Source organism: Ciconia boyciana, chromosome 14, assembly GCF_034638445.1.
Source record: "Ciconia boyciana chromosome 14, ASM3463844v1, whole genome shotgun sequence".
In the NCBI taxonomy this organism is placed as follows: Eukaryota; Metazoa; Chordata; class Aves; order Ciconiiformes; family Ciconiidae; genus Ciconia; species Ciconia boyciana.
The window spans coordinates 11,864,743-11,933,167 of NC_132947.1; the positions used below are offsets into that span (position 1 = coordinate 11,864,743).

At 56.1% G+C, this 68,425-nt stretch overlaps 4 protein-coding genes across 8 annotated transcripts in view; 2 read left to right on the top strand and 2 right to left on the bottom strand.

Moving 5' to 3' along the window:
* The window catches only part of PIGT (phosphatidylinositol glycan anchor biosynthesis class T), a 5,457-nt gene extending 2,475 nt beyond the window's left edge, over nt 1–2,982 (top strand). Inside the window, exons 5-12 of the mRNA XM_072879122.1 lie at nt 1–76; nt 340–427; nt 516–613; nt 915–1,080; nt 1,184–1,384; nt 1,916–2,081; nt 2,215–2,298; nt 2,434–2,982. The exon at nt 1–76 is cut by the window's left edge and continues 11 nt beyond it. Of these exons, the coding sequence (XP_072735223.1) occupies nt 1–76; nt 340–427; nt 516–613; nt 915–1,080; nt 1,184–1,384; nt 1,916–2,081; nt 2,215–2,298; nt 2,434–2,686 (1,132 nt within the window). The 3' untranslated portion in view covers nt 2,687–2,982. The remainder of the gene's footprint in view (nt 77–339; nt 428–515; nt 614–914; nt 1,081–1,183; nt 1,385–1,915; nt 2,082–2,214; nt 2,299–2,433) is intronic.
* Nucleotides 2,983–5,827: 2,845 nt separating this feature from the next.
* Nucleotides 5,828–14,438, top strand: BLCAP (BLCAP apoptosis inducing factor). The gene is made up of 2 exons (XM_072879263.1): nt 5,828–6,099; nt 12,738–14,438. Exon 2 carries the CDS (start codon nt 12,842–12,844, stop codon nt 13,103–13,105), a length of 264 nt encoding a protein of 87 aa, XP_072735364.1. The 5' UTR covers nt 5,828–6,099; nt 12,738–12,841; the 3' UTR covers nt 13,106–14,438.
* Nucleotides 14,439–19,668: 5,230 nt separating this feature from the next.
* Nucleotides 19,669–50,953, bottom strand: SRC (SRC proto-oncogene, non-receptor tyrosine kinase). Of its 3 annotated transcripts, none has more exons than XM_072878880.1 (13): nt 50,664–50,953; nt 36,503–36,578; nt 32,454–32,732; nt 32,097–32,196; nt 27,934–28,032; nt 27,094–27,197; nt 25,358–25,507; nt 24,925–25,080; nt 24,575–24,754; nt 24,429–24,505; nt 23,886–24,039; nt 23,546–23,677; nt 19,669–23,086 (listed from the first exon to the last, which is right to left on the bottom strand). In XM_072878880.1, exons 3-13 carry the CDS (start codon nt 32,722–32,724, stop codon nt 22,878–22,880), a joined length of 1,632 nt encoding a protein of 543 aa, XP_072734981.1. In that variant the 5' UTR covers nt 32,725–32,732; nt 36,503–36,578; nt 50,664–50,953; the 3' UTR covers nt 19,669–22,877. The 3 variants fall into 3 exon arrangements, with proteins under 3 accessions (XP_072734981.1, XP_072734982.1, XP_072734983.1); XM_072878881.1 differs by having other exon boundaries at nt 32,454–32,703; nt 50,664–50,952; XM_072878882.1 differs by lacking the exon at nt 36,503–36,578 and having other exon boundaries at nt 32,454–32,703; nt 50,664–50,950.
* Nucleotides 50,954–59,037: 8,084 nt separating this feature from the next.
* MANBAL (mannosidase beta like) lies at nt 59,038–68,158 on the bottom strand. 3 transcript variants are annotated; one of them, XM_072879253.1, is made up of 5 exons: nt 68,053–68,158; nt 66,074–66,122; nt 64,654–64,730; nt 64,102–64,299; nt 59,038–61,500 (listed from the first exon to the last, which is right to left on the bottom strand). In XM_072879253.1, exons 4-5 carry the CDS (start codon nt 64,249–64,251, stop codon nt 61,393–61,395), a joined length of 258 nt encoding a protein of 85 aa, XP_072735354.1. In that variant the 5' UTR covers nt 64,252–64,299; nt 64,654–64,730; nt 66,074–66,122; nt 68,053–68,158; the 3' UTR covers nt 59,038–61,392. The 3 variants fall into 3 exon arrangements, with proteins under 3 accessions (XP_072735354.1, XP_072735356.1, XP_072735355.1); XM_072879255.1 differs by having other exon boundaries at nt 66,046–66,122; nt 68,053–68,094; XM_072879254.1 differs by lacking the exon at nt 68,053–68,158 and adding an exon at nt 66,683–67,129.
* Between the last annotated feature and the right edge of the window lie 267 nt (nt 68,159–68,425).

The window sequence follows — 68,425 nt, forward strand, 5'->3', positions numbered from 1 at the left end:
TGTGCTGCTGAAGGCCGAGCGCTTGTTCCACAGCAGCTACCACTCACAGGCAGTGCACATCCGCCCCGTCTGCAGGGTAAGTGCGAGGCTCAGGGCTCCCTCCTTTCACACCCCCAAGAGAAAATCCAAAGCTGCCTTGGGACACTGCAAGGTGACACACCCGTTTGCCCAGCTCCCCTGCGGTGGCTTCACTGTGTCTAACACAGCTGTCATCCTGCTTCTCTGGTGTCACCTGCGTCCTGATGGGATTCTTCTAGTCCTGGTGCAGTTGCAGCTCCCTCCTGGTGTCCTGCCCCTCCAGAAGGTGTGATCAGAGCTGCTTCTCTTTCTCTTGTCCAGGATGCCTCCTGCCTGGCTGTGTCCTGGGAGCTCAGACAGACCCTCACTGTGGTCTTTGACACCTTTTCCAGCGGCCAAGGAAAGAAAGGTAAGCTTGGCAGCAGTGCGCCGTGGTCCTCGAGTGCCCCCAGCCTGCAGCACTTCACTCCGCCTGCCGCTGACTTTGCTTCCCGCAGACTGGTCCCTCTTTAAGATGTTCTCTCGCACGCTTACTGACGCGTGTCCTCTGGCATCGCAGAGCAAAGTCTACGTTGACATCTCCCCTAAGAACAAGGTAATGCTCACAGACCAGAGAACACCCCGTGCTCCCTCAGTTCAGCCACTTCGTGTGACTCTGAAATATCCTTGCCTCCACCCCCTGCATGGCTGGGCCCCCCGGGAGCCCTCCGGGGCTAATGAAGGGAGGTGGTTTCCTTCCTCTGAGCAGGGCTGTGGGGATGAGCATGGTGGTGTTGGTAAGAGCACTGAGCTGGCTGTTGGGTGGGAAAGCTCAGAGCCAGCCGGAGGGGCTTTGCCCAGTGCTGCCAGTTACTTCAAGGGGCACTTTGCCTTTCATGGTCCATTTGCTTTCTCAGGAAAAGGAGTTAATGGAAGTGACCCCCCCTCCGGCATCATTACATGAAGCTATTGTCCAGGGAGACAAGAGAACCTATGCCGTCTATGACCTGCTGAGCCCCTCGCTCTTCAATACATCTCGCAGCCTCAATGTGCAGCTGAAGTGGAAGCGGCCCCAAGACAGCTGTGAGTGACCAGAACTTCACTCCACCTGCACTGCTCGTCAGGGCTCCAGGCCTAAAAATCACCCGGCATGGCCCCCCATTCCTGTGTCCTTTCTCTTTCACAGCGGAACTGCCAACACCCATACTCCACGCTCAGCGCTACGTGAGTGGATACGGGCTGCAGACCGGAGAGATCAGCACGCTCATCTACAATACTCACCCGTACCGGGCCTTCCCCATGATCCTGCTGGAGACTGTGCCGTGGTATCTGCGACTCTATGTGCACACTCTGACTATCATCACGAAGGGGAAGGAAAACAAGCCGAGTAAGTAAACCCTCCCAGGAGCACATGCCACCTGGTTCCCTTGGCACAAGCGGCTCATTCCAGAGATGGTTTAGGCCCTCCCTCAGGCCCCAGTGATCACTGGGAAACTGGACTGGGAAACAAAACATGTTAGGATGTTTTCCTAGCCTTCAGTTCAGCACTCACAGCAGATGAGACTTTAAGTCTGTTTTATAAGAGGCACATGGACAGTGTTTCGTAATCCAACAAGGGTCTAAACCAAATTGAATTGATTTTTGTAGTAGAGGAGGCTCGATTTAAAACTGAGGACTGGGTCTTATTTTGCACTCGTACTTTTCCTTATGAACACATGACTTTCATGGGTCATCAGCTCTAAAGACCAGCCAGATTTAGCTTTAACACATGCTTTTTGCTACCTGTGCATCTTCACTTGCCCAGAAAACCTCTCCCAGGACAGTGGAAGCAGGAGCACCCACCCCATGGGAGATGTCCAGGCAATATGAGATTGGACAAGGTCCCCCCGGTGCCACTAACATGTCTCTTTGGCATTAGGTTATATCCACTACCAGCCAGCCCAGGACCGGAGACGGCCTCACCTCTTGGAAATGCTGATCCAGCTGCCAGCCAACTCTGTCACCAAGATCACAATCCAGTTTGAGAGGGCCTTATTGAAGTGGACGGAGTACACGCCTGACCCCAATCACGGCTTTTATGTCAGGTAATGACATACCTCAGCTCCTTATCCCCTTCTGGGCCTCGTGTAGGACTTGCCCAGGTCTCTGGGGACGGGAAGAACTCTTGCTGTCTCTTTGCTGACAGGACTGACACTAGCATGTCCTTTGTCTCCTTAGTTCATCTGTGCTTAGTGCCCTGGTGCCCAGCATCGTTGCGATGAAGGATGTGGATGTGGAGCAGAGCCCTCTCTTCACCTCGCTGTGAGTGTGCCTGTGCTGGGGAGTGGGGCTGTACTGCAGCACCTGCGGGCTGCGGGCCACTGTCACCGCGTCTGGTGAGGACGAAGCAGCGGTCCTGTGCGGGCTGACGCTCCCTTTCCTGCTTCCGCTCCCCAGGTTTCCTTCCTCTGATGGCTCCAGCTATTTTGTGCGCCTGTACACGGAGCCGCTGCTGGTGAACTTGCCAACGCCAGACTTCAGCATGCCCTATAACGTCATCTGCCTGACTTGCACCGTGGTGGCAGTGTGCTATGGCTCCTTCTACAACCTGCTGACCAGAACGTTTCACGTGGAAGAGCCAAGCCGGGGCGGGCTGGCCAAGCGGCTGGCCAACATCATCCGCAAATTCAGGGGGGTGCCCCCCCTCTGAGAGAAACCAGGGCAGCCGGCGCTGGCCACGGGGCTCTGTGGGGAGACCCAGGGAGCAGAGCGCTGCTGCCTCTTGTCTTTGTTGGAAGCAACCTGCTCCATTTTGCTGCCTGGGTCTCTCTGAGGTCCAACAAGCCGAGAGATCACTTCCGTCGTCAGGATGGAAACGGCTCTAAGCCCACTGACTACTAAACCACGCTGCTATGGGATTGGGAAAGGTATAAGACTTCTGTTTGGGAGAGGGGTAACTTATGTGCTGGGAACGACGCTGGAAGTAAACTTGAGCTGTTTTGTACATTTGTGCTGGTCCTGGTTGGTTTTACTTTCTCAACCCCACAGGCAGAGTGGACCCTGTAAGACTCTGTGAGCTACTAAGTCTCTGGTGCGCTACCCGAGTCAGCCAGAAGGAGATGCAGACATGGTAAGGGGAAGGGGTGTGATCTGCACTGAAGAGATGGGTTCAGCTGCTCTACCATCTCACCTTCCACAGCTGCCACATTTCACAGCTCCCTCCTGCCACGCTTCACCACATTTGAGCCAGTTTGCAAATGAATTGTTGGTCATGATGTATGTCTGTCCCCTCAGCTGTGGCAAGGGTTTATTTTCTTTCTCAGGAAAAAACTTCTCTTGCTCCCAGCTTCTATTTGCAGCATTTTGAAACCCCTCCACCTGCTCATCCCTCTGCTGCAGCACAAGATCCTCCTCTGCCTCCTCGGTATCACTTCGGCATGTCTGCCTGACGGCTCCCCTGCACCCACGGTGTCCCCAAAGCTTCGGGGAGCCTCTGGGCTCAGCAGACCCCAAGTGCTGAGCTGCAGCCAGCCGGGCTGTGCTGGTGGGCAGCAGCCCCAGCCCTCCCAGAGCCCCGGGCTGGGAATGCAGGAACGCCGGCACCACTGCGCTCTTCAGTTATTTTCATAAAATACAAGGTACAGCCTTGCTGCAGTTCACACAGCTCGGCGAGAGGACGCTGGTGGTGCTGCTCTGCCTCCAACGGTGCTGTTTTCAGGGGTACGTCCTTTGCATCTCAGATATGGCTTTTGTGATGGGAACAGACAACTGCCTACAAGCAGCTAAACAAAACACAAGGAAATCATTAGAAGAAATATTCCCCAGAATCAAAGCAAAGCACAGCCAGAGGTCCTTTAAAAGCTTCTGCATGAACAGAAAGACCATAAAATCCCTGTTGCCTCCTGTCCTGCACAGAACAGTCTGTTCCCGCTGGCCTAGGATTACCTTTCCCTTCCCTACCAGAGATGCCCTTCTCTTTGCAGCTCCTTATGGATCCACTCCACTGGATGGCTCCATGCAGCCTGCAGAGCTGCTGAAATACATGAGTTTGGGACGATCCCTCTTTGTCCCTGCTTGCTGAGAAGGATGCCACAGGGCTGGGAGCTCACGCTGCTTCCAGCCACGGGACTGCTGCTGCAGCTCCACCAGCCAGGCTTCAAGTGCAAAACTGAGTTTCTTTACAGAAAACTAGAACTACAACCAAATGAAACCCACGCGAGCGCGCAGCTCCCACAGCAGCACAGGGGTGGGGGGACACGGCCAGGAGTCTCGGGCATGAGGGTCCACGTTGCAGTTTGCAAAAGGATTTGGAGACCTCAGGTTATTTCAGGTTAAGTCCAGGATAAATCCCACAGACTGCAACCATCAGCATGTGCAGGAGCAGCTCAGAGAGCCCAGGGTCCCCCCAGCCCAGCTCCCCGGGAGAAGCCTGCGTGCCACGGGCATTAGGCGGGATCCGGCAAAGCCCCCCAAGCGCTGAGGCCAGCACCCATGGATGCAGCTGGCTCCGCAAGCCAAACCAGCCAAAAATAGTGCAAGAAACACGACACTGCTGCAAACCCGGCCACCGCTTCTGCAGGAAAAAAGGTCCCTGTGCTGAGAATCATGAGGTCAGCCTGTGCTGGGGCCAGCTGGGAGCTGCCACGGGCAAAGGGTGCTGGCATTAGCCAAAGGCTTTGGGGCCATTCCCATGGGGCGCAATAAACCAGGAATTTAAACAGCCTGTAAAGAGGTCAGCCTGGAATAACGGCAGCGCAGGGGGAAAACCATCCCGGGCTGGGTTCAAACTGGCTGGGCCATCAAGGGAGTCGGTCTTATCACATCCATCAAGTGCATGGGCCAGCCAAGCAGAAAACCCTGCAGGAAACACAGGGGCCCTGCAACCATGGCTAGGTGGGTTTTAAACGGCTGGGAAAATCCAAAATCTTGAGTGTTTGGGGCTTTTTTCCTGGGCTATTTCTCTCCCTTCCCTGCATAGCCTCCTTGGGAGCCCAGCTGGAGCTTGTCACGGCTGAGCTGTGCTTGGTAACCTGCTGCTGGGTGTCTGCAGAGAGAAGGGCTGGGGCTGGAGCGCTCACAGCAGCCCGGGCTTTGCTGCCAGCCCAGTGACGCTCGGCTGGAGAGCTGCCAGCAAGCGATGTCAAAAATAAAAGCGTTTAAGGGGAGAGGCCACAGAACCGTGTCTGCTCTACCTCTCTCTGAGGCATAGCACCAGGAAGGGTGCAGATGCCCACCCTACTACAGCATGGAAAACTGGGGCCAAGTCAGCCACAAGAGTGCACTGCCACGCGTGACGAGGCAGCAGCGTGCAAGCAAGCCTAAAAATAGTACGCAATGGACCGCAACGAAGCACGGACTCGGCGTGCCACACAGTGCAAACACTGCAAGCACGTGAACAGCGTGCAATGGTGTGCAAGGACACACGCCAACTGCATGCAAAGAAAAGCCTGCAAACAGCATGCAACCACATGAAAGAAAGCATGCAAAAAGCAGGCCACCCTGCAGAGAGTCGCGCAAGCTGCAGGCAAACACGCAGCGCCCTGCAACGTGCAGGAAAGCAGGCGAAGAGCACGCCACAGTGCGAAGCGCAAAGCCCGCTAGCTGCGTGCAAGCCCCGTGCGGTGCCACGCAAAACAAGCCTGCAAGAAGCATGCAGACAGTAGCTGAAATTAAAAGAATACATAAACGCACATAATTTATTGAAAAGCACGGAAGCACTCAAAACACGCCAGGCCAGGCCCGCGCCCCGCCTGACCCCACCCCCGCGCAGGCGCATGGCCGCCCTCCCGCCGCGCAGGCGCACTGCCCGCCCCGCGGGGCTGCCCGCGGCGCCGCCTGACGGAGCCGCGCCCCCCCGCCCCCCCACCCCTCCCGGCCGCCGCCGCCGCCGGAGCGCGGGCCCGCGGCGGAGCTGTGCGCGGCGGGGCCGGGCCGGGCCCGGGACAGGCGGGCGGCGGGCAGCCGCGGCGGGGCCCTGGTGGGACGGCGGCGCCCTGTCGGGGCGCGCAGGCGGCGGGCGTCCCCCGGGCGACGCGGCCGGCCTCTCCCTTCCCTCTTCAGGGCGCGGCGCGGACGGGCCCGCGGCGGCCCCGGGATGGCGGCGTGAGGCGGCGGCACCGCGCCGTGAGTACGGGCCGCGGGCGGGGTGGGAGGGGACCGGGGCGGGGGAAGAGGAGCCCCCTTGAAGCGATCCGCGCGCCGGCCGGCCTCGGCGCTGTCCGCGGGCAGGCGGGGGTGTGCCGGGGCGGGGGTGACAAGTCCCGGGCCTGGGGGAGCGGGAGGAAGCGCTCGGGGGGTTTCCCGGTGCCATGACGGCGGGAGAGCCGCGCTCTCGTAGCCGAGCGTGCGTGGGTTATAAAAGAGCCGGGTTCAGCCTACTGTGAGCATGCTTAGAGCACTGCCAGCCCGACACGGACATAACAACACCGTATGCTTCCCCCAAGACTCTTTTTCCTCCCCTCTCTACCTCTGTTCTCAGTCAGGCACGTCTCATAGCTCGCTCTAGCACCTTCCAAAAGCAAACCCAGGCCCGTTTCTCCCCGGAGCAAGACAACTCTCCATATCCTTTTGTCCACCACAGAATACAGCACTCCGCAGCGCTGCTCTCCCCGGCCAGGCACCCTCCCCGCGACCCCGCGGATGCTTTCAGCCAGTTGCAAAGCGAGTTTACAAGCCGTTCTGTTGTACAAATGTTGCTCGTTACATCCCAAACACGCAAGTGCAAGAAAAGATGAAACACAAAGCTGCATTTAAGATGCAGTCCACACACACTGAACTCTCCTGTACTTCATTACCCCTGTACTGAAACATTACAATTGATCTCACAAATATTGTCATAGTGGAGGAACTTTTCCCTTTCCAACCTACATGTCATGACTCCCCAGGACCCCTTACTGATACCGCATTTTTGCCTCTCTTTACCAAAGACACAGAAAACTGGCCTTTATCAGGCTGTATTCAGACTTCTGAAGCCTGTCGAAGGCACAAAAGGTAGAGAAGAGATCTAAATTAAAACTAAAAATAATTATGTTTTTCAGAGAACTTGGAATGGGCCTGGAATTCATGGTCTTTGGCAGTTAAACAAAGGCAGAGGGCGGGAATGAGGACCACTGAGAATTAATAAATGAATAGTACAAATGAAATAGTACAAATGAAAGTAGCGATACTTCAGATGACAACTGTCAATGTTGACATCTCTTCCCACCACAGAGCTGGCTGACTTAAGGGTCTGCTCCTGCGATTTCCTGTGCAGAGAAACACTGATCATACTGCTGCCTTCCTGCTCACAGGTGGAAGTTTGTTGGTCCTGGTGCTGTGAGTGCACTGTACTACCTCTGGATGCAGGCTAATCAATTCCCCAATCAGTAACGAAGCTCAGAGAGCTGCTATGGAAGTGGTGAAGAGAGTGGCTCAACAGAGAGCCTCCGCTTTCCACGAAATGAGTCGCTTTGGCTTGTCTCTAGCTTGAGAAATCAGAACACTTCATAACCCCGAGGCTTGGTCAGTCAAGGATTTGCTGCTCTTTTGGAAACTGTTTCCAGTTATGTTGCAGCATTTCTGAGACTACATCAAGTGTGCAAGGCATGAACTTACCAAAGACTGGGGTAAAGCCTTTGCCAAAAATTGAAGACGCACTTTTTCCGGCTGAGTCATACCAGCAGATAAAGCTTTAAAAAATATCAGCAAGGCCAAAAAAAACCCTGAAGAAGTTAAATCCCTGATACTGCAAATAGGTCTTAAAGTTTGAACAGTTATGGTTCTTGGGTTTTTTAAGAGAGAGCATTAGCATCTAGAAAGCTGGTCTGCTGTTGCTTTTCTTAGCTGAACTCCTCAAACTCGTCACTCGATAGCTCTTTCACCTCTTCCCCCCCCAATGATTTGGATATTGTGTATTTTTAGCAGCTGTTCTGGGTCCTACGTGGTATTTGAGAGTTGGTTTTGAACACATGCTGGCGGCATGCTGGCCCACACACATCAGTTCAAGTTACGTGGCTATGACAGGGGTTTTGATCTAAACAATTTTAAGCAAACTGTACTACAGGTGAGCCTTATAGGTAAGAAACTCAGTGCAAGTCCCTGAGGCTTACTCTATGTGCACTGTGTAACTTGAGAGATTTTTATCTGGACTATGTGGCTTTTCATTCCCAAGCAGGAACTTTGGCTTCTGGGAAAGGGGGGGGATTGGCACCACCACCCCCAATAAAAAGTTTACTCAGTCTTTTATTGCAGACCTTTTGGCTGCCAGCCTGGGTGACTGTTTCTGTAGCATCTGCTGGGGAAGTTCCTTGTGGACAGTACTGGCTTAATAGTTGCCTTAGTAAGGTCTGAACAAGCTTACCTTTTAAGTGCTTAGTGAAAGCCGGCTGATTATTCTCCCCTGTCAGGGTAAATGGACTGTTAAGGAATTAAGACATTCTTTAGAAAGGTACAGACTTGGTGCTGGCATACTGATGTATAAAACCTATGGTGTAGGAACACCTCTTGCCCTCTTAATTGCTGAATTAGCATGTAGAACATCAAGGAACAGCTTCCTAGATCCTCAGATGGATTTATTCTAAAATGTGCCTGATTGATTGCAAAGCACTGCAGACTTGCGCTGTGCTACTCACTTTTGACTTGTCGTAATTAAAGTTTTGTTTCTGGCTGGGAAAGGTGTGCCGCTACCTTTGCACTGGAATTCAAAAATCCTCCTCACAAACACGTGCCAGTAGGACCTACTGGTTTTGAATGGTCTTGGGAGGGAAGATGACAGAAGGAAGGGCTATGAACATGATGGAAGCCGATTAATAAGCATGTGGAAAAGTATTGGTGTTTGCTTGCTAATGAGGTGCGCAGGGAACCTCCCCAGGCTGCTCCTCTGCCTGCAGGAACTGGCAGGGAGGAGGCTCCAGCAGCACACGGCGATCAGACGGAGCCACCGAGTGCTGACTGCGGGGAGAGCAGGGGGAGCATTGCCTGCTCTCTGCTCCTGAGGGGTGTGAAGCAAGTTCAAGTGGCTCCAAGAGCTGCGGAGGAGCGAGAGGAGGCAGTGGTGGTGTGATGAAAAGGAGCCGTCTGGTAAACATGAGTGGCCGCCAAGTCAGATGACTCAAGAAGGAGCACAAGAGCAGTCTTGAGGATAGCAGGACAGCAGGCTGGCTAAGGAAAGAGATGAGTCAGGCAGGGGAGAACCAGAGCAACTGGTTGAGGAAAAGCAGGATGTGGTTGTGAAACAGGGAGCTGGTAGAAATACTGTTGGGTGACATGTTCTTATTTGCTCTGGGACGTGGTAATCTTTAGCTTGGATCATGAGCGGACAAAGACAAGAAGGTAGGAATTTCTCATTTGCAAGTTTCACCTTGCTTGAGAATCTAGGCAAAGCTGAATATTGTTATGGCTTCAAGAAGGGACTGCCTATCCCAAGCACCAAGGAGAGTGATAGTTCCCTGCTCAGTAAAGAGCTGATAGCAGGAGCCGCTGTTTCTCTTTGATCGATAGCATGGAAAGATAACTCAGTCTCATTGCCAGCTGTATAAAGGAATTTCCAGTGAAGAGCTAGGAAGAGTATGTATCTTACTAGTGGAAAGTCCCTTGAGGAAGATAGAGCTGCAGAAGTCTCTTACAGTAGGTACCTTATCTAGGATCAGCTGTGGGATACAGCAAAGGGTCTTCAACCTTTAACTGGTGGATAGCAAAGGGGCACGTGAAAATATAAGCAAACTGACCTCAGATACAAGACTAACTGTTCAAACATCTGTATTTGTTAGAAGGCCAAGAGGTTTGCAGATTGAAGGGCATTGGCATTGAAACTTCATAGTAAAAATAACCACTATTAAATGGTTCTTTATTCTTCAGAGTGGTTACATTGATTGCTACAAGCAACTGGCTCTTCCAGGAAATACCAATATTCAAAAATGGGTAACTTGTTCCAAGATGGATTTGAGTTTGTAGGAAGTGTTTAGGTAATGCTTACACGCTTAGAATCAACTTGCTGTTTAGAGCATTATCGCTTAAGTCTTTGCCATGGTGAGGAGGCCAGACCGTGGAGTTAAATGCAGCTATGTCACAAGTTATAATTATACTCTTAAGCTATAGTCAGTTGTAAAGTTTGGGGGCTAAAGGCTCAATAGCAACATGTGGCCTTATTAAAGCTGAAAGATTTATGACATTAGTCCTGGAAGATTCTAGAGCTTTGTTCCAGCCTTGTTCCTGTCTTCTGACAGACACATTATCTTAGGTTGTTTTTAATCCATTTCTTTACTCTAGAGACAGAAAGCCCAAAGCAATTGTCTGTAGACACTTCAAAGCTTCAAGAAGGGGTGACCCAAAGACTGCAGCACATGTCCAGCTACAGGTGTCAAGCTGATGTGATTTCAGGGCTGGATCTAGCACAAGTGTGACATGATGTTTATGCAGTGATTTGTACAGCTCAATGTTGGGAGCACTTGGGACAGAAAGACTATAGGAAACTTCAAGGAAGGAACATTTCAGGAGGATTAAGGCAGCTGCAGATCATTGATTTGGTACAACTTTGTTGTATTCAATGCAATCTGAACTGAAGAGTTGAGTGGTGGGGTTTAATTACCTTTCTGTTCAAATATTTATTGTTAAATATTCTCTCCATTCTTCCCCTTGGGAAAAAGTAATCTAATACGTCTGCAGTACTTTTACTCCAGAAACATCTAAGTGATTCACAAAGGCTAGCAGACAGCATGTTTTGTTATAAAATAAGTAATCCTTATTTCCAGTTTATAGGTGGGGGAAACAGGCTTGGGACTAGACTTGCCCTTAAAGATACGAGTGAGTAACCTGCATAAAACAGGACTAACATTGGGAGCTTTATTCCTTTCACTTGACTTTATCCATGTTGCAACATAAAATAACTTCTTCCTTATTCTTTGGCTGCCTAACTGCAGCCGAGTTTTACTAATTGAACCCCAGCTGCCCTCTCTGCTGGAGAACACTCTCTTGCAGGAGCACCAGCACAACATACTTCCCCCAAATACTCTTAATATGTTTCCCCTCATGGAGATTTTGGCCTGCATTCTCTCTCACTAACATTAAAATAGATCCTGCTGCTAAGAACACAGTGGATGGCAGTGTGCTTCCTGCTTCCGACAAGAGCCGGTTGGTTGGTACCTGTGAGCTTACAGAGCTGTAAGACAAGTCTGACCTCAGTGGTTTTTTGGAAGAGAACCACGTGTGGTTTTCTCTTTGGCTTTTCTGTGCAATCCCTCCTTCTCCCTCCCTTCACCAGGAGATCCCTTCTCCTGCCAACAGGAGCCAGAGGAATGTGCTGTTTGTTTACCTTCTCACTCCTTCATCCTACAAACCTTCCCACCCCCCAGCTGTAATCCTAATAGGCTCAGCTCAGCCCTTCATCCTTCTGACAGAGCACTACTCAGCTGAGTATTTTCAGATAAAAGGATTGGTGCCAGAAGCTGTTCTGACCGGGGTCTGCTTAGTGGGGGCGAGGCCATGGCATTCAGCAAGGCTGTCCTCTCACCTGTCTTTCTGTGCCCTGGCTGGCAGCTGCTCTGTTCAGTGTTGCTGCATGTCATCGTGATGTGCTACAGGACGGCAGGGAAGGGCACACTTCCCAAGCTCTTCTCTTTTCCAGCATTCCTCTGTATGGTTTTGCCTTTTTGCAGTAATAAGCTAGGAGTCTCGATGTACCCACTTCTCAGTTTCCCTACTACAGGAACTGAAGGAAACCTTCCAGTTCTTTCCTCCCAAGAGTATTGGTATCTTCTAACCTGACCTGCTGTTGCTATCCCAGACTGCTAAACTCCATTCTTCTTTCCCCTTTCAACAGTCCTGGCTCTGTAAAAACACCTGTAAGGCATTTATTATTTTAAGCCATCTGAAATTCTTGAAGATGTTTGAACTGCTTAGAAAGAAAAAAACCCCATACACTTAGTGTAGTTGATGTGGTTGCTAAAGGTAGAAGCTTATTTTCTGGACTTGTAGTGTGCTGCCATCCCTGGTTAGAGAAGCCCTTAAAGCTCACTGTTTCCACAGGGTTTTATAATAATCCAAGTGAGGAAATCCTGTGTTTACAGCACTTATGAAAATTGCCATTTTGAGACTGTCCCCTCTGATTTATTCCCATACTTTGTCTTATCTGACTTCATCTGATTGGCAAGGATTATAAATCCCTTAAGCAGGAGCTGTTCTCTCCTTTGTTTTGCAGCCTGGACACTGTTGGGCCTTTCCTGGGTAGCTACATGTATAGCTTGAATTTTATACTGTCCTGTTGGAACACTTTATGATGGATCTGTGCCTGGGGAGGAAGCAGTTTGTGCGCTTAACACTTCCTAGGCACTTCTTGCACTAACACTTCCTTAACACTTCTTTGTAGCACCTAATAGTTTACCCCTCAGTTGCATTTCTTTATACCATCACTCAAGTCTTTGAATGGTCTTGGATAAATACATGTGTAGGAAAGGCTGCCGCAGATTTTTTTCCTGTTTTCTCCTCTCCCTTTCTGTTCCTGCACTGTGCTAAAGAAAAGGGTCTCACAACAGTGAGCCTGGTAAAAGCCTGAGGAACAGAACACATAAGGGATATACTTCTACACCAGCAACAGATGATCATGTCCCCAGCTGAGGTTCAGAAGGCAGGAAAGTTTCCACCAGCTCCGAGACACACCAGAATTTAGTATTAGAAGTTCGAGCATCAGCATACGATGCTTGGAAGTAAATGAAGCTGTATGGGAAGAATGTCTGTTGATCTTTTTGCTGTGTTCCTCTGACAGTCTGACATTTTACCCCTCCCTACAGAACAGCCTGACTGCCTGTCTGCCTGCCCACCAGAGGAGTTGCTGGAGACTGTTCTGGAGCACATCTGATTGCTGCTGCCACAAGGCCCCAGCCAGCCGGCCACCATGTACTGCCTTCAGTGGTTGCTACCCGTCCTGCTCATACCCAAGCCCCTCAACCCAGCGTTGTGGTTCAGTCACTCAATGTTCATGGGCTTCTACCTGCTCAGTTTCCTCCTGGAACGGAAACCTTGCACGATTTGTGCCTTGGTCTTCCTGGCAGCTTTATTCCTCATCTGCTACAGCTGCTGGGGGAACTGCTTCCTGTATCACTGCACAGGATCCCAGTTGCCAGAATCAGCTCACGATCCCAGCATAGTGGGCACCTAGAAAACAATAATCTTCCAGTCTGCTGAGGGCTCTTGTTTTGCTTTTAAAAAGGGGGTGGGCTAGGGAGGAGGGAGGGGGTATTAGGCATGTGACTGGAGTAAAAACAGCCTGTTTCCTGTAACTTTGTGTGGACTAGAGTGGTACATTCCTCCCACTCTGCCTGTGAAATTCGACTTGTTTACTGTGTGAACTCCGGCAGCACCACCTGCTTTTTTAGAAGCAGAAATCTTTTTTTTTTCCTTCCCGTATCACCGGGAACGGACACCAGCCCTCCTAACTGAGAAGTGGTGGAGGACCGAGCTGCTGGCCTCTGCCCAGCTGTTGCACGGTGGTGGAGTTGTGTGTCACTCACTTGTCTGCATTAGGCCATGGTGGTCTAACTCAGGGCTCTCGGCCCACTGGTTCTGCTCAAGTAGCTACAAGATTCTCTCCATCTTTCTCTTTGTGGGGAGCCAGCCTTCCCGCCTTGCTGATCAAGGGCAAGCTCGACAGCTCACAGATGCACTTGGCCCAAAGCTGCTGGAGCCAGAGGCAGTTGAGTCATCTCCTCCTGCTCAGCCTGCCAAAGAGATGGGTGCACTGCCGAAGTGCTCTCTGAACTACTTATGCTCCGAGATCATAGCCTGAAAGCCTCAGTTATGCTGCTGCTTTTATAAAGCCTCACAGGTAGTAGCAACTCTCTTCCCCTCCTCCTAGATTCCCAGGGTTGACCGAAGTATTGACTGTTGGGATAAAGAACCGGTATGCTGCAAGATGTGGGCTTCTGAAAGCCACTGTGAACCTCACCCTATAAAACTCATGCTGGCCCAAAAAGCCAGGTGTGAGCAGGGCAGGAGAGGATCCCGAGGTGGAGGCATGGCTTGAAGCAGTAAATGCTTCAGCCATTTTCAGTGAATAGTGTTTTTGGGCCAGGGGTGACAGAAGGTGCTGGTGCTACTGACTGGGGAAGGGGGGAGGCTAGAGGAGCACCTGGTGTCTCCATCTCCCCTGGCAGAAGGATGCCCAGAAGCCTAGGGGGTGGTGGGTCAGTCCTACGGGCACAGCTGTGCAGGGCTCCACACTGCATAGGTTACTCTGTGCAGCCATGGCTCGGAGCCCAACCTGGGGCAGAGGTTTGTTTGAGAAACCTTAGAGGTTAACACAAAATACTGTCTCTAAACTTTAAAGGGTTCCCTTTGCCATCTGTTCGTCTTTACTTCAGTCTCGTGGTGGAGAGCAGCAGAAGTGGCTGTTGCTGTCCCAAGGAAGTTCAAGCTATGAGTTAAAACTTCCAGAGTATTGTTTGTTCATTGCACAGCTGTTCAAAATGTTTAATAAAGCTTTATAAACTTTGGTCTATGGCCTCCTGCCCGGCATGATGCATTGGCTGTTCACTGCGGATGCCTTAGCCCAGCAATCATGTGTCTCTGTGTTGTTCTGTTCCCAGCACAGTAACCCCGGAGAGTCTCCAGCAAGAAGCAGAGCCTCTGTGCCCTGTAGCTCCCAGTACTGACTCTTCTCATTAACTGTTCAACCTGACCATGGGCAGACAGAACCATACTGGTGATTCCTAAACAGACTCATTTTACACACAACACAGGAGGTCGCTTCTGGTTCTGTCTGCACTTGCATGACAGATTTCCCCCTTTCCTTACCACTTACAAAATTAAACCACAGAGCTGTGTCCTGAAAGCCGCTAATCCCCAACACTGGCAGTAAAAGTGTTACCTGCCAGGCGCCTACGTGCTGTAAGCCCATCCCACGCCACCACGTCTTCCCGACCTGTCCTGCTGTGGGCAGAGACCAGGCTGCAATCCAACTGCCACGAGCCATCCAGGGGGAGATTTGGTTGTGTTGGCCCTTCCCCAGCTTTGGCCGTGACCCCGTGTAGTACCGGCAGGAGAAGGGGGACACATGCTGCAGCCAGACATGGGGCTATGGGATCCAATGGCACCCAGGAGCACCTCGGGCAGTTAAAGGGCATAGAGGCTGTGCTGCTGGAGCTGAAACCGGCTTCCTCTACCCTTGCTCCGAAGCCCTGAAGACCAAGTTGGAAAGGGTTCAGGGCATATTGGTGTTTACATGTTTAAAAACAAGTGCGTGCCACATCACCGAGAATAGATATGACAGCTCTGTCACCTGTCAGGCTGAGGGAAATCCCAGTAGCCGTCATACCAGCTACAGCATAAAAAACAAATAGAAAGGAGAGAGGAAGGCCTCTCATTTGCAAGCTATGGCAAGACTGTTGTCGGCACTCTGAGCAACTTTTAAATTTAAATTTATTTAAGCTAATGCAGTCAGATCTTTTAACAGTACTTTTTTTGCTGCTAACTGGCCAAGTTGCGCTCTACAGCAATTTAAATAAATCCTAGCCACGAAGCCAGACGGTCCTTTGGATGAGAGCAAGCCCTGGCTTTGTACATGGGGTTCAAGACAAGATGCAGCTGCAGGCTTTCCCTTCTACGAGACCCAACTTGGAGAAAAAAAGCACTTCAAAAGAGGGAGGCTGCTGGTGTAGCAACAGGAGAGATCTCTGCAAATTGATGTGTAAGAACCTACTTTTTACAGCCCTCTCACCCCAACCGTAGTTAAAGAGCACTCTTTGATATGCACGCAGCCCTCAGCAGCACACTGTCTTCCCCTCTTTAGGGCACTGAGATACCATCTTCATTTTAAAGATAGAAAATTAAAGTAACTTCATCATGGTCAGACAGAAGCCTCAGGCGAAGTGAGGAACCCAACCAGGTCTCACATCCCATGCTAATGCCCTGCTTGTCCTTCTCTATAAAGAGACCATGAAAAACCAGCCTGCAACTGCAGAACAGGTCGAACCCGATGGCTTTTGAAAAGCGTCATCACAGCTTCCTGCTTGTGCACCGCAAATTGGACTGAGCCCATAGGGACGCAGCACCTGTGCTGTTGGGCAGGCGTTTGCTGGCTACACGGCAGAAAGCTCAGCAGAGATGTTTTGCCCTGGTCTCAAAGAGCTTCTCCACCAGAAGAGCAGTAGGGTGGCTCTGTCCCCTGGTATCCTGGAGGCACCAAGGGGTCTCCGAGTGGGGACCGCACCGGTGGGCAGGCACTCCAGGGGCATAGCTACACTAGTGACTCTGAAGGCAGTGGGGTTTAAAACACAACTGCTATGTTGTGCCAGGTCCCATTGAGTCTGGACACTGCCCGCAAGGGCTTTGGCGCAGAGCGAGTCTCATCACCTTGCTTTATTATAAAGCGTCCATCTGCCTGGTGCTCCCTAGATACAGGGAGCAGGAGCCTTAAGCTGTTCTTTTGTCTTTCCATTTGAAGGAGAGATCATTTTCTTTTCTAGGTCACATAACAGATCAGTGACACAGCAGGGTCAGGAAAGGGAAAAAAAAAAAACAAACCCAGGCTCAGATCCCTAGAAACAGAGATGCAGCGTAGCTCAGGCAGACCTTGGGCTCCTCACTGCAGCCTCAGGGTCCGGGGCTTCTCACTCCCCTGCTCACCGCTCATCAGGGAGAGACAGCATCCCCAGGACGAGCAACTGGGACACCACAAGGCTTCCCATGGAGAAGGTTTGGCCATGACTGCCAGGCTGGTATGGCTTTTCGAACCCTAGATCTGCTGGAGATCCATGTTTGTGCATCTCATCTCAGGGGCTGATGTTTGGCAGTCAAGCTCCCCGGCACCGCTTGGGGTGCAGGCAGGGAACCAGCCCGCTCTCCCAGCATCCACCCGTCCATCCCCAGATCTTGCTGGGCGATTAGTGCCTCCTACTTGGATGCTCTCCCTGCTTACCCCGAGACAAGCCTGCAGCGCGGCCTTATTAACTTAGCAGCAGACAAAAGAGAGAGGTTGATCCCAATGAGGAGCCATTTGGGCTGGAAGCACCCACCAGCCAGCTCAGAGAGGCAGCTAAGTCCAGAGGTGCAGCCCCGCTGCTGGGAGCACCAGGCTTCCATGGTCTCCAACCTCGTCCCCTTGTGCTGTTACCCTGGGGCTGGTCCAGACAACCCTCCTGAGACAGAGAAGCCACAAACATCACTCAGGGCCACAGAGAACCCTGACCTGCCAGCAGCCTGTGGCCTTGCCTGTCTCTTGCTCTTTGCACCAGAGCAGTTTCCTAGCCCTCAGCCACCGCGGGAGGTAAGCTACACCTTGGGTAAGGACTTTAGCCCTTCCCTTTGGAGACTGGAGATTAACCCTTGGCAAGAGGGTTTTGCTACTCCTCCGAGCAAAGGCAAATCCTCTGGTAGCAGGGCAAGGGAGAACGGATGGCTCGCGTGCCACCCAGGCCTGCTGCTGGGGGGGATGAGATCCGAGTGGCAGGGTCTGCAGGGGACAGAGGCAGGCTTCGTCCTCCGAGTTGACATGTGCCAGCAGCCACCCGTCCACCCCTTGCTACCAGCGAGCAGCAGGCACAGCCAGTGAGACCCGAGAGCCTGGCACTGGGGCACAGCCCCGCTGTGAGCCAGCCCTTTAGCGAACACCACCCTGCTCCGGCCCCAAGAGCCCTTCTGCTGGGTCCGGGCTACGGGAGAGACCCCAGAGCCGCAGCGCAGCCCAGGAGCTGCTCCGGGGGATCCTCAGCAGTTCAGGGCTGCCCCCGTCTACTCACAAACATTTGTCTTCTAGGAGCCCGGGTCAAGAGCCAGGGCTTGATGCACTTTGGGGGTGCTACCACTGAGTTTTGGGGAAAGAGAGGGGGATGTTCAGCCCAAACAACAACTCATCCTTGCCATTTTAGAAACCCGTTGCCAGCAGACACTGGCCAGCACAGGACCCCCAGCTCCTCGCCAGACCTGCTGTGGGGGCAGCCACAGCCCCCACCCTAACACCCACATCCTCTCCCAGGCTTACAGGGCAAAACATGAGTGTGAAGCAAACAGCAAGATTAAGTCCGTTAAAGGAGGCACGTGGTGTAATCCCCAGGAGCATCTGCCCGGCTGAGGCTGGGGACGCCTGGAGAGAGTGGGCCCTGGTGGTGATTCCCATCTCACGCCTCCTGGTCCAGCAAGCCGCTGCCCCTCCAGGCTAATGCCACCCCCTTCCCACAGCTGGCCTCTACAAAGGACTTGGGAGTCGAGAAGGGTGTCACCGAGGGGGTGACTCCATGGCAAAACACCCACCGAGCACGGCCAGGGTGGGCTGCAAGTCCTGCCGACCACCCCGACCATCTTTTTAAGATGCTTCAGCTGCCACCGAGGCTGACGACCAGGCACAGAGCAAAGGGGACAGAAAGAGGAGGAAGCGAGCGGTGCCATAGGCCGGGCTTGGAAGTGCCAAATCCAGCCCCTCATCCCCTGGGCACGACCCACCGCAGACACCCGCGCTGCCCCGGGGCTCGGGCTGGACCACAGCTCCCTGCCTCCTCCTCCGCACGCCTTCCCCGTGGCCGCCCCGCTCCCAAGCGTCGATGCCGAGGGGCAAAGCCGAGGGCTGGAGGAGCCTCAGCCCAGCTCCCTCCCAGGGGTGACCTCGCCAACCCACCCCCAGCCCACACATCACACACGGACCAAGGGACTTGTCGACAAAAGATAATGCCTCAATCACTTAATTGCTTTAAAGAGAAGCAAAACATAAAGCATTAAACATATAAAGTAGTAAGATTGAGTCACTTACCAGCTTGAGGAGGAGGGAGCAGCCGCATGCCAGCGCTGAGCAGCCAGACCCGGGGGCTCGGGGCACTAAAGCCACCCCAGACTGTGGTGGTGGAGAAGAAGGAGAAGAAGAAGAAGCAGCCACCCTGCTTTCAAAGGGCCTACTTGCTCAACGCCATGCTATATATCAATTATTTAATCACCAATTAATTACCCACTAATTACCCTAACAAAGCAGGCCTGCTCCTTGTCGTTGCTGATGAAGCAGATTCTGTTGAAGGGAGGGCTGTCCCCCGTCCTGTCCCCCCCAGCCCAGCCGGTGCAGGTGGCGGTCAGGTCTCCTGCCTGCTGGGCTTGGGGCAGCTCCGCTGGCCCCGGCTTTGGCCAGATCAACGTGCACGCCAGGGTCACCGTGTCACTCACAGCCCCGCGGGGGCCAGTGCTCCCCGCGGGTGGGCAGGGACCCGGGTGCCCCAGCATGCAGAGGCTGGGAAGCACCGATGGACGCAGCAGAGGAGCCCCGGGGGTCCCTCATGGCTAACGCCATGTGCCAGCGGCATGTGCCACAGCCCTCTGCTTGGCCTTGATGGCTGCAGCTGGGATCCCACCGGCGATGTGGCTGCATCCCAGCTCAGCTCAGAGCACACTGGCTTGATTCTGCACCCACCATGGCAGTGCTTCCCCGCCGGAGCGGTCCGGGCATGGGGAGCTCGCCCACCACCGCCGGCCGGCTGTCCCTGGCCCTCGGAGCAGGAGGGACACGATGGATGAGGCTCCTCTTGCAGGAGCAGGCGCTGGGACTGCGCTGGACCACGAGCCTGTGTGGGGAGAAGGGAATGGCTCCAGCAGCACAGAACTGGCACCAGATCCCAGAAGCATTGGCCAGAAAAAGCCTCTGAAGCACCAGGAGCCACACGTGGGTGTTGCACGTGCTCCAGGAACCACCAACTCCTGTAACAGGGATGCTAAGAAATCCTCTCATACATGAGCTACGCTTTTTTTTTTGTGAGGTCTGTTTGTATTTAATTATCAAATTGCAAAGTATTTACATCAACATTAGAGTTTCAAAGCATCTCCACCCCCCACCACCCACAAAGCTGGACCTTTTCAGGTTTTTTTCCAAAGTTGTATTATTATCAAAAAAAAAAAAAAAAGCTAAATATTTTACTTTGACACTGAAAAAGGCAGGTGGGGGGAGAGGGGAGCTGGGGAGAGAGAGACACAGATCCACATGTTCTCTGCATAGTCGGTTGGAGATCTTACAAAACACTGTTTAAAAAAATGGTGACAGCAGAGGAGCATAACTTGTAGGGCGTTATTGACCCTGGGAAGCCGAAGAGCATCCTTAGGTGGGGGTTCCCCTCTAGAGTTTATTGGCTTAAAAAAATAAAATGGCAGACGACAATGGTGATAGAAGAGAGGCTCTTGATCCGTGGGGCCTCCGGGTCGTGCCGGCTACAGCAGCGAGTCCGGAGATGCTGCGTCCCACCGAAACCACTGCATGGACACATGGACGGACACGTAGACATGCGTGTGCAGGGGGGCTCCTCCGGGATTGCTTTACTGTCTTCTTTGTCGGAGCTTGCCAAAAGCCACAGGGAATTCAGCCAGCCCAGGGTGTTCCCTGTGCCGAGGGTGCGTTCCTGCTCTGCCGCTTGCCGGAAAGAGCCAGAAAATGAAACCGCCGGGTTAAGCCCATTCCCGTCCCGCTGTGCTCGTGCAAGACCCTGTGCGTCCTGCAGACAACCAAAGGCCAAACCTTAACATGTGCTCTTGCCTTCTCTCTCCCCAGCTTTCAGATCAAATCTGGCTGCCGCACGTTACAGTTTTAAGAAGTTTCTCCTGGGGATGGGGATTTTGTATAATTTAGGCAGAGCTATGGCACAGGCCACCCCTCGGACCAGCGGCCGTGGGACAGAGCTTCTCTGGCAGCGCCGACGGGGACGTGGCAGCCACCCGCCCCAGGGATGCCAACATGGAAAGACCCAGAACATCGAGGTTTGGAGAGTCCCTGCCCAAACGCAGAAATGCAGGCACAGCAAATCTGCTAGGAAGGGGGGAGAAAAGGCTCCGAGTCCCAAAATTATTTAAAAAGAAATCCGTTAAACCAGTCACTGTTCTCCAAGCCAGCATCATCTCTCCATACTGCCAAAGAGCCCGTTCAAGCTGATTTTGAAGGTTTTACTCATTAAAAAGGAGCTACCAACCAACCAAGCGAGCACTTGGTTCATAAATAAGTGTCCGGGGAGCTGCAGGAGCAAGCGGGAGGCAGCAGCGTGCCCAGGCCCTGCTCCAGCAGAGGTTTGGGTTTGGGGAGGGAAGGGAAGGGGGTTTCGGCCACCCCCCTGCCCATGCTTGGTTCCCACCCGGCTTTCATGGGACACTGGCACCGTGGCGGGGGCTGTCGAGAGGCGGTTTGGGTCTACTGCCTGCAGGGAGGCTGTGCCGGAGGGAAACCCCATCCCACACGCCATGGGGAGGCAAAGCAAACCCACCACCTGAGGACTGAGAGGTGGGCAAGGCTGCTGGTTCCCATTCTCCAGGTCCTTCTTGATAGTGTATGCCGTGCCAGCGCCCCTGCCCGGCAGCACCCCTGCCCAGCAGCACCCCCTCCAGCCCCCATCCCACCCCTGGTCCAGGACAGCATCCGAAGAGCCCCCAGCTCTTTCTGAGCACGGGGCACCGCGGGTGCCCAGGACCCGAGAGGTGAGGGAGTGAAGCCTTGCGAGCCACCACGGCGAAGGGTTTCCAGCCGGGTACAGCCGTGGGAGGGGGGAAAAACCAACACATGCAACTAAGTCAACTTTTAGGAGGGCACGGGGACTGCTCGAGGGCTATGTACAAGGCAGGCACTGGGTGGGAGAGCGCAGGGGCTGGGTGCTGCCCCGTCAGCCCCGGGGTTCAGCCCCATGGGATGTGTGAGGGGGCAAAACTGGGCACGGATAGCCACCCACTGCCGAAACACAGCTGAGGTCTTTGGGAGCGAGTAGCGGGGAGATGAGGATGCAAATGTCTCCTGCGCGGCACAGCGCTTCCCAGGACTCCTCCAGGATGGTGGTCCATGGCTGGGGATGCTCCCACTGCATGGGGACTGCAGCCCGGCAGTTGAGACATGAGGGGTGGGGGCAAGGCAGCTAAAAAACGTACCGGGTGGACAAAAACATCTGTGAAAGATGAGTATTTCCCCCAAAACACTCCCACACCCTGAACAGCCACACGTGCCATGCACCCAAGCCCCACGGTGGCACTGGATTTGGTGGCAGGGCCAGCCCAGGGGACTCTGCCGGTGGGAGAGCTGGTGGCAGAGCCGGGGAGGGCGGCTGGGGGGCTGTGCTGCACTTCCCCAGGGGCCGGCTGGAAGACCAGGAGTGCTCGGTGGGAGAAGGTGCAGCTGGGGCGGCGGGGCTGGCCACAGGCAGGGCGAGGGCTCTGCCGGCACACCCCCGGTGCCACTGCCAGGAGAGACGAGATGGGTTCCCTTGGGGGGACAGACGCAGCAGGAAGACTCGAACGTGTGCCCGGGTGCTCCCAGGGGACAGTGTCGGTCACCAGAGCCATGAGCAGCCACATTCCACGCTCCCAGCACCCGCCAGCCAGCGAGGCCGCAACGAGGCCAGAGGGATGCCCGAGGAAGGGGGACCACCAGCGTTCCACTGCCACGCTACGCCGGCACCACCGCCCCGGTGCATCGCCCTGTCCGAACCAGCCAGGGACTGTGCCTTTCCCCGTGGCGAAACGTCTCTGCCAGCGCCCTCGGGAGAACCGGAGCCAAGGAGGGGATGGCAGGGAGGGCGAAGGGGCAGGGAAATTTGTGCTGATTTAGAAAGGGGGTGCAGGAGACCGGGGCCGTTGTCTGAGGTGGGGTGATGCTGTCCCCCAGTTCCTCTGGGCTCACCCGAGAGGTGCTGGGGGGGAAAGGTCTCCCAAAAGCCAAGTCTCTCGGCAGGAGATGCTCCACTTGCCCTCCCGAGCCGGCTCCGCCAGCGCCCGCAGGCTCCTCTCGCCAGCGGGACGGCACCGCTTCGTTAAACATGGGCCAGAAGTCTTAATGAGCGGCGGGGGAACCCAGCACCTCCCCTGGCTGCATCTGGAGACGATGCCCCATCCCGCTCCAGGGCTGCTCCACAAAAAACCGGCCCCTCGGCAGGGAGGCCAGCCCTCAGCACCCTGTGGCGAGGACGGCAGCATCCCTGGTGCCAGGAGGACCTCCAGGTCTATAGGTTCTCGCCGGGCTGGTACTGGGGCTCTGTCGAGGTGAAGTAGTCCTCCAGGAAAGCCTGCAGGTACTCGAAGGTGGGTCGCTCCTCCGGGTCCTTCCGCCAGCACTGGCACATGAGGTCGTGCAGGGACTCGGGGCACTCGGGCGGGCAGGGCATGCGGTACCCCCGCTCCACTTGGTCCAGCACCTCCCGGTTCACCATCCCTGCGTGTGGCCGGACACACGGCGCCGAGTGAGAGACGGGCCAGATCCTGCACCGCGCCTTTCCCGGAGGGGACACCGAGGGCATCGCACCGGGACGAGCCTTACAGGCAACCCCAGTGACTTGACCCAGGGAAAGAGGGACCCTCAGCCCAACAGCACTCGTCCCCGCCAGCCTGTCACCTTGCTCGGAGACCAGAGCGGGACAGGGTGGCTGTGACCCTGCATCTGGCCGGGCTCTGCTCGCCCTGCCCAGCAGGGCAGGATCTGACCTGGGCAGGGGCAGCTGACCCCCGAGCCAGCCCTCCCTGCCCAAATCACAGGAGAAACTGCATCACTTTGCTCCTCCGCAAAGATGGCTCTGGGGGCCACGGAGCGCCAGGGGCAAGCGCTGGGTGAGGGCGGTTGGTGTCGGGGCACCATGATGGGGACGGGGTTTCTGCTGGCGGGTGCAGCCCTCACCTGGGTACGGGACTCTGCCCTTGGTGGTCAGCTCGGTCAAGAGGATGCCAAAGGACCAGACGTCTGACTTGATGGTAAACCTGCCATACAGAGCAGCTTCGGGGGCCGTCCACTTGATGGGGAACTTCGCGCCTGGATGGAGAGGCAGGGTGAGGGGCTGCTCCTGGCCCCACGGTGCCCGAGGGCACGCAGGCTGTGAGTGCTTCCAGGACCCCCGCACAGCCAGGGCCACGTGCTGGCTCGAGATACAACGCACACCCTTGGGGACCGGGGACCACTGAGTGGCCACTGCTCCGGTGCCACCTGCCTGGGCACAGTGCCGGCAGCCCCGGGCACACACCTTGCCGAGCGGTGTACTCGTTGTCCTCAATGAGTCGCGCCAAGCCAAAGTCAGCCACTTTGCACACCAGGTTCTCCCCCACGAGGATGTTGGCTGCCCGGAGGTCCCGGTGGACGTAGTTCATCCTCTCCACGTAGGCCATGCCAGACGCGATCTGTGGGGACCAGGACATGGGGTACCGAGGCTGGCAGGGTGACACGAGGGTCCCCAGGGAGCGCCTGGCACCGCCGAGGGGAACGGCTCCCCCGCGGGACCCAACCCGGGGTGCGAGAGCAGCCGGTTGCTCAAGAAAACCCATGCAGACACAGGTTTGCTGGCCAAGGAGAGCCAGCAGCAATGAGAACGGGCAAAATGATGGTCCCTGACTGCAACCCAGCTCCAGGCTGAGCACCCAGTGGGGACGGCAGCACCCAGCCCGAGCCGAGCCAGGCTGCAGAGCACCCCACCTCCTGACAGGCAGCAGCCACGAAAGCCCAGCGAGGTGTTCGGGCAGCCAGCGCCCTCGGAGGGGGATGCGGGAGGCCTGGGGATGCACAAACCCACCTGAGCTGCCATATCCACGAGCTGGGGCAGCCGCAGGTACTTGCCCATCTCGCCCTTCAGGAAGTCCAGGAGGCTCCCTGCGAGGAAGACCACAGTCATGGCCATCTGGAGGAGCAGAGCCCCCCAGCCCCCCCTCCCACGCTCACCCTTGCTCATGTATTCAGTGACAATGTAAATGGGCTCCTCCGAAACCACGGCGTAGAGCTGAACCAGCTTCTCATGCCGGAGCTTCTTCATGACCTGGGCTTCCTGCAGGAAGGCCTCTGGGGACATGGTGCCAGGCTTCAGCGTCTTGATCGCCACCCGGGTGGTGCCGTTCCAGGTCCCTGCGGCATAGGACCATAGGACACGCTGCTCAGGACACATTTACGGGGCAGGGGGCCATGTCCCTTGCCTGCTCCCCCACCCCACTGCAGGCTCCGGGCACCTGCAGATGGCTGGGGAGCGGATGCAGGTGGTGACACAGGGGGGACAGCGGGGCGGGAGCGGTCCTTACCCATCCACACCTCTCCGAAGCAGCCCTGCCCCAGCTTGACCTCCAGCCGCAGTGATTCCCGGGGGATTTCCCAGGCATCCTTGGCGAGGCCTTGGGTCTGGGGCTTGGAAGTGGGGCAGACGTTGGTGAGACGGTGGCACAAGCCATCGGCGTGTTCTAGCACAGGAGGGGACAACACCAGGGTGACACTTGGGCATTTAGGCACGTGATGTCTTTACCCCGCATCTTCCCCACAAAACACCTCGGGGACCCATACCCAAACCCTCGCCCTCTTCCCTAAATCCCAAGCAGGTTTTTACCAAGGTCCCCCCCAACTGGTTTGGGGTCCCCCAGCCCTGCACTGGCTTCCCATCAGCACCCGTCCTGCAGCGAGGGCAGGCACAGCACCCAGGGTGTCACCCAGACCCCAAGGGGACCCCACGTGGCTACCCACTGGAGTAATAGGCCACCAGCTGCTGCAGGCTGTTGAACTGGGTGCGGGAGGTGATGTAGAAGCCGCCACTGTCCAGCTTGCGGATCTTGTAGTGCTTCACGTTGAGCCCCTTGGCGTTGTCGAAGTCAGAGACGGAGAGGCAGTAGGCACCTGTGGGCAGGACCGAGGGGCTGGGGGGAGACGCACCGCAGATGGGTGCTCCCCATGGGGTCCCGCCAGGGGTGGGCGCGGGGGAGCAAGATTGGGCATGCAGGCTGCTGCTTTCACCCAAAAGCAGAGGACGGGGAGCAGCTCCCGGCTGCACGAGCTGGCACCTCGTGCCAGGGAGGGATGGCACGCACTCCCGGCTACAGCCACGTAATCACGACCTCCAGCCGCCCCTGCTTGCACGGCAGCTCTGCCAAGCCTTGCCACCAGCCAGGGCAGCGCAGAGGTGGGGGGTCTCTGGGAGACCCCCACTGCAGAAGGAGGCAGCTGTCGGGTCGGTCATCTGGGCACGGGTGATCCCTGCTGCTCCTCCAGCCCCAGCAGCCGGGAGCTGGCTCAGCATCCCCACGGGATGTGCTAACGAGGGGCATCCCGCCCGCCAGCCCCCCAGCTCTGCCGGGGCCTTCTCTCCGGCGACACGCGGCACACAGCACCGCGGCTGCTTCCTCCGCAACGAATGCTGCTCTCGGCCGGGACACGCGGGGGCCACCGCGGCTCAGAGGAGCCAGCACGGTGGGGATGGACCGTGCCCCCAGGCTGGCACCGAGGAAGAGACCCACTGGGTCTGGGGGGTCCAGCGGGCGGGAGGGCGAGCAGCCCCGGGGGCACAGGGACGAGAGTGGCTCTGATGGCAAAGGGGGGACACCGAAGCAGGGGAGAGGACTGTACGGGAGGCAGGCTGGGGGGAGCTGCTGACCCACAGCCCCGACATCTTGGCATCTCAGAGGGACGCCAAGGGGCTGGTGGGCCCGATTCCCTCCTCCACAAATCCCGCCGTGGGCATCGCTTTGGGAGCTTGTCTCTGCTCTGCCCACGAGAGCAACACCGCGCTGCTGGAGCCACAAATAACAGAAAGGAAGATTTATGCTGCTGCTTGAATGAGCTGTTTCCACCAGAATAAAATAAATAGTGGCAAGTTCAAGGCATCAAAACAGAAAGGAACATCAAGGAGCTTTTCCCAAAGGTGCATTTGGAGCCAAACTAAACCACATTTCCAGGTAAGAAACAGCATCCTCAGGCAGCCGAACCGCAAAGATCACAACTTGCACTTTCAGGAGGCACAAACAAGTATAAAGAGTCATTAGACTTGAAAGAAGGACCTCAAGATTCATCACTACCTCTGCCTGGTTGCCCAGGAAGCACATCTTCAAGATTTTGTCACTATATAGGGACTAGGAAAAAACAAAAACCATCTACTTGGGGGTGTATTAAAAAAAAAAAAAGGAAAAAAGTGCATCCTGCCTGGTGGTCCTGCCAGAACTGGTGGGGCACCTGCCTCCCACCCTGCCATGAGCTGAACCATCTCTGAAGGGCGACCACTGGGCAGGCAGCACAGGAGAGAAGCAGCCACATCCCTCCATGGGGGTGAGGCTTGTTGGCGTCATGGTGCATTCAGCATAGAGATGTCACCGGTGATTTAACGGGTGCAACAGCGGGTGTCCGGGTGCAACAGCGGGTGTCCCCACATGGATGCCCCTCCGCCCCCCGGAGAGGGGCTCCCCCAGGCTGGCCCCCCCGGCCCCGCTCACCTTTCGTGGTCTCGCTCTCCCGGACCAGGAAGGTCCCTCGGGGGTTTTCGGGGTTGAGCAGCAGCCGCTCGGACTCCCGGCGAGTGATCTTCCCAAAATACCACCTACAAGGGCAAGGCAGCAGCTCAGCACCCAGCACTCGCCCGCTCCCTCCGTTGCCTGTCCAAGCAGCGGGCTCAGCCCTGGCCCCCCCCCGCTGCAGGTTTCAGAGACCACGGGCTGTGTCTCTGGGCTTGGGCACCCCGGGGTGTGCTGTGCCCCCGTGCAGCCTGGGCTGGGCATCACCCGAGGAGGAACCCCGCACCATGGACCACAAAACACCTTCACTCCAAAAGCCTCCCCAGATGAGGGGCTCCAGGGACCCCTGAAGCCCCCCAGGCTCTTGGTAGGGGAGACGCCGTGCCGCTGGCTGGGGAGGGGCTGCAGGGACGTAGCTGGCACCTCCTGCTCTGGGACTTACGGCCAGCTTTCCCTGTGTGACGGTCACCTCTGCGCTCAGCCTGATCCGCACAGGCAGAGCCAGCAGCATCCTCACGCACGGATGCGTGTCCATGCAGAAGAGGAAAAACCAGACCAAAAGCATCAGGTCCACCACAGCCCCTGCTATGCCACCACTCATCCCACCACCGCACAAGCACGCCGCACCTCCGCACCTCATGGGCCTTAAAGAAAGGCTGGAAAGCATTCAAGGGGTTTGCAAATTCAAAGGGGAAAAATAACAAAAAGGAAGAACACGAAGGCCTTGCAGGCTTTGCCCAGGAGAAGGGCAGAGGGAGGGAGGAGCGCTCAGGGTGCGTTTGCTATCGCTCGACTTTAAACTGTCTAAAAGATGGCAATTACTCTTCAGCCTGGATGGAGTCTGAGGGCGCGACATAGTTACTGGGGATGTAGCCCGTCTGTCCTGTAGTGAGGGAATGAGCCAGCCACCAGTCACCTTCCCTGCAAGAGAACCAAAACACACTCAGTGTGAAGCCAGGAGCCCCCCGGCCGGCCCCTCTCCCGCCTGCAGGTGCCAGGGCCAGGGGCAGCGAGCCAGCACAGAGCCCCGCCGGGAAGGGGTGCAGCCCCGCAGCCCCCAGCCCCGCAGCCGGACCCTGGCCAGGAGGGCTCCTGCTGCCAGCCCCTGCCCGTGGCTCCACTTGGGCAAGCTCTCGGTATTGGGGCCACGCATCTGCATACGGGATGCTTTAAACTTAAATCGGGCAGGGCAGCCAGCGAGCCAAAATACCTTTGGAGCCACCTGAATGCGAATGGGGTCTGGCTGGAGGCTGAGGGGCATTGGGGATCCAAGGCAGCAGGGCAGCGGGGAGCAACAGGCAAGGGAGAAGGAGGGGAAGTGGGGAGAAGCAACAGAATGATGGCAGTGATTAAAAAAATGCACCAGGAAAACCCAAGAGAGTTTGTTAAACACAGCCTGCAGAAAAGCAACAGGACGGGGTTGAGGTTTGGGCGGGGCGGTGAGACCTGCCCCGCAGCGATGCCCAGCCTGGGTGCAGCGGGCTCCGTCCAGCTCGGGTGCCCCGCTTGCAGCCGCAGGACAGGCAGGCTGCACGGCTGCAGCCCCTGACCGCAAGCTTCCCCGCAGCCCCCAAAGGGCTGCGCCTGCACGACCATGACTGCAGCTCGCACGGAGCCACACACACCCACTGTGCTGGCCCACGGCCCCGGGCACGGCTCTGCCCTGCGGGAGCCCCTGTGCCGTCCCCAAAAACCCAGTGCTGACCCACCATCCCTCCTGCCCCAGGCACGGCGGCCCCAAGCACGTCCCCAGGAGCTGGCAGGGCGTGGGAGCCTTCTCACTGCTCTGCCCTCCTCCCCGCAGGCTCCTGCACGGGACGGGGCAGGAAAGGACAATAAATAGAGAAGAACAACAGGACGGCGGCAGACGGCTTCCCCTTCCCCGCAGACAGCAGGGCTTCCTCCCACCACCTGAATCTCCTCGCCCATCAGAGTCACCTAATTTATCCTGACCACAAGGGAGACAACGCTACGGGAAAACTGCAGATTCATGGGAACACCACCGCAAGGATGCAAGAACTTGGTAGGACGACCTCCACAAACACTTTACAGAAAAATCTTAATAACCTCAATCACCACTAAAAGACCCATCAGACCACAATCCAGACCCATCCCTGACCCCTGCAGACGTGTACACCTCCATCCTTGCTCCAGACACACCAGCAGCTTGTGCCTTTTGCTTGTCCCAGCTAAACCAGCGATGCTTCGAAGCGGCCAGGAGGAGCTGGACACAGCCCCCGGCTCCCCATGCTGGTGCCAGCAGGGCCGGGGAAAGCAGAGACTCGCAGGGCATCTCCTCCCAACCACACAGCCAGGCTCTGCTGCCCACCACGAGCCCGTCCCCAGCCTTGCAGCAGCCCCAGCCGGTATTTTAACTTCTCCCGGTCCCAGCGTGTCTCGTGGCAGGTAGCCTGGGCTCCCCAGCTGGAGCTGCTGCCCCAGTCACCTTTACTGGGGTGGCTCCAAAGGGGACAGGAGGCTGGTTGGGCTCCTTTCCCACGGGACTGGAGAAAACATCTGCTTTAGAAATGCCCAGCTTTTGACTTGTGGCTTTATTCCAGCTTGGGCTGCAAGGCTGCAGGCTGGGAATTCGGCAAAAACAAACTATTCCAAAAATGTCTCAGTGGGGAAAAAGATAATAATAATCATCTTCATCAAAACAAAGCATTTCAACAATTCCCTGCACAATCTTATCCAAAATACCCCACCACATCCCTGCTGGCTGCCAGCTGGCTGGGAGAAGACCTCCTCCCGCTGGAAATGGTACCACAAGAGCCTTTCCGCACTGGGGTGGACGGATTTGGCCCGTCCGGGAGGCCGAGGGTCACCGCAGACAGCCTGGGACGCAGGAGCAAGGAGATGAGCGACGTGGAGGCTTGTCCTCTCGCCCTGCGCAACCCCAGCCCTGATAGAGCAGCCAAAACCTGCAGCCACCCTGCAAAGCCGCTGGTGGCCAGTCAGCCCCATGGCCGTGGGCTCCTCCTGCGCCCAGGACCTGCCAGCCCTTCCCGGGCTGACCCCAAGCACCCTCCCCACAGCCCCAGGGCACCGGCTGTGCCCTGCCAGGGAGCCCAGAGGAAGGGGACATCACACGCCTGCCTTTTGCTGGCCCCAAAGTGCAGCAGCCTGAGCTGCTCCTGGACCGTCCCAGCATCTCTGGGCACTCAGCGAGAAGAGAGATTTACCCGCCCGAGCGCTGCACAAACTGCACAGCTTTCTCCACCGCCTCTCTCCCTGTGGCCATCCCACCCACGCAGCCGCAGCAGACACGGGCATGGTCGGCAGCTAGATCCTGCACCCTCCACCGATGGGCTGCATTGCCAAAAAAAGCCCTTTTGCTCCCCAGGATGCTGCAGAGCCCATCACACACGGACACTTCCCTCTGACCGAGCCTTTGACGAGCAGTGGCAGAGGAAAAGAAGTACGGAAACCCCAGAAGTGATGTAAGGCATAAAGAAAAAACCCTCACATATGGGCCCAATCCAGACCCCCAATGGGCAGAGCTCACTTCATAACAGCCCAAACCAGAACCCAAGCCTGGGGCTAGTGCGCTGCTGAGGCTGTGAATTAAGAAGCACCAAACCCCCCAAATCCAGACTTTTCCTGCAGCGTTGAAGCCCTGCACATCCTACACTTCATGGATTAAATGAATCACCATTAATAAACAGCGTTGGAACAAGGAGAACAAGGATCAGATTGAAAGTGCATTTGTGCAACCATTGCAGGAGAAATATCAGTCCCGGGACGTTCCCTCATCTTTCCACCCTTCGACTTTGCAAAGCTGGTTTTGGTGCCCAGGTTGGAAGGCAGCAGCGGAGGGGCCAGCGGGAGCTGCGGACCCCAGGGACCCCACGGCAGCACTGGGGACAGCGGCTCTGCCAGCCGGGCATCCAGTGGCGCAGCCGAAGGATGCTGCAGACCACGCGTGCTGTGCGTCAGGACAGACCATACGTGGGTTTAATACAGGATCACGTTTAGGAGCATCTTCCAGCTTGTCACGCTGCCCCGCTCCACGTGGCAAGCGATGGGTGCGCTGCTACGACCAGGATGGAGAGCAAACAAGCAGGAGCCAGACTCCTAAGGAAGTGCTTGAGTCCCCTGAGCCACTCACAAAAAATAAAATTTTAAAAATGCAAAAATAAATGCAAAAAAGGCCAGGAGGGAGCAGAGAGCCAACTGAAAAGGGACTGCAGAGGGGTGCCAGGCACAGACAAGGAAAGCGGGCCAGGTTCAGAGCTCCTGGGTGCAGACACAGCTCTGGATGGAGCAGTTCCCGGCACGGAAGGGGCTCCCCGCTCTGCCCCGGTCGCTCAGGGAGGACAAACCCAACCAACTGCAAAACCATCAGGCAACCCTCTCCTCTCAGCCCTACTCCACCCAACCTCACCCTAACGTGGGCAGCAGACAGGCTTTTATCATTTAAGATCATTAACAATAATAATAGTAATAATCTGCAATACACACCTGACGTCCACTTTTCTCCTAAACGACAGCGTGGCACAGAGAAGAGAAAAGAGAGTCAAGAGAGAAGCTGAGATCAGAGACACTGTGCAAGCGCAGGGGAAAGCACCCGTCAAGTCGAGGAGATGTGTCCAGGCAAACGAGAGGGAGCTGAGCGCTGAGGGGGACAGGGGAGCAGCGGGGACACAGCCCCGCGCTAGAGGGCACGGACTGGCCAGCAAGCAGAGGAGGTGACTTGGTGACAAGGCTGCAAGGCAACGGTGACCAGCAACAGGGCCGGGAGGATGTGGGAGCAGGCAAACGATCGCCTCCAGCGCTGGTGTCCTCGGACAAGTTACTGTGTCCGCGTGCGTCTTGGCAGAGCGGCTCCAAGGGTGGCACGGCTGGCGATCAGGCAGCGATCGCCCAGAGCATCCCTCCTCGAGCACCCATCCCCGGGGAGCGCTGGGCTCGGGGGCTCCACAGGAGGGACGCAGGTGGCAGCTCACCCACGTGGGCTTGGCCGCGGGGACAGGGACACTCACGTGTTGTTGACGATTTGCAGGCGCTCTCCTTTCTTGAAGGACAAGTCTGTTTCGGTCCGGGACTCGTAGTCGTAGAGGGCCACGAAGGTGGTGACTCCACCTGTGACAAGAGACCGCTCAGGATGGGCACAGCCACCGGGGCTGCCGCAGCGTGGCACTGGGCAACCCTCGCCGGGGACCCTCCTCTCCCACCATCCTCCCATCGCCCAATAAGACACAGATCTGCTCCCCCTCCAGCTCAAAGACAGAGTCCCTGAAAAGCAGGAGACCCCATCATCACAAGAAGAAGCTGGAACCAAACCCACGAAGACCCCACAGAGACCCTCCCTGCCTCGCCAAGCCCCAGCCCACACCAACCAGCCAGCGCCCCGGCACGCTGCGGCGAGGTGACCGTGTCAGAGGTGTTGAAGCCTCCAAAGAGCTTGGACTCAGCGGCCATGGTCCCGAAGGAGCGACTGGGGGTGCGATGGGCGTCGGGAGCGGCCACCTTGCTGGGCGTCTGCGAGGCCGGGTAGCCCCCGTGGTGGGCGTTGTCGGTGGGCTCCAGGCTGCGCCGGCGCTGGCTGGGGTCTTTGGGTTTGCTCTTGCTGCTCCCCATGGTCCCGGGCTGGAGGAGACAGACACACATGCAGAGGGCTTCTTTTATTATTATTATTATTATTATTATTATTATTATTAAGCTGCTTCCCAGGGTTTGCACAACAGATGCTTGCCCACTAGGAAACGAAACAACCTCCGGAGTCTTTTCAAGCATCAGCTGCCAGAAAGTCTGGCCATCCTGCCCTTGCCCTGGGATAGCATCGCCCCTCATTAACGCCGAGCCACATCCCGCCTCGCTGCAGCAGCCAGCGAAATGCTGGGAGCGGAGCTGCCAGGGCGTGCTTTGGGAGTGGAGGGAAGCATGCTTAGCTGGGGGATTGCCGAGCAAGGGTGCCGAGCACAGAGCCTGGACCGGTGCTTGGGAGGGCGACTGCGGATGCCCTGGGGCCAGGTGCCCACCATGGGGTGTAGCTCAGCACTCCACATGGCCACATTTCCTCCTACATGAGGGCTTCTACCAGGGCATGGACAGGAGAAGCCAAGACCTAGGCAAATATTCACGAGTTTGGATTACACCACTGGCAGAAATTTGGAGAACCCATAGCTGCATCACTCTCCTTGCTCAGGATGGGGATTTAAATGCTGAGGATGTTCCTGTGAAGCCCAAAATGTGCAGCAAATCAGAGAAAAGTTTAAATCAGGAGCAGTTCCAGGCAGTTAGCAGCTAAAGACCAAGGGATCTCAGCTTTATATATAGTCATGCCTTCCTTTCCACTCAAGATCATGCTCTATAAATACCTTCAAGGTAATGATATAAATGAAGAAAGGGAATTATTTGCAGTCTCCAAAGATGGCAGGATATCCAGCAGTGTCCTGCAGCTATGGAAGGAAATATTCAGGCTAGATCACACATGGCAGGAGGGAAAAGGGAGGTGGAGACAATGGGGAGGAGAATATCTCTAATAAAAAACAAGCAGGGAAGGAGCAGAGGAGACAGCCACTGCCTGTGGGGTGCGGACCTGGATGCAGCCGCCTGCACGGCTTTGCCGAGGGCTCAGCCTCACCCAACAGACTGTTTTTCTTATCCGGCTTTTGACAGAAGCTTGGGGCGAGCCCCCGTGAGCAGGACAAGAGCCATGGGGCAGCTCCAGCAGCTTGCACAGCCTCGGCGTTGGTGGGGCAGAGCTCCCCAGCTCCTGCCGGGGGGGGAGTTTAGGGGTGCCTAGCACAAGCTCTGCTCCTCTCCCAGCTCCCCTCCCCATGGTGAGGGTTTTGCTTGACAATCAGGGCTTATTTCCCAAAAGACCCAACTTCCATCTACCATTTTCCAGCTCCCAAATTGCACAGATGACCGGCAGCATCCCCTGTCCCACTTCCATGTGGGTTTGCTTCAGCTGCAACCCTGCCAGCGGGATCAGACCCTGCCAGGGTTTGGGAATCGGAATAAACTGATTTTTCCGGCTGGGTACAGCTACGGCAGCCACTCTGGTGGGGAGCAGAGCTGTCCTTCCCCCTACCTGTGCAGGTGATGAGGAGGGACCGATGCCTCTATCTCGGCCCACACATATCTGTGACGGGCTTTGTGGGCCTCGGAGCAAAGGAAGGTCAAATATAAGCTTTGTGCGTGCAAATTGTCACCGACAGCAATCCAGAGGTAGAGCCCATGGTGAAGGGGAGGGGGTCTGTTCCATAAATAAATATGCTTTTAAAAGCCCGGTGCAGAAGATGCTAAAGCAGAACTACGGGGGAAAGCAGGACCTTAGAAATGATGAGAAAAAGCCCCCACCGCTAAGGAAAGTGAACCTCCCTGTCCCCCCGGCCAGCCCTTCGCTCACCTCTGCCCAGGGCTCCGGCACCCGCTGGTGCTCCCGGGATGGCAGCAGCAGCGCGGGGAGGAAAGCAAGGGCACGGCGGGGCTGTGACCATGCGGCTTGTGACTGCCCACGGGACTGTGAGCAAGGGGCGCAGCCGCTCAGAGTTTCCCCTGGAAGCGGCACTTCCCCAGGCAGGAAAACACCCTGGCTGGGGCGGTGGATTTAGCAGCACTTTGGGGACACAAGCATCCCCCGAGCGCACCCCGCAGGGCTGCCAGCCTGGGTCGGCAACCGATTTATCAGTGCGCTGAGAAAAATTAGAGTATAAAATAGTCAATATGCCTGGAGATTAGCCAGGAGCAGAGCACAGAAAGGGGAGAGTGGATCGGCCAGGCACTTCCCCAATGTCCCCAGTGCAGGGGGGGTCCTCGCCTTCACACCATGAGCCTGCGGGCACAGGACATGCATCTTCCAGGCATGTCCCGGACGCCGTGGACCATGAGTTCATCCCTCCTGGCGCAGCGGTTTTGGGGAGGGAGAGGTCTCCAACACACATCACAAGCTCCCAGCTTGCGCCTGGGTGCTCACCCTCCTTGGCAAGGGCTTTGCTAGGTCTGTGCTGCTCACCAGGACGTGCTGCTCTGACGGGGCCCAATCCAGCCATCGGGGCTTTGGCTGCAGGAGCCGAAGTTGGGAGCAGAGGAGGAGGAGGAGGAGGCACGAGCCTGCGGTCCTCTGGGGAAGGAGCAGCAAGCCCAGCTCCAAGCTCTCCCGTTGCAAACACCTTTGCACCTAAACACCTGCACGCACTAGTTTCGATTTGGCTAGCGCAAAACGTAGGCTGGCAATCCCAAAACGTGCCCAGAGGCACTGGCAGCCTCGCACCCTACCCGCTCCAAGTCCCAGGTAACTCAGCCAACGCGACCGTGCGGCCACAGCCCTGCGGCCGCCCCAGGGAGACATTCCCCACCCGCCCCCAGGGACGAGAGGGGGGTCTGAGAAATCCCCTGCAGCCCCCAGTCGCTGCCTTGGCAGCTGGCGAGGAAAGGGTGCAAATTCCCCCGGGAGGACGCAGGGGGTTGTGCAAGAGCCTGGCAGAGGAGTTATTAATGACGGCAGGAATGCGCTGTGCACTCAGGTCCCCGGGGGAAGAGGGGCCACGCACCAGCCCCGCCGGCGGGAGAGACCCCCCTGCCTCTGGCAGAGCCGGCGACAAAACCCCGCCAGAGCCAAGGGGCAGAGAAGGAAGTGGGTGAACCCACCGCCGGGCCGCGGCAGCTCCCAGTACACCCCTGCAGCATCACTGGGAGCTGTGGGACAGCAACACAGTGGCCAGATTGCAAAAAATACCCACTGCCAGCAGCTATGCTGTCTTTATGTCTAACGTACGGTATTTCTACGTGTAACAGGCTGCAGGCATGCTCAACGCTGCCAGCACCCACCCAGGGCAGCCCAGCCGATGCCCAGCGGGGTATTTCCCTGCTCCCTGCCTTTCGCAGCTGACAGTGCTGGGATGGGGGGGCTCAGCACCGCTCCCCATCCCGGCCGGTGCCTCGGCTTTCAGCAGGGCTTCCCCTCCCAAGGCTTGCGCGGCGGCAGCAGGCTGGAGCACGGCCAGCATTCCCGGTGCTCGCCTCTGACTGATGCGAAGCGGCGTGCGGAGGCAGCTTTCCCGCATCGGGGATTAGCACCCCGAGCACGTCGCAGCCTGCAGGAACTCCCCTGCTTTCCGCTCCGGGGGGTCAGCGCCAGCAGATCGCAAACCACCGCGGTGCCGAGTTGCGAGGCCTCAGCTCTGCCCCCGCGGGCCGGCCACGCCGCGAAGAGCACCCAGGGACGGGAAGGACAAAGGGAGGGCTCTGCCTTTTGCTCTTGCACCCAGCACCCTACCCCCCCGCAGATGCTCAAGGGCCAAACCCTGCTGTTGCACAGCACCCCGCACCCCAGACCTGAGCCTCCCCAGGGGGTCGGGAGGGTTTCCCTTGTAGCGGGTGGGTTCATTCAGCAGAGCAGCCTGGTCCCCCCTCCCCGGGGCTGTCGGAGATGCCTTACCAGTGCTTCCCGGCTACAGCCTTGCCGCGGGGTGGGGAGGGGCCACTGGCGAAGTCAGCTCAGCTCCCGCCGCAGCCTGCGAGACAGATGGGATGTCAGCACCCGTCCCCGCACCCCGCTGCCCTCTCCCCCCCGCACCACAGTCCGGAGCCCTGGGCTGCTGCTGCCTTCCTCCTCCTCCTCCTCATCCCTCCAGCGTGGGGCCAGCAGCTCACACCCGCTCACTCTGATCTCTCATGTGTGAAAGGGGACGATTCTCTGCTCCACTTCATCAAACCCACACTGGGACAGGAGAGGAGGCGGCTGGAGCCGCCCCGAGCGATGCCCCGGCGCGAGAGGGGAGCCCAGGCACCCCCAGCCCACCAAGGGATTTTTTGGGGGAGAAGTAAAGCCAGTTGCTCCGGACACGCCAGCGGTCCCAGCCCCTCTACTCTGTCTCCAGACAGCCGGGACCGGTGGCAGTGAGGGTTGGCCACCTTGTCCCCAGGGATGAGAGTCGTCAACCTCACAGACAGATGCTATGGCATGAACCACGCACAAGGTCTGGGAGCACCTCATGCTGCTCAAGCTCTGACTCAGCCAGAAAAGCACATTTTGGCCATATTTTTCAAAAGCGACAGTTTCCTGCTGCAAGTATGTGTGATGGGGGGACACCTGTCAGCAGCAGTGGCTCAGGGCAGAGCTCTGGGTGAAGGCAGAGCAGGGCAGGGCCCCGCAGAGCCAGGGCAGTCACCTTGCCTGGCTCTGCCACCCCCTTCCAGCCCCCAAATCCTGTAGGAACTGCCCCTTCTCTCCCCTCTCATACTGAAAAAGAAATCTCTCTCCAGCCAGCCCTGCTCACCCAGTGCCGGGCAGAGGCTTCAGCTGCCCCCGAGGGGCTCTGGCTTGCCCGGCATGGAGGGATTCAGCCCCTCCTGGCACCCCCAGCTTCACAGCCCTGAGCAGCATCCCCACGGGCTCCTGTCTTGGCTGGAGCCCTGGCTTCACACCTCATCCAGGAGGAACGCCCCAGACGGATGGGGATGGGGTGCGGGCAGGTTTTTGCTGTGCTGCCATCTAACCCTGCTGGGAGCAAGCCTGGAAGGGAGACCAACCGCAGCCTCCCGCCTTTATGCCCTTGGCCACCAAGACATAGCAAGGGGAGGGCCTGCATGGAGATGGCAGCGAAGGAGAAAGAGCTGCTGCTCCGCCAGCACCTCCGGCTGCCATCGCAGCCTCCCCTGCCCCAGCGGCCCCGACCCACTCAGCCTGTGCGTTCCCCGGATCACGGCATGCTGCCCCACGGCACACACACCAGGCTCGTTACATTGCAAACACCACGGTGTGATGGTGGAAACCACCAAGCAAACCTCGGCAGGGTCGGTGTAACGCCGGGCAGCTGCCTGCGTCCTTCTTGCTGGGTGGGCGCCCGGGGCGGCAGCTGCCATGCAGAGGATGTGCCACGCCGCAGGTTTATTTTGATGGCCTCCCCTTCCCCTTGCTAATAAGTTTTGTCACTATTTTTAGTGCATTTGATTAGGATAATAAGCAGCAGCTGATTGACAGCTCTTTAAGACTTTGAATGGTTTGTAATTTGTACTTGACTAATATTCGCTGGTAATAATTGCACAGCGGGATGGAAGGTGGGGGAAGCTGCAGTCTCAACTCCAGGCTGCAGCACATACAAATAAGGCTGCGCCGCGTACACACGTGGTGCCCCTGTCCCCGCCGCCCGTGCTCGCCGTGCCGCTTGGGCTCCCGGGCACATGCTGCGAGGCCATAAATGGTCCAAATATAGGACCAAAAAAGCCACCAGGGAAACCCAAATACGCCTCAGCCTGGGGTCAGCCATGCGCCAGGGCAGTGAGGTGCAAGCTCCTCCAAAGGGGAAGGGACAGGTCCCCGCGTGGCTGCCAGGTGGACGGATGCACTTGCATCCTCACGCTCCCAGGTCTGGGTATTCAGTGGCTGAAAGTGGCTGTTCCGGCAGCAGCCCGGCACAGCCCTGCTGTCGGCTCCGCAGCAGGGCTGTGATCCCCGCCGGCGCATCGCTGGCACGGCCACGGCTGGGCTCGGGCACCCTCCAGCAGTGCCATCCCCATGCGCTGCTGGGTTCTGCATTTGGGGTCTTCCCGGCCCCCCCAGGCCGTGGCTGGGCTGAGCCGCAGCCGGAGGGGAGGGTGCCGGGGCCGAGCCCAGCCGCACACCCTGCCCGGGGCAGAGGCCGCAGCAAGGAAAGAGCCGCAGCAAGAGGCCACCCCCACCCTCCCCTCTCCAAAAGCAATTAAAAATGAAGCACACTCAGCTGCACAACTCAGCTCGGATCAGATCACGGCACGCGAGACAGCAGCATCCCTGTCCTCCCCCGCCGGCGCTGGAAATGCCGCCTGACCTGCCCAGCATCCCCGCTCCTCGACATCCGCATCCCCAGAGATTCTCCCCCCCCCAGAATTAACTGGCAAGTTGGGATGCACGAAAAGGCTCCATCCTCTGCCCTACCTCCCCACCGCAGAGATGCTCTTGCAAAGGCAACAGCGAGGGGAACCGCTGCTCTCCGGCAGGTCCTGCTCCGGCTGTTCTCCGCTGCGCCTGGATCGCTCAAGGATACAATGGCCGTGGTAACCAGGCTGATAGCGGGGCTGGCGGTGGAGGGGGAAGCGATCTTATCATCTTCTCAAAGACACTAACAAAAGACACTGATTGGGAGCAGACAAAACACAGCAGTACGGCTTCTGCGAGGCAGAAGCAGAAACCTTGGGAAATGCCGCGACAGGCTGGGGCCCAACCGCAGACACTGAGCCTTGGGGAGGGAGAGAGCGCCGGCAAAACCGGCTCCGTCCTTGGGGCTGCTAAGGAGCTGGGTGGGTGCTGAGCGGCACCGCCGGCAGATGGGATGGGGTGGGTGCTGGGGAGAGGTGGGCGAGGGGCCGGAGGCTCCAGTGCCCACCCGCTGCCGGAGGGAGCGGAGCCACGTCCCCGGCTCGTGGAGCCCCAGCGAGATTAATAACGGCACCTGTCTCACGCCAGACTGAAAAATGAAGCATGGGGGACGGCGGGCGAGACAAAGCAGCCTTGCAGCCCATGGCAGCAGGCACCGGGGATGAAAAGGAGCAGAGAGCGGAGATCCCAAATGAACCCTGACCTGCTCCATCCCCCCTTGCACACAACCGACCCCCTCCCAGCAGGACCAGGGTCCCGCCGGGGCAGATTGATGCAGGGCAAACAGAAGCCGCCTACGAGGTGTGCCATTACGAACAGAGATCCCAGGCTGGAGGCAGGCAGGCAGGCAAGAGCCGAAGGGCACTTCGCCGTCCCCCGCATCCCCCTGCACAGGCAGTGCAGAGGCGGTGGTGCCGCCCGCGCGACCGCGGCACCCGGACAGCGGGGTCAGCACCGCAGCGCTGCGCCGTGGGGAGACGGCGGCTGCTGCACCGGGGGCGATGAATCGTCGCTCGGTCAGCGCTGCCGTAACCACTGCGAGGGTGGTACCTGAACAGCCAGCACCCCAGCACCCTCCCTGCATCGCCCCCCGCTCCCTCCCTGGATTTTGGTAGGAAACGCAGTCCCAGACACGCGTGCACAGTGGTTTCCCTCTTGGTCCCAGGGGATGCTACTGAAGTTTTGCCTTTTCCCAGGGCGGGGGGCCAGTGAATGGCAGCACAGCCCCTGGTGCTTTGGGGAAAGCCTCGCTGCCCCGGCTCAGCCCACCATCCCCTCTGGCCACCTGAGCATGGCAGGTCAACGCATCCCCCACAGAAAAAGCGATTCCTGTCCCCTGTCCCATGGCATCGGGCTTTGCTCGGTACAAGAGGGAGAACACAGAGCCACATCTCTGCCAGGCTGGGACCAGCCCTGCTGCAACGAGTCCCGAGGGCCAGTGAGAAAGGGGGAGCTGCTTGCCCAGCCCTGTAAACCAGGGTTTGATGCTGCAGATCCTCTCCCTGCCTGGCTGACGCTGCGAAGTCACGCCTGGGTCACGCCTCCAGCCCTTCTCCTCTGCAAGGACACTCGTTTCTCACCTGCACTGATTCCTAAAACAAAAGGAGAGACGCAGAGATGCTCGATTCATCTCTCGGCTCCAATCTGGGGACCAGGGGAGCCACTTCCATGGGTAGGTGTCCCCAGTGCCCACCCAGGACCCCCGCTTTGCCCAGCGACTGCATGTCGAAGGCACCTGAGCTAAGGCACCCCAGCCCTCCCCTGGCTCCCCCCGGCTGACGGAAAACTCTCCCAGACGAAAGGAATTGCTGGTGGAGGAGAGGGGAGGGCAGCACGGCTGCTGCACGGGGGCCCGGCTATGCGCTCCCCACATACGTAAGTCCCAGCCCCTCCCAGCCGACCCTGTCAACTCCTGTTAAATTTAAAACCATCTTAATTAAAGCTCCACAGCTCAAGCTAGCATGGGCCAGTGGGTCACGAAAGGGGAAAGGATAATTAAATCAACCATCCAAATTCACCCCCCCAAGCATGGGGGAGAGTCACGGTCAGGAGCGATGCAAAATGCCTCTGAAAAGACATGTCAAAACAGGGAGTTTAAAAGACCAAAACAAACCCGAGAAGCACAAAAGCAGGTTCTGGATGTTTATCTGGCCAAGAAACCGGGAAACACCAAGCACACGCACAGCGAGCCATACAGGGAGCTCGAGCTCTCCCCACCGTTGCGGGGCTGGCCCCTCCACAGGCAGTTTTTGGCTTGCCGGGGCGAGGGGCAGCGGCTCTGCCAACACCAGCGGCTGCACACAGCCGCAGTGCCCCCCGCTACCCCTGCAGCACCCCGAAGCTGGGCGAGGGCAGGGGAAGCCCAATGGCGGGCCCCCGATAAGCACTGTCTTGCATAAGGCTGGCAAGAAAAAGTTGCAGGCCTTACCTCCCCGAAATAATGCAAGCGGCTGCCCAGAGCGAGCGGGACATGCGGCAAGTTGTGCTTGCTGGTGCCGAGCCGCCGAGCGCTCAGTTTTAAGCCTTCTTCTCCCCCAAGGGATGGGAGAAGGGAAGGCGGCCATTGCCACGCCACGTCACATCCCCATCACCACGCTGCAGCAGACCTGGGTACCGACGGGGCCACCTTCAGATCCTCCGGCGTGCGGATGCGGGCAGCCTGGGCTGACCCACTGTGGTGCTCACCCACAGCCCTGCGCACCACGTCCCGGGGAGCTGGCAAAGCTTTGCCCACTCAAAGCTTCCTCAGAGGCAGTGGGTTTTTAATGTACATCACCGAGCGGTGCCGAGGGCTCCGGAGGGAGCTGGCAGCCACCTTTCCTGACCAGCATGCTACCGAGTGAAGCTTGTGGGAGCTCCTGGCACACCGCTCCCTGGCATCACACACAGCATGCTGTGTGGTGGGTGCTGAGAGCTGCAGCCCCTTGCAAAGGGCTGCACGGGGAGCCGCTGCTGCACCGGCAGAGCGTGGGCAGCCAGCAGTGCCCCACCACCCCTTTCTGCTCCCGTGCAGCAACAAAGCCACCCCAAAAATCAGGGCTCCCACAGCTCCACCAGCCCCGTGCCCTGGTCCAAAGGAGTCCCCCCGGCTTCAGGGCGCTGCTAGGAAGTGTTTGGGGTCAGGGAGGAAAAGAAAGTTGATCAAAGGCTCCTGGAGTCCCTGCTGTCCCCTGTTATCCACGCACGAGTGCTTTGGGAGAGCTTTGGGACAGGCAGAGAACAAACACACGGATCCTGCAGGCCCAGCTCAAGCCTGCTGCTTGCACACAGAGAGGAAAGGGGAGCCACGGGGGAGAGGGGAGCACCTCACTGCCTGGCCAGCACGCATCCCCCATCCCTTTCTGCGCTGTAAGGGCATCCTGGCAATTAGAGATGGAAAAATAAGCTTTTTCACCACGAGGGTGGTCCAGCACAGGACCAGGGCTTGGGGAGGTGGTGAGATCTCCAGCAGGAGATGCTCAAAGCTGGCCGGGCGCTGTGCAGCCTGACCTCACTGGCGTTGCTCCGGGTCGGAGCAGGGATGCCTACTGGTACCTCCCAGCCCGACTCAGCCTGCGCTTCCAGCATCCCCACCGGGACACCAGCCAAAGCCAGGAATTGCCCAGCCAGCTCCAGCAAATGCTTTCCAAAGGCACACAAAGCCTTTGGCCTGCGCTAACCTGAAGCCGGCTTCTCCCAGACGGGCGATGAGGGCGATGCTCTTCTCCTGCCAAGTCCAGGAGAAGGAAACAGAAAGGAAATGCTTCCAAGGGCAGGAGTGTCCGTGAGGCCAGGAAGTGCCGATGTCGAGCCGGGGTGGCACTAGGAGCCGGAACTCCTGGCCACCAGGACTGCCTGGAGCCACAGGGAGATGCTTCCCAAAACCAGCCCTCTAGTTCAGCACAGGGTGCTCAGTGCCCCCCAAAATGTACATTTTTAGTATTAGCCCCCAGGCATGCTGGCATCCATGGGCTCCCAGCACCCGCCACCAAATTCTCCAGTTTCCCACGGCCCCATCACATCAACGCTGTTCCCGTCCTCCTCCAGGTGAAGCATCGAGACAAGGGACCGACCCCACTGGAGAGGGTGACAGAGATGCGGTGACACAAGCTGGCCTCTCGAGGAGGAGGGAGGATTTCTGTTCCCCATTTCTGCAGTGCCTCACCCAGCGTGGCCAGCCTCGGGCTCCAGGAAACGCAGTTTGCTTCTGCTTTCTGAGAGGGGACATCTGCCCCGGGTGCTCTCCGGGGATGGCCGTGACGCAGCACCCAGCCCGCCCCGTGCCCGGCTCCTGGGGAAGGGGCAGGTGGCAGCGAGAGGCTGATGTGACTCACAGGTGGCTCAGATCCGGCCAAAAAGGTGCTGCCACCCGCGCGCGCCCTGGCTCAAGAGCTGCCGCACCCAACAGCACCGCAGCAATTTCACCCCCGGGCGAGGACGGCAGCACAGGCAGGCAGCAAATCTCCAGGGCAGGGGGAGGAAGGGGGCAAAGAACATGCAGGAGGCAGAAAAGCTCTGGATCTGAGCAAGTTACAACCACCCCTGGCCACGCTGGCGTCACTGCTAAAACATTTCCACTTTCAGAGAAACCAGCCCATCCAGTCCAGCGAGGAGAGGAGCTCCCCGGGGACCCACTGGCCCTCCAAGGCTGGAGCTGCAGACCCACCGGCCCTGCAAAGGGGTCCCGCAGGACCCCACGGGAGGAAACCTCCCAGCAACCCCCCTGACATGGAACAGGAACTGAAACACTCGCTGCTAAAAAAAGGGAAAATGCAGGGAGGGCATTTGCACCCTCAACACAAACCCCGTGGGGCCGGGCATTGCCCCACTCCTGGCCGGGAGCCATGGGGACTTGGCAGGGCACGTGCTGGGTTCACTGCAATGGGAGGGTACGAAGGAGAAACCAAGCAGAGGCCAAGGGTCTTCCCTCACCGATTTCCAACACTTCCCACTTTGCAGACCCCTGAACAGTTTTAAACAGTTTTAAGCAGGATCCCACGCAGCAAATTTGTGCTGATTATCGGCTTATTTTCCTGGGTTACTTTGGGACTCTGGGGCATCTGCCCGACACAAGCCACGTGCTCTGGGGAACCATGGGGCCACCAGCCCTAATGCACACATGCTACAGGGGCAGCAGGTGGCTGCGGGTCAAGGCTGGGTGATCAGGATCAGCCTCCAGCAATGCACGCTCGACTCCCGCTTTCACCTCCACGGGCATGGATGGACTGGGAGCAGCTCCCGCAGCAGTGGGCATAGCCCGGGACTGTGGCTCTGGTCTCTGCACCGTCAGACCCCACGCTGAGGCATGCCCGGGAGCCTGGACTTTGCTGGTGGCAGAGCCCCAAGAGATGCTGGTGCCCACAGCCACTCCCATCTGCACCACCAAAACAAAGCAACTCGCTCAGGATGCGTCAGAGAAAGCAACCAGGGAGGGTCTTGAGGGGCAAACAGAGAAGCTCAGCCAGCCCCAGACAGCATTTCCATACCCAAAAAGCTGCATCAGAATCCCCAGCCGCTCCTGGGGCGAGCGGGATGCCCAGCAGCTCCACCGGAGCTGCAGGGAGAGGAGCCGGCTGGGAAGTGCAGCCCCAGACGGTGCTCGCTATAAACAGCCCGAGCAGATGAAAAACAAAGAAAAACGCTGAGCTGGTGTCTTTTATTCCTGCCGCTCCTGGAGGGGAGAGCCGGGCTCCGCACACCTCCCGGCCCTGCACCGCTCGCTGCAGCGGCGGTGGGGAGCAGAGATGGGCTATGGGCGAGGTGGATGGGACCAGCCCTGAGCTGCTGGGACCAGCCAGTGGCGTGGGACGAGCTGCACGTGGACCTTCCACCCTCCCGTGGCACCTCTCCAGCCCTCGCTCCTGCTGCTCTTCCTACCCAAAATAACCACCCCGAGCTGGAGCTGCCCCCCTCTCCGCGCTCGGGCAGAGCCTGCGGGGACGGGATGAAGGGACAAAGGGCATCTCCTCTGCTTTCCATCACCTGTGGCTCATGGCGGCTTCAGTGCAGCCCACCCAGACCACGGCACGAGAGCTATCCCCATCCCCAAATCACCAAGAAGGGCTCAGAATAGGGTATGTACACTCATGTGCACGCACGTCCACACGCAGCTGTGCACGTGCGCAGGCAGCCGGGGTGGGCAGGCAGCTCCCTGCAGCTGCCCCCACGTGCTGCTCTCCTTGCCCGGCCCCAGCCACACACACTGGTCCCAGCACTCTGAGCCTTTCCACCCCACACGCTTCCAAACTCAACCGTCCGTGATGCTGGAGCATGAAACTCATCCTGGTTGCACTGACTTTTGCAGCTACATATGCACCCTTCCTCGTCCCACGACACCCTCCCTGCCCCGCGCAGCAAGGTGCTCACCAGCAGCTCCCCCTCAGCCGTGCCGAGGCTCCGATCCCTTCCCTGGCACACCGGGGCCCCGCCAATGCTTGCCCGATGGGCAGGGGAATGAAAGGGCTGGGACGAGCTGGCCGTGAGTCCGACAGCGTTGGGTTTCTTTGCAGAAGTCACCAAGCGCACGCTTCCGCCCCAGGAGCATCCTGCGCCTAGACCGGCACCGCCAGACCCCCCGGCCACCAGCACCGGCTGCAGCCTGGCAGCACCGCAAAACCACCAAGCCACAAGGGCTGGTTTCAGCCGGGGAAGTCAGTGCCCAGCTGGGTCACAGTCTGGGGAGGAAGCCCTCGAAAACACCGTCTGAGAGGCTGTGGCCAAGCAGGTGAGGAAGGCGGTGGTGCTTCATGGAGATCAGATTATATTTGCCCTGCCTAAGGAAGAGCTTTGCCCATGGTGCATGCATGGAGTAGGGCAGTGCAGCTGGGGCTGGTGAAGGAGGGGAGGGAGAGAGGGAAACTGAGGCATGCAATGCTCCTTACCAGGTGGGAAAGCAAGGTAGAGCAGTGAAACCCAGACACAGTGCTGCACCTCCAACCCCAAATTCCTGCTAAAGGGTGCTCCGAGGGGAGACATTTTTAGGATCTATTTAGCACCAACCCAACCCCATCACGCTGCCCCCAAGCCGGGGCACGGAGTGGGAAGGGGGCCGCTGTATGGGAAGGGGGCACGTGGCTCAGGACAGGGTGGACTTGTTAACCTCACCCATGGTGGAGGGGACAATGCAGCAGCAAGCTTTTACCCTCATTGCCCAGGTTTTTGGTGGCCAAGATTGCCAAACAGGGTCGGGAAGGATGGGAGCAGCCACACCGGGTGGAAGCTATTTTTGCAGCACGCAGTCAGGTTTTCCTCCATCCATCCAGCCCTAACACAGCGGGCTAGGGGCCAGCCGAAACCTCACGGTCACGGGAGCAAGACCACAACAGGTCAAGCATGGGATGGGGCTGGGAAACTCAGGGCCGGCCTCCAAGACTTGCAGCACGGGGACGGAAGTGCAGCACAGCCCAAGTAAGAAGTGTCCCCATGTCACGCGTGGGCAGAGGCGCTGACCCAGCAAAGCCCGCTCGCCCTTTGCTGCGGACCCCAAAGCCATGCTGGTGCCCTCCGGGCGTGGGGGCCCACGCGTGCCAGGCTGCACACCTTGCCAAAACCTCCGCCAGTTCCCTGGCTGCAAGGCGAGGGCAGGCTCACTATGCACGTGCCCCATTTCTTATATTTTTGCCTTAAACGCCCAGGCGGTTCTGTTCCCCAAATTCCTCCAGACAAGCCCACCGATCCCACACACCAGCCTACAGATATTTCAGATGCTGCATCTCCACTGAGACCACCTGGAGCCAAGGGGCTCGGGCAGCTTTCTTTAAGGTCTGAATTAAAAATCAACGACCAGCCCCCCCTTGCCCAGTGGCCGATGCCCCGCAGCAGCCCTGCCAGCCCCCAGCCCTGCCAAACACCTCCCCGCTCCGCAGCGAGGGCAGCCAGGAGATCCATAGCCTGAAGGGAAGCCAGTGCAACATGCAGATTTGCAGGTCCTGGTTCCTGGCCCAGGTTCAAACCACATTTGTTCCTGAAATCTGTTTCAGGGCTTTATTTTCAAAGCATGCGTGTGCAGAGGCATGTGCAAAGCAGCACCGGTTCCCGCTGCAGCCAGTGCTGAGATCGCCTGTGCCAACACGGGGCCAAGTCGGGGGCCTGGGTGCACCGAGCACTGAGTGCAGCCCACGCTGATGTAGCCACACTCAGCCAATTAATTATATTATTTTTTTCCCTCCTAAGCCCACAATATACTGGGCTATCTCCCAGCTTGCTGCCCATTTCAAAGATGAAGGACCAAAGGCATTACTATTTTTCTGAGGCCTGCTTTAAAATAGTCCTGCGACACACTGCATGTTTTTTGCTGATGGGCGGAAACTTCAGCAAGACGCGAGCCCCAGGGGAGTTAGTCCGCACCACCCGCAGCTACAGGCGGTCGAAAAGTGGAATTTGGACTGGAAACAGCGACGATCTGCACTCCTGTCCCAGGAACAGCCATGCAAGGATGGTTATTTCCACCCAGAGGTCCAAGCTGCTCTCCGGGCATCAGATTAAAGGGATCTCTCCCGCACGGAGCAGCGCAGGGACACGCTGCTGTCTGCCAAGGCCGCTTCCCGCGGCCGACGGGATGCACGCTGGACGCGTCTCCAGGCGGGCTCTGGGGCAGTGAGCTCAGATGGGAAATTGTTCCAAGAGATAAAGGAACAAGTTGGAAACCGAGCTGCAAAATAGACAGTACAGGAAACAATAGCGCTTCAGATAGGCTTTCAAATTTCGCCCAGTGATGCCCAGAGCACAGCGCTTTGTCCCAGTGGTGCTCGGGGGTTTTCCGCCACCTTAGACATGCCAGGAGGAGGCGTAGACTGTTTGCTCACTCCTACCTTTTCTCTTTCAAGATGTTTGCCGGTTGTTAAAACAAGACATTACAGGCCAAGTCCTTCAAGTCTCATTAGATAAGAGTTTTAGCTCTGTGATGATCCTGGCACCAGCGGCAGGGAGAGGCGGACGGGATTTCAGAGGTACGGGAGCCCCACAGTCCGTCCCCTCCTCGCCTCGGTGAGCCCGGCAAGAGGACGCTGCTTCCCGGGAGCTGCGCACGCTGCTAAAGGCCATCCCCGCCTCAAGACCGCTGATGTCCTCTCCGTGCCACCAAGGCAGCAAAGGAGCCTCTTGTCTCGGCAGCAGAGCCTCTGCGCAGGTCGGTCACCACAAACTGCAGCTCTTTTCCTCGTCTCGTCCCCCAGCTCCCCAGCCGGGTGCTGGGTCGGCCCTTTCTGCCTCCCCACGGCACCTCCATGATTTTCCATCACTCTGGCACAAAGTCATTAAAGGGCAGAGCTATCGTTAGGGCATCTCTATAACGCAGGGAGCACTGCAAGGCCACTAACGATCGAGACAGGGAACATTGGACTTCCCTTAGCTGCTGCTGCGCCAGCCCGTAAATAACCCCATCTCCAAAAAATCATTGGGCTGCGTTTTGGCAGAGCCACGAAGACGAGGTGTTTGGAGGAGCCCCAGCCCTGCTGCTCCTGGGTCAAAGCTTGGAACCGGGAACCGACCCTCGATCTTTCAAGCAAAGGTGCCCTTCTCTGACAAACGAGCGCTAACTGGCTAATGATTACAGAGACGCAGCTCCCTGGGGAGCCAGCACATGAGCTTCATCTCAGAGACACCGAACCGCCAAGGTTTTGCTATGAGCCAGATCCTGAGCCAGCACGAAGTGGCGCAGAACAGCTGGCTTAGTTCCAGGCAGCTCAGGATCAGCCTCTCCGGCTGTAAAAGTGTCGGGAGCAGCCCCACAGTGGAAATAACAAAAAGGACATTGCTTTAAAGTGCAAGATTGCTGATGTGCCCCTGCGTGTCCCCATCCGCATGCCTCCCCGGAGAGCCCTGCCAGCCCCTCCCCCCCCTTGTTTGACCACCATGTGCTGCACGGGGGCCCGGGCGCGTGTTGAGCCGCCGGGTGCTATGGGGGGTCTCTGAGCCTGGCAGGGATCACCGGCTTCCCACCATTAACAGCTGGACCTTGGGAGAGGTTTGTCATGGCTCGGTTCTCCCACCCGCGCACCGGTCACTGCTGGCAGTGGGTATCTCCTCGGCTGAGAGGAGAGCGACGAAGCGCTCCAGCTGCCTCCTGCCGTACACCTCCTCCTCTGGGGACCACCAGCCCGGCAGGAGGAAGAAAAATCAAGTCTTTTGTTGCCCCCTTCCCGCAGCTCAGTTTGCGTACAGCACTGCTGGGAACGTGCTGACCTGTCCCTGTCCCTGTCCCCGCTGTGCAGGCAGTGCCGGCCCCAGGCAGGAGCTCGCCCCAGGGACCCCCCGGGCTCTGCACCCTCCACTGCCCCCAGCTCCTAATGCCACGGGGCGGTGGGACTTGTCTTGGGGGACCCCCTGGCTGCACTGAGCAGCCACATCATGTCCCTTCCTTTGCATCGCTCCTGGGGAGCCAGGAGCACACACAGGGTAGCACAACCCACTCCCTGCCACATACGACCTTTACTGCTGCTCGACGGCATTGGGACCAGGACCAGGACTGGGACCGGGAGCAGGATCATAGTCACCTCCCAGCCCCAAGTCCAGGGGCCTGAGCCCTGGCACACCACAGCAGCCGCCGGGGCGAGGAAGGGCTGGGGGAGGAGTGCGCTGGGCACGGCCAGCAAAACACGGGGAGATGCGGCAGATGCCCGCTCATTTCCAGCGGGTCTCGCAGGAGGCTGCACAGCTCCCCGAGACGACGCTCGGCACCAGACAGGACCGCACCAGGGTCAGCGCCACGAGACGCCACCCCCCCGCCAGCCCCTGTCCCCAGCACACACAGCCCTGTGCGGTGGGCCCCGTCCCCGCAGGCTGCCCACCATGCCTGTCCCAAATGGCACCAGGACGCAGCACAGCCCGCCCGAGCTCCTGCACGGCCACCCGGGCAGCAAGCAGGGATAAAAGCCCATCCTGACCCCGGTGTGGCTCGGCAAAACCCACGATGCTCTTCCATGGCAGCGGGGGCTGTGACAGGGATGGTGGGGACACACCAGTGCCACCGATCGGAGCCACACATGCGGGTTGGCTCACCCAGGCTGCGATGGGGGAACTTCCCGGCTGGATAAAGCCTTCAATCAGGCAACCCGGGGCTCTGCAGCCCCCCAGCAGGCTGGAGCCAGCCAGCCCCGGCGAGGGGCACGGCGAGGAGCCTGGCCGGACACAGCTCTCCAGGCCCACCGGGGCTGGACATGAGCCCCAGAATTACCGGTGAGCAAACACGACAAGGGAAGCGGATCAGGAGACATCAAAGCAGGGGGGCAATGAATATTTCATGTCCTGGCCTACATACAGCCCGGCTCTCCCCGCCCCGCGCTCCCGGGGGTCTCCCACAGCCCCTGATCACAACAAAGGGGAGTTGCAGGCAGGTGGTGCCGCCCCGCCGGACCCTCAGCATCCCCGGCCGGGCCCACGTCTGCCCCGCCAGACAGCGGCACCCCCAGCCAGACCCACGGGTGGCCCGCCAGACACGTGCATCCGCCGCTGGACCCATAGCCGCCCCACCGAAACCCACGGCCAGACCGCGAGCATCCCTGTCGGGACCCATAGCCAGCTCACTGGACTGCGGGCATCCCCCGCTGCCGGACCCACAGCTGCCCCACCGGCGCCTGGGCATCCTCGGCTGGACCCACAGCCGCCTTGCCAAACCGCCGGCATCCCCGCCGGACCCCCAACCGGCTCACCCGACTGCGGGCATCCCCCCGCCGCCCCGCCGGACCCCACGGGCGGACCCCGGGCATCCCCCGCCGGCCCCACAGCGGGGCATCCCCCCCCGCCGCCGCCGCCGCCGCCCGCTCACCTCCCGCCTGTGCGCGCAGCGGGGCCGGCCCCGCCGCCCGCCTCCAGCGCTCGGCCCCGGCTTTGTCTCCGCGCCGGGGGCGCGGCCGCCGCCCCCCGCCGCCGCCGCCGCGCTGGGTGCCCGCACCGGGCCGGGCCGAGCCGAGCCGAGCCGGGCGCTCAGGGCTGCGCCGGCGGCAGCAGCAGCAGCAGCAGCAGCAGCAGCATCGCGCAGCGCCGCGGATCCGGCGCGCTGCTGCCTCGCCCAGCCCCGCTCACCCCTTCTCCCGGGCGGGGGGGCAACCCACGGGGAGGGAAAAAAAAAAAAGAGGAATATGGCAGCAAACCGGAAACGGCGGAAAAAGCAGCAGTCCCTCCCCTCCGCGGTTTTTTTTTAAGGAAGAAGGCTCCGGGCAGCCGGGCTCCGCGGGCGCGCAGCGGGCGAGGGGCCGCCCCCGCCGCCGGCTCTGCCGGCGCGCCCCGGCCCGCGGCGGGGGGAACCGCCTGGTCGCGCCGGGGACACGCGTGGGAGCGGCGGGCTCGGTCCTCTGCGCGGCCCCGCGGGTGAGGGGCTGGGGGCTCTGGGCTCCCCGCGGCGTGGGGCTCTGCCAGCCGAGCCCAGCGCTCCTCGCCCCGGCGGGCTGCGTGGCTGTGTTTACCTGGAAGGCAGAGCCGGTAACAAAAGAGAGGTGATTTGCAGGAGGTTAAAACCTGGCTGGGTTGGGGTTTGCTTTATTAAGCAGTTCCAGCACACGGCGAACAGCAGGGAGAAACGCCGTTTTGTCAGACTCTGCACTCGAATCTGTGTATCTTCATCCCCAGGAGGGACACCTCGCCCTCCCAGGGGGCTGCAATCCTCCTTCCCCTATCTCCGAAGTCAGAAGGCGGCAAAACTTAAGTGTAGAGGAAAAGCAGGGAAAGATAAACCACGTCCTGGGCCTCCCGGGGAACCCCGGGCAGCTGCGAGGCCCTTTGGAGGCCGTGCTGGCGGGCAGCGGGCAGCAGTGGCCGTGCCCCGCTGGGGCATCTGCCCCGTCTTTGCTGTGTCCCTCACTCACCTGTGCTGGGACAAACACCTGGGGGGGTTAATACACCGCCAGGTCACCCCTGCAGCCGGTGCTGGCCTCCAAAACAAGGCAAACGGAGCTGTGGGTGTTCCTGGGGTGCCCAGTCCCCAGCTGGCAGCGTCACCCCGTGCAGGGACAGGTGAGATGCGGGTCCCCCTGAGTCCCGCTTGGGCAGGTGGGCACACGGGGACAGTTCCAGCCATCCCTCCCCTCGCGCCTCAGCACCTTCCCTTTCCAGCACCAGGAGCGGGTGGAAAACGCCCAGCTTTCCCCCGGCGCAGAGCAGTGCCGGGGCACACACACGGGCTCAGGGCTCGGCCGGGCACCCCAACACCTGCACCGAGCCCGTCGGGGCTGCCCGACCAGCTCAGCAGCGCTGGCAGCCCTCCCACCTCCCCCATCAGCGATCCACTAAGGTGTTCCCTGTCTCTTTATCCTCCAGGAAGAAATGGGGTGAAGCAGACCGCTCCTTAAACCCCCATTTAGCTGGTTTATGAGGCACGCTCAGCTGCCGGCCGGCTACCGGTGGCCCGTGGGCTGTATTTCCACAGCCAGCACCGCCTCCATCATCCCCTGCCCACCCCTCCGACCAACCCTTGCCACCACTCAGCAGGGATTTCTGAAAACCCCATTACTCTGAGCAAGACCTGACACTTCAGAAACAATTTGGGAAGTTAACAAGTTTCAGAGAACTATGTGGCGGAGTTTTGCTTTCTGTTTCCCACCCCCCTGCCTTGTTCTTTTGAGTTATTAAAAAAATATTTCCCATGACACTGGCGAAGGCCAGCGAATCCATGAGTCACTAGGAACAAGGAGCCATGCACGCACTGATCCATCACCCCCGGCCAGCACATCGCGGAGGGGCCCTTCCCTGGGAGGAGCCGCTCGCTGATAAGGTCCCTACAGCCGGGCTGAGCCAGGCAGGGCCCACACTTTCCCTCCTGCCTCTCGGCTCCCTCCCAGGCCTGGGAGGGGGTGGCCGGGCTCCCCGCACACCCGTGGGGCGGCCGGTGCTGGAGAGCGGCTGGGCTGGGGGCAGCAGCCCCGCTTGCTCCTTGCCGGAGCATAAACTGCAGCCCGGTTTGTAGTGAGGCTTTTTGGGGGTGTTAATTCATAGCCACCCCCTCTGCTATCCGTCTGGCGTGGGGATGTGTAGGGGGGGATTCCTCAATCTAACATCCGACGTGGGATTAAGGAATTAACCGCGCGGCGTGGGGCAGCCCCGGGGTACTGCTCTGCTCGCTCATACGTTAAACCTTCGGACATACTGTAGGGCAAAGAGAGGGGCACGTCGATGCCTGGGGTCCCCCACGCCTTCTCCCTGCTGTGCCTGCGCAGGGAAATGGCGACGTTCCCCTCTCCCTCCTGATCCCAGGAGCACCGGCTCCACAGTCCCGGAGCAGGCGTGAGGTGCCGCTGGGGAAGGGAGAGAGCCCCGGGGGAGCGGGGACCCGGCCCCAGCCCCGGGTGAGCTGGTTAGGATGACTCAGCCTCTACTGGATCCAGACCCAAATCTAAGATGCAATTATGACTTATAAATATTTGAATTTTGTTTTCCTCTTTTGCAATCAAGTCCTTTTCTACAGGCTGACCTACAATCGTAGTTTTCATCTCTGGCGGTGCTGGCCTGTTGCTGGAAGGCAAACAGCAAAGGCACAGCAAACACGCCAGACCAAGTCTACGACATAATCTCTTCTTCGAAGAAGATGCCAACGTGCAAATTTAAAATGGCAAATACTCTCTAAAACCAGCCTCTTATCTTTCGGGCTCGCATTCAGGAATGTGCCCTCACAAGGCTCTGACATTAAACATGCAGCGCTGGCGATAATGTGATTTAAAGACCATTTAAGTTTAAGCAACCCAGCACACCTCAGTGCGTCCCTGGCTCAGCTGTGAGGTCCTGAGGACACCCTCAGCCGCCTCCTTTCCTTTCCCTCCTGCCCCACTCCACGTATTTATCTTTAAACAGTCTAATCCACAATTATTTTTTTTTACCCAACTAGGGATTTCAGTCTCTTCACTGAAACTTATTTTCTTGAGATGATTCCTTCTCTTCACTTTTAAATAGCACTGATAAAACCCACCCCAGGGAGAGGAAGAGGGTTACAGAAACTGAAAACCAGGTACTTTCAAATTAAAAAAAAAGTAGCACTGAATATTTCTGGTGGCTCAGTTATTACAGCACGCCTTGAAATGATATTCTAACAAGAAATCAAGACATGCTCAGGTATTCCTGTGCTTTCTTGCTGACCTTTACACAAGTTTCATCAAGAAAAAGAAGAATGAGAGTTACTAGAGGCATGAGTAAGTAAGTACGTGGCTCCTTCCCATTCCAGGTGTGCAGATCAAACTGCTCCACGGGGCTCCTGAGACCTTCCGGCGAAGTGAGAGGGTGCTTTTTGGGTCCAGTAATTGATCTGAGTCCTGACCTCTCCAACGTAGCTGTGGATTTACAACAAAACATCTATTCATCTCCAGCCAGATTTATTTTTAAGCATCCCCTTGGCAAGCGTGAATAAGTTTTGCCTAATGGATTCTGTTCCTGAGGCTAGCTGCATTTTGTTCACTGCAAATTCCAAATATATTTGCAGGAATTATTACTATTAATAATATAATGGTTGTGTTTGAGATGCTGGACAGACGCAGAAGCAGCCACGGCTCTTGCCTGGAGATTTTACGATCATTGAGCTTTACAATCCTGCCAATAGTGAGTGTGTGATGGCAAACGACGGGCACCACCAGCCCCGTTAGGGAAGCTGCAGTTACGAGCTCAGGAGCTGATTTACTAAGGGGGATTGACCAGAATAACTCCTGCAGTACGAGCCATTTAGCAATATTTCATGGAAGAAACGCTAATTCCGGCCATTCTCTCCCACATTGAGCATCAAACGCCAGCGTCCCGCAGGTTGTAGGATAAAAAGGGGCGGCTGAGAAGAAGTCACCAGGAGGGCTCAGGACCCGTCCCTCAGTGTGGTGACAATCTGCCGTGCAAAAGGGGCCCTTAACCCCAGCACCGAGGCGGCCCCAGCCAGGAAGTGTCACTGCAAAATTCCTGGGGGAAAGGACCGGCGGGACGGGGAGGGGGGGAAAACCACTGACTTGGTGACATGCAAATGTTTGATAAGGAGGCACCGAGTTCAACAGCTGTGGGGGGAAATGATCTGCATGTTCAACAGAGACACAACGTTTCCCATCAGGTTTCTGACTGATAAAATATGATGTTTCGATACAATCTGAATTAGGTATCTTGGAATAGCTCATTTGGACAAAAGTCCGACACTTTCTGCATCTTGCCTCAGCTCAGCAGAAAAGCCGCACACAAAACGTTAGCATTTCCCAGCGGTGGAAATTCTGCTTTTTGGCCAGTCTTAGTATCAATAGAAAAGAACGGTTCAGAAAAGCCCACAGAAACTCGTCCAGATGAGATTTATAGCCCTCGTTCTGGCTTGCTTTGCTAACAGAGCAGCAGAGGGATGGCTGGCTAGTGCAGAGCTCTAGTAGCCGCATCCAGGTGACCCTGCCCTGGGGGTTCTGGCAATCCCAGGGCAGCAGAAGGGTCCCAGGCAGCCTCCCTGCCAGCACCCGGCTGCTCACCGTCCCGCAAGCGGCTGCAGCCTCCACCACGCAGAGCCGGAGCAGACACAAGGGTGTTTCCCCTTAATCATCCAGTCTTGGTCCTTCGAGCCAGGGATGGGCTGAGGAGGCCAAAGTCTGGATCTGAAAAATTTAAACCGTATGACGTTTGGATCCGTGCTCAGTTTAAAGTGAGCTAAATAAAGGGGGAGGTAGGGAGCAGAAATGGCTGCAGCTTCTCCCCTTCTCCCAAAAACTGCTCCCCCTCGGATTCCCTTCACCGCAGAGGCCTGACACTTGGGGACATCCGCTTCAGCCACCCAAAGGAGCCGCCGCAGCATCCCAAGTAGCCGCCCCGCAGGGCCCGCAGCCATGAGGACCCTCTCCCGCGCAGACCCCGGCAGCTGCGGTCCAGCTGTTCGACTACAGCGTGGACCCACCCAGCACATGCCGATGTGCAAGGGCGGCCCTTGGGGAGCCGGAGGGACGTGACCCCACAAGCCCCACGCCAGCTTTGGCGAGGTGAATTTGCAAGCTTGGGATGGCTTTTGTGGAAGCAGCGGCCAAAGAGAAGGCAGGGGGAAGTGCCTATGAGACATCTCAGGCCAGTGCTGATGCATTCCGTGGCCCCAGTCCATGAAGCGGGTCTGGCTGAGCTTGACACTTACAGGGGCGGCACATGAGGGGCTCAGACAGCTGTCTGCCAATAAACAAGGGACAGTCCAGAGTGCAGGTTTCACAAATAAGGAATGCTGCGTTTAGCATGTAAATAGGACTTCCAGTAGAGCATGGTACTAGGGACACAGCTCCTTGCCTAGGACTGAAGATAGGAAGAAGTGAGAGCCCTTCAGCCCCTCCACCCACAGCATCCCCCATTCGGGAGCCGAGCTCTTCAAGTGCGACAAAAGACATCAGCCAGGCAACAGATGTTTTTAAAAAGCAAAGCAGATGTGATCTGAAGCAGGTTTACCTTGTACCTACCAGCCAAAAAGGCTGGACTCGAGCCATGGAGGAACCCGTCACCCTCTCTGCTCCAACCAACCGCTCTGCGTCGCTGCGGTCCTCGGCGGGACTGCGGTTTCCCGGTGCGTGGCTGCTCATGCCTCCAGCAAGCAGGGTGAAAGGAGCATCAAAGCCACACCGGGGCTTCCAGGCACTAAATGAAACCAGGGAAGCGAGCACTACAAGAGGTTGGGGATTGCACGAGACAAATCTGCGTGTGCTGGCGAGGAGCAGGATCTGAACGGGTGGTGTGAAGCACGCACAGCACCGTAGTGCTTGCTTATCACAAGAGCTTGCAAGTGTAGTATTTAATCATTTTAACACCTCATGGCCCAGGGGGTAGGCTGATGTGCACGGCACAGCTTCCTGGGTATACCTGGGGCTCCCAAGGTGGAGAGCTGTCCTTCCCCAGCAGTTATTACATCTGCTGGTCGAAAAAATCATCAGGGAAGAGAAACATGCTGACGGGGCTGATTACAAGGGGACACCTTTCTCCATCCTGGCTGCTTCTCCACATGTTCTTTCTTTGTATCAGTCCTTGTAACAGCAGGTGATACCCACTGTCTGTCACTGGCAGGTAAAATTTGGCTGCAAGGACAGAAGAACTGCAATGGATGTGAGTCTACAGGGTGGAAGCAACAAGAGGGGGCATGGGGGTGAATTACGGTGACAGAAAAGCCACAAATTGGGAAGAATCAATATGAAATGGGAAAATCAGCTGAATTTCAAGGGAGAGGCAGGAAGCCGAGTTCATTGCTCTGCAATTGCCAGCCCCAAGCAAGAGACATTTAGACCAGCTACTGCACACTGGCCTGGGTAGCAAAAGCCAGAAAACACCCCCACAAACAACCGCTCAAAAGCCACAGACTACCAGAGGAGAAGAGCAGGACCTTGGACCTGCAGTAACTGCCAATTTAAGAAATGCAACCATTGATTACAGCCCATGTCTCTTGCCAGAGAGAAAGGGAATGCTTCCCAAACGAATCATCCCTTCTGGTTGGATGAGGAAGAGGAGGAGGGTCAGATCCCTTCCCAGTGCCAAAGCTGGCAATCAGCCTAATCACCAAACAAGCAGCCATGCTCTGTACTCCAGCACTCTCCATTCATCATCCCATTTTCTTGCTGCAGTCAGTCTCTCATGCCTCATGAGATTAATAAACAAACAACTAAATCAATACAGTCATCTCGATCCCTGCAGGCCACAGGCTGTGAACAACATAACTTCTGCCGGGAAGAAGTATCAGCGTGTAAGAGAGGCTCCCAAGAGAGAAGTCCAGCATCCCAGCTCTCAGCTGTCCAAAAATTAACACATGCACACAGGGGAACAGTTCAGCAGTGCCCTGGGAAAGAGAGATACTGAGCAGGTCCTCCCCTCCTACAGCTTCCTGATTTTCTCCTCGAGCATCATCACATCCAGCCTTGACGCTCCCTGAAATCCAGGCACTGAAGGAATACTTTCACATTCTCCATGACAGGCTGGGAAATGATCTTAGCTTATTGACTCGACAAGGGGGCTGCTCTGCAAACATCAGTCCTCTTCAAAGATGGCCTCGAGCTCTTCAGTTCCTGTCAGTAGGGAACCTCACCAGAATCCCTCTGAAGCAGAGAAGCGTGTGTATGAGAATGAAAGTAAATTAGGTCTGAACAAGATTAACAGGGATTTAATTGAACTATGTGAACTGGAACTCCAGTCACGAGCTACTTATTAGCCCGTCTCGAGGGACTGTGCTGCTTGCACTGGAGGAGCACAAGGATGCATTGTGAGCGTGGGACAGCTCAAGGGGACGGCAATGGCCACAGCTCTCGAGATGAGCGTGGCCAGAGAGGCAGAGCTGCTTGAACATGATCAAAAACGAAGCAAGGAATTCTCAACTCCCAGCCATGTTTCTTCAGAGCTGAGGCTTGGCCTGTTGAGGGAAAGGAACTTCGTAACAAGTATTAGCAGAGGAAACCCAGCTCTCAGCCCAGCTCCTGGGCTTTGGGTGGCAGAGCAGGTGCCGTTCACCGAGGTGCTGCCTACTGGCTGGTATTTGGAGGCAGACCTTTGAAAACCTCCCCTTCAATGAAAGTTACTTAATGAGGTCTTCAGCTCCCTTTGGGATGTTAATTACAAAACCGCCTGGAGAAAAGTGCTTGGGAATTAAAGGAGTCACCACACTAGTCCTTCTCTTGTTTTGGTTTTCTGGTGAGGGAACTAACAGACGCTTGCCAGAGCTCGGCTACCACGCCGGTCTTACTGCAGCCAAGAAGAGCCACCAGACAGCTCCACGCTCCAGCCACATAAACCTGAGCTACAATCACACACCGAGGGGCTACTGAAAAGCCCTATTATCAGTCTACTGAAACCCCATCTAATCTCCTGCTCGTATTATTAACAAATGATGCCTTTATTATCACTACCTTCATGGGGGCTCTCAGAGCCAAAATCTCTCATGAGAGGCAAATTAATTTAGTCATCGCACCATTTCCTCCTTCCTTCCAGGAAGTTGAAGCTGCACTGGGAGATAATTTGCTACTTCCAAGTCAAACACAGATACACACACGCCTGACAGTATTAACTAAGCAATTTCTCACAGATTAAAGCATCTGAAAGGCTTTCCCTTAATGGATCATTTTGATGAATAGGTTATTTATGTCCCTGTGTTCCTATAGTCTGAGAGTTCTGGCAGCTTTCACAATGAATGCATGGAAAGAGGCAGCACAACTTTAAAAAGAGATTTCTTTTTAAACAAAGAGATTCTGATTGTATTTATTACACATTTCAAGAGAAACTAAAATACATGGGATATTGGTGATCTCTAAAAGTTCAGCTAGCATTCAAATAGGTAACAAGCTGTTAGGAACAGACTGGGAAATTTCTTAATCCCTCTTCTCCCCAACAAAAACAAACCCCAATATCCATGATTTCTACTCAGCAATGAGTAAGCCAGCCTGCAAACAGCTACATGTAGATGTTGATGTAGTAGCCTGCTATTTCAGGTAACAACTACACAGTGCTCATTGCTAACTGGTTCTTAGCTGCAGAAGCACTTCTACATTTCAGGTAATGTGTGTGCTACTCTTTCAATAGCTGCAATTCCGTTAAAGCATTAACCCCCCTCTTTAGGTAACCTGCAGAAAGCCAGAGTTGTTAGATAAAACAACCACCACCCTCATTTATTAAAATGGAAGAAGTGATCTGCAGTACCTATCCAGGGCAGTAGCAATACTTTTCTTTTCCCTGCAGATCACAGACAGGAACACAGGTCTGTAATGGAAACTCATAGCACAATATCGTTCTTTGTTATTTGTGTGGGAATTTTTTGTAATGTTTCTTTGTACTGAGAACTCAAAGCAACTTTAGAGTGCTTGTGTCTCCCATGCTTTGTTCTGTCCTCCTAGTATTGCCTTTATGTAGCTCAAAAAAAAAAAAAAAGAAGAAAAAGAAAGTGCTGAATTTAAAGCAGAACTCTAAGCTGGATTTTAAGCAGTGCAACTTGGTGTCAGCATTCCGGTTAAGAGAAGCGGAGAGCCTGGAGCAGGGAAGCAGTGAGAGGTTAGAATCAAACTGGTACTGGGATCCATCTGTCTCACCCACCAAAAGCAAGAGCAAGCAGAGAACGTGGTTGTTCTCAACGCTGACGGTTCCTGTAAATGTGCTGTTCAACTCCTGTTAGAGAACACGCAGCACAACACTGCTGCCGTACCTGGGCTCACAAGGCATTTGTGAATTGAGGATGGGAGTCTATGTATGCAAAAAGGATTGCAGACTTGCAGCCCTGCCAGAGAACCCTTTCCTTCAAAGCCGCTCTGAACCCTGGGTGCGCCTAAAAGAGCAGGTTCTCCTCCCATTGACTCATTCGTGATCAAACAAACCAAGATGTGAGCTGGCATCAGGAAGCTTGAGCTGCCCTACAGAGAGTCTGTGGCTATGTCACCACCTATCTCTTTCCAGTCCTGTCTAGCCATATTTAAATCTAATACTAGATTGTCCCTGGGCCTGGAGAGCCAGAGCCTGAAGGAACATAGTGTATATGTCTCTTGCATATAGTCATGCTACACAGCCAGCTTGCCACCTCTTGGATCTTAAAATACCACATCTCCTCAGGCTGAGATCATATTTAACTTCAGGAAGAATTCAGCAAGAGGAGATGCAGCAGACTACAGCAGGTAAGGCTGGGAGGGAGTTTGCAAATGCAATGAACCCCAGCTGTGTTGAAATGGGGCACACGGTTAGGACTCAGCTAGCTGACAGGAGGGTTTATCAACAGCACAGCCAGGCAGTGCTGTTTGATACATGACCAACGCAGCACTCCGAGACTCCCGCCTCACAGCAGCTTTTCTCCAACATGCAGTACCTGGTCTTCCCAAGAACACCCCATTAGCACAGGCATTAAATTCTGCACCTTCCAGAATCAAATTGTTCCCCGACCCTTGTAGTCATTGCAGTCCCCACCACAGCCTCAACTCCCTGAAGTGTACCTGCTTTCAAGGGTGGGGATAGAAAGGAATAGTGCATGGGTGGGGAACAAGAAAGAGGTAGCGACGCTGGGGAAATGAAAGCTTTCATCTACAGCAGTCTGGGATCTGATGAGTTATTACCTAAAGAATTAAAGAATATGACAAAGACATTATTATTAAGCCATAAAATGCAGCTATGTATTTCAGACTAGATGACAACAGAGATGAATACAAAGCTGTGTAGTGTGGTATATGTGATCCATTTGATCCCTCTGCCTTCAAAAAATACAACATAAACCGGTATCCAAAGTAGCAAACCCATGCTCCACCTTCCACAGGGACTTTACTACAAATCCTAGCCAGCATGGAGGAGCTAGGACAACAGCTCTCTCTACCCATCAGAAATGACAGAATTCACTTTAATGCTGACTGACACATTAATCATGTCAAATGAAGTCCTGGATAAGTGAAGCCCTCTTTGCTTATAAGAAATCTAGGGCAGAACCCTGCTGCTTCCACTCTTATAAGTTCCTTCTCCCTTGTCCCTGAAAGGTAAAGCATGGAAATGCCAGAAAACCATTTAATATAGTTAGTTGCCTTTGATGCCATCTCCGAGGAAGCATGATTATAGCTGTTTATTTTGTCTTTTGAGGCTCATCAGTCATGGCTTTATCGTTTCTTTTTGGTTTCCTTCTTGGGTTTCTTGCTTATCTGTGGAGCAGTTGCCTTTGGCTTCTTCACTGTCTCTGAATTCTTAGGCTCAAAACTGTCCGAGTCCTACAAGAATCAATTAAGAAACAGTCAGTAACTTTTTTTTTTTTTTACAATTTGCTGACAGCTCACTTTGGGAATTTGAGTATAAGCCAAAGGAAGCAAGTGCTGGGTATCTCTGTTGGAACACATCTATAACAAACTGAGTCCACAGTTAATGAGACTTGAGCAGCACCATCTCTGCTTCTTCCACATGTGCTTTTTGATGAGTGTGAGTTTATGCAGAGAAACAGCTTGTTACCAGAGAAGCCGTTAAAAGCTTAAGTGTCTAAAAAAGGCTTTGGAAAAGAAAAACAAAACCAACTTTAAAGGCAAGAAGAAAATCAACACTAAATGAAAACTATTCAAATTAGGAAAAGGAGAAGATACCATATAATCACCAGTGTGTGTGGAAACATTCAGCAGGTATTTCTGCCAAATGTTAATCATTATCATGTGCAAGACAAAAAACATTCCCCAAAACAGTAGTAAGAATGTAAAATTCAGAGCCTCTAAACCAAGCCCAAAATCCAGGGAGGGAATTGCAAGCAAAGCTTTCTTCACCTGGACTAACAAGGAATGCTTAGATATCCTGCTCGTTTCCTTCAGGGGAGATGACAGATAATATTTCAGCCATGGGAAGTAAAGTCTAGTTATCTTGTAAAAACACAAGGGAACAGCGCCAGTCTCATCTGAGAAAGCGCACACATGCAGATTGCCTCCTTTCATTAAATGCATTTGGGTATAAATATTGCTTTAGCATCTTGGTTTCTATCAGTCAGAGCGTGCCAACTGGAAAAGGACACACAAAAAATGGCTGAGCAAGACGTGCTAGTTTCAAGCTTCCAAGACAGCGCTCCAGATAATGGAGGGGGAGGCGAGCATCTGACAGTATCCTTTTAATCAAGGAGCTTGGTTCAAACGTCTCTTAAGTTACTGGGCTATTACAGTTCACATCTGTGTGGCTTCCCAAGGAAGGAGACTTGGCTGGCTTTCCAAAGGCTGTAATCGGTGCATGGGGAGCTGGCAGGCTCTGGAGAAATGGAGCACCATGCAGTTACTACTCAGGGATGCAGAGTGCTGCTGCCGTAAAGTGAACACTGCTGCCTTCTAATGTTCAAACCAAGGTAGACTTCAAAGCCTGAAGCCTCCAAGACAGAGAAGCTCCTCAATATCCTACCCAGACTCAAGCATCATTACCAAAATCTGGAGGGGTAGCCTCTGGTGTTTACGGTTTTGTAAATTAGTCATATGGACTCTAAATCAAGAGGACAGTATACATATGGAGAAAATAAAAAGTAGAGCATGCAAACATCAAAGCATGCTTGCAAACTTAAACAGTAACAGGTCCCTGAGCTTTATCGGTTTAATTGGGGGGCCTGGTCTTCAGTTTCCCACTTCGAACTAGAGCTCTCACTCTTTTCAGCTTTCAAGAATCAGGCTACTCAGTATTTCTCAAAAATTTATCAGGGGAAACCATGGACTCTGACAGACGGGCGCTGGTAGCTGCAGAGTAACGGTGCAAGACTTGCAATGCCACTGCATTGTGACTGGAGGCCGCCTGCTTCATCTCCCAGCTGGGAGCTGCAGCTCCTGCGGCAGGACTAGCAGGAGGGAGCATGCACCCATGCCGGGGCAGCGTCACTAATCCAGTACGTCAGTGCAACTTCACATCACACCGACAGTTAAAGGTGAAAGAGTTGGGTCATGAACTGTATCCTTCACACCGTACCTCACCCTCAGGCATTCCCTTCCCCAGACAGGCTGAAAATTTCCATGCTTCCTCTGCACAAGAGGGAGCAAACATGGCAATAGAGACAGCCTGAAAACAAAACTTCCCATGCTGAGTTGTTATGGAAAATATATCGTACACATTTAGACAAAATCTCTATCAAACCACCAAACTTGCAGCCTGATCACCAACACTGAAATACCTGTCCCCACCACCACAGGCATCACCAAGCACATGGAGCTCTTTTATCAAAAAAGCCAGGCAGGTGCAGGTCATCCCACTGTGACCCAGTCTAAAGGAACTGGAGTCCTGTAGCTCACCTCAACCTTTCACTTTAACCTTCTCCTGTACTAACTGCACCAAAGGACCCTCCATGTGCCAGCAAAGGATTGGGTGTCAGTACTGAAAACTGCCTTCCTCACGTTAGAATATACTAGAAATTTCACCAGTATCTTGTTTCCAAAAATCGCACACAAACTAGAGCCCAAAGTCATTTCCTGAAAGGCAGGTCCTGCAAAGGGGACACCCTGCCTGGCAATTAACAGAGCAAATCAGCAGAAGGATGACAATACGGGGTTGGGACTAAAGCCTTCTTGTGTGCAGCCAGGAACAGCACGTACATTCAGCACACCTTGCCAGTGCTTCAGGTCACTTTTTCACTGATATTCAGAGAGACCATGGCTCAGGTATTTGTTCCTGACTTTCTAATCTGGGGGTGAATCACAAGACAAAAGCTGGAGGTGGGAAAGCTAGAAGGAGGGGAAGAGAATGAACAATGAAACTGTCATCAATCCCAGGGGCAGACCACTGCGTCTCCATCAGCTACTCGAAGTTCCCTCCCACCCTATTTTCTCTGACTCTGCCCATCTATATCAATATTAAAGAGCACTGCTTACTGTCTTATGGGACTTTGAAACTGGCAGGATTATGGCTAGCACACAGATAAGCTGGAAAATGGCTCCAAAGAAGAGTCCGTAGCGTAGCACATTCTCCATGAACGTGGGCTCAGGGATTTCAGGTGGGGAGAAATCCAACTCAGCAGCCATCGTGAGTGCACCCTTCTTCTCCTCTAATGCTCTCAAGACGACTGGTTACTACAAGGGGGAAAAAGAGAGCAATTATTTGTATCATGCTTTCTGGTATGCGCTTTCCATTATCAAAAAATGACAGACTATCTCATGCAGGTTTTTTGAAGACACCCTTGATCTACAGACCCACTAACAAAGAGGGAAAAGAAACTTGCATTTTATTTGGATGATTGTCTTTTACCACCTGCCTAAGAAAATAGTCCTCAAATGCTAGTAATAGTCCATTTGCAGGTGAGGGGAAGACAAACAAAATATGAACAATATTCATGAAACAGTATGGGAAAAGCTTAATAAGCAAGAATATACTTCTCCCTGAAGTCAATCACACATGCAAGATGACTATTATTCATTTTCACTTACATTGTATGTGTGGTCACAGCCTTGTTGTTTTAGATGGTGTACAAACCCAACTACTTCTGCCCACGCAGAAGGCAGATCTGTTGAAGACAGAGGAATTAGTTATGTGTTGAAAGTTAAGCATGGCTTTAGTGGCCGGTTACGCTAAGCCCTATATACCTTGCGACAGTCACACAGGTAGTTTGTGGCAGAGTTCAATATTGATCTCCTGGGTCCCTAGCCAGCTTCTCAGCCACGAGACCATCCTTTCTTCCTTCCTTCATCTTTGCTAATGGAGTTGTCAATTCATTCTATGAATGACTAATGGCTTTCTACAATAACGGAGAACTCTCCTGCCAGAATTGCTGGAGTACGCCACAGAAAGTCCCAAAAGGGAAATTCAATTAGTCTGAGATGCCATCAGAACTCAGTTGTGATTACTGTCTTACTCATTTTTCCTGACCTGTATGATCCTGGTGTGTCCTTATTGAATCAGCACTACTTATTGATACTTACAGTTCCCTGTATTACTCAAGCTTGGGTGTGAGGTTGTGCTGCCTGCGCGTTTCAGTTGAATGGTAGTAATCTGCCTCCTAGAAATTATCTCCAAAGCAGGCTCTGGATTTCTCAGGCTAGGAGAAGATTTCTACAATCTGCAGATGTGACCCAGTTCAGAAAGATGGTAAAGTATAACTTGAGTAAAGTTATAGTTGATAAATTTAGGAATCAATCAACAATTCAATGCTGTTGCATAAGAGGCAAATGTCATTTGGGGACATACTAAAAGGAGTGTATATAAATTACAAGAAATAATTATTTTGTTTTAATTCAGCTGAAGTACAGGATATCATTTTGAACTTTAAAAGACAGGAAAAAATTCTCAACTGCACGGACTGCCAGCCACTGGAATACAGAGACTGTGGAATCCCTGTTACTGGTGATTCAGAAGAGCAGATCAGATAAGCATTCGCCTGGGATGGGGTGTGAGTACATATAATCCTGCCTTTGAATCAGGAGATAAGAATAGGTGACCTCTCGAAGTCCCTTCCAGGTCTGTACTTCAGCGAAAGAAAATTTTTCAAATTCTGATTAAAACTCAGTAAGCAAGGGCTGCATGGGACCTGTACACAAAGCCAGAATGCAGGTTGGGCTGCCCAGGCTCAGCAAGCCCCAACACAGACCCAAAGGCTGCACCGGACATACACCGATGTCAACAAAGCCTGCATTAAAGTGGTTCATCCCTAACTGCTTTTAAGTTTTAAAACGCCCTCTCCCCCAGTCCACTAAGGCAGCAGTTCCTAAGCAAGAAACAGAATCATGGGAAACTTCACCCCTGAGTTGCATTTTATCTCAACTTTATTTATTGGGATGTCTTTTGAAAATGTTATTCTTGCCCACCCCCTTCCTCAAACAGACCAGGAAGGGATGTTGCTTCATTCCTCACCGGGAGTTTTCTCAGGACAAACTCCTACTGATAATCCCGATTCATACACCTGAAACACAACACACAAAAATAAACCAAAGGAAACTGATACAATGAAAACAAAAAAATCTCCATCCTCATCTTCTGCAAGTCCCCCCTCCTTTCCCCTTTTCTATTTCACCTCCCTTGAGGGTATTAGTAATTTTCTAACAAATCCCAGGTGACATGACCAGCATCAAAAGCTTTCACGCAGGCTGGTAGCAGCTGCCACTACCATTTTAAGCACTACCCCACGAAATACGCTCAGAGAAGGCCTGACATCATGCTCCAACTAGCGATAGTAGAGTATCCTTGTTCACACAGTAACCACAGCAGGCAACCCACATTCGGACCATTAGTTTTCCTGCTATCAGTGGAGCTGAACTAATATTAGCAAAATTCTTCCCTGTTTTAAAAAACTGGTTTACACGATGCCCAAACCTGCACACGCAAGGAGGCTGAACCTTACGCAAAGGAGCAGGCCAAAGCTGAACAGTGAGGAACCGGGGCTCAGCGCCAGGCACGCTGCCTTCCACGCCGAAGACAGAACTTGCAAAGTGGGTTTTCTCACTGAGAGCACTACCTCCTTACACTTTGCCTTGCAGCTAATCCAACATGTCCCTGGACGACAATGGAGTCTTCCTCCTGGTTCCCGAGAAGCTAACAGTTTCACCACCTCTTCCTTGGCTAACATTTCTTCTCCACAGGTTATCAACCACCTTTTTCCTCAGTTCGCCTCACCTGTTAACATGGCTACACTTAAAGTAATTGTTCTTAAATTGCATTTAAAGATCAGTACTCCTGCTTCAGATCTGGAGAGGAAGCTTCCCCCCTCCAGCTTACTCATGTGGTCTAATAGCAGCTACCACCTCTCCCCACGAGCCTGGCCGTCTCACTGGAACATAACACCAGAAATAGGTCACAAACAGTTGCACTGCACTACAGGAATTGATTTTGACTATCTGTTTAAAAATATTCAGTCTTGCCTCTATTAGGGTTTTACAGCAAGCTAGCTACCCCCCCACAAAAGGACTCGGTCTTGTAGCAAAGCTGGAGCTGTACCACAGAACCAGCGAGGGGCTACTCAGGGCTGCAGGCTCACGCTTCTGCTCGGTGACACCACTGGAAGACGCTGCAGCCATCCCCCTGGGCGCAGGATCAGGCTCTGTGATCAATAACCATGAGTTTTCAGGATCAGGGCCATGAACTAGCCATCTCAATAGAGCTAGGACAGACTCAAACCTTCTTTTTGCTGTCTTGTGTTTCCCGGCTGGCATCTTCAAAACCTAGCACTATATAAATAATTAGCGTAGAACAAAGCCACAGGAGCACCTCAAGTAATTTATATTAGCTTCCTCTTGGGGTGAAAATAAAGATCAACAGTATCGGTGCAAAACATGAAAGCTTCCATCAAAGGATGAGGCAAAGAAGCTCATGCTGGATTTCTCAAATGACTTAGCAGGTGTTGGGACGGAGACTGGCCAATCCATATTGGCGTCAGGGGGATCTGCGTGTGCTTCGCGCCGCTGAAAACACGAGCACTGGTGAGGCCGAGGAGCCCCTCCGCGGGCTTAGGGCCCGCCGCCAGGCAGCCGGGTTTGCAGCCGTGCCCGGGGGCTGTAAGGAGCAGCAGCTGAGCAGCCTCGGAGCAGCGGACGCCCGGAGTTCCTCCTCCCTTCTCGAGAGCACAGCTCTGCGCCGTTCCCTCCCGCAAGCGGCGGTGGCCAGCCCTGGCTGCAGCCGGAGCGGGCCGCCACCGAGCCCCCGAGGCTCCTCGCACCCCAGGCTCTCCCACCCGCGTCCCGGGGGGGGCCGGGGCGATGCTGCTGCTGCTGCAGCCACCGCCCCACCCCTCCCCTCCCCTCCCCTCCCCACAGAGACGTTCCCAGCAGACCCCCGCGCCGCTCCAGACCTCTCCTGCAGCCCCGGCCTCCCCCCTCGCGGCCGCCCGGCCCGCTCACCGCCCCTCTCGGCCAGGCCTCGCCGCCCCGGAAGTGATTCCTGCCCGACAGGAAGTGCACCCCGCCCTTAGCAACCGCCCAGGGCGCCGCGTTGCTAAGGGCGGCCTGCGGCCGGCTCGGGGGCCTGGGGGGCCTGGGGGGCCGGGCGGGCGGCAGGGCTCCGCCGCCGGGTTCCTCCCGAAAGGCCCCTGAGGCCGCTCGGCTTCACGCTGCCGCGGGCCCCGCCCCGGCTGTGGGCGTCTGTGGGTGCCGACCTCCCGGTGGGTCCCCACGGCCAGGCCCGGGTCGGCCCCTCTGGCAGCGAAGCACCCCCGGCCTTTACGCCTCAGGGTTAATGTACTCGCCCCCCAAATCAGTGCGAGCATTTTACTCC

Bases quoted from the DNA above. Each gene is read 5' to 3' on its own strand.
- BLCAP (XM_072879263.1), top strand. From the start codon at position 12,842: ATGTACTGCCTTCAGTGGTTGCTACCCGTCCTGCTCATACCCAAGCCC.
- SRC (XM_072878880.1), bottom strand. From the start codon at position 32,724: ATGTGTGTCTGTCTCCTCCAGCCCGGGACCATGGGGAGCAGCAAGAGC. The intron at 32,197-32,453 runs GTTGGTGTGGGC...CTCTTGTCACAG, and splicing joins GCGTGCCGGGGCGCTGGCTG to GTGGAGTCACCACCTTCGTG. The intron at 28,033-32,096 runs GTGAGTGTCCCT...GTTCTCTTGCAG, and splicing joins CTGCAAATCGTCAACAACAC to GGAAGGTGACTGGTGGCTGG.
- MANBAL (XM_072879253.1), bottom strand. From the start codon at position 64,251: ATGGCTGCTGAGTTGGATTTCTCCCCACCTGAAATCCCTGAGCCCACG. The intron at 61,501-64,101 runs GTAAGCAGTGCT...TGATTCTTGTAG, and splicing joins TTTCAAAGTCCCATAAGACA to GACTCGGACAGTTTTGAGCC.